At 33.6% G+C, this 69400-nt stretch overlaps 9 protein-coding genes and 1 non-coding gene across 10 annotated transcripts in view; 5 read left to right on the top strand and 5 right to left on the bottom strand.

Annotated features, from left to right (window-relative positions):
• Positions 1 to 5256, top strand: part of LOC145604851 (SAC3 family protein B-like) — a 12974-nt gene extending 7718 nt beyond the window's left edge. Inside the window, exons 11-17 of the mRNA XM_081660828.1 lie at positions 607 to 834; positions 974 to 1065; positions 1144 to 1237; positions 1965 to 2057; positions 2139 to 3031; positions 3106 to 3220; positions 3325 to 5256. Coding sequence (XP_081516954.1) covers positions 607 to 834; positions 974 to 1065; positions 1144 to 1237; positions 1965 to 2057; positions 2139 to 3031; positions 3106 to 3220; positions 3325 to 5067 — 3258 coding nt within the window. The 3' untranslated portion in view covers positions 5068 to 5256. The remainder of the gene's footprint in view (positions 1 to 606; positions 835 to 973; positions 1066 to 1143; positions 1238 to 1964; positions 2058 to 2138; positions 3032 to 3105; positions 3221 to 3324) is intronic.
• LOC145604860 (DNA replication licensing factor MCM7-like) lies at positions 5231 to 11217 on the bottom strand. Its single transcript, XM_081660839.1, has 15 exons — positions 11113 to 11217; positions 10955 to 11022; positions 10531 to 10590; positions 10218 to 10441; positions 9346 to 9523; positions 9017 to 9139; positions 8774 to 8863; positions 8364 to 8506; positions 7937 to 8114; positions 7307 to 7498; positions 6876 to 7048; positions 6559 to 6762; positions 6174 to 6339; positions 5822 to 6043; positions 5231 to 5656 (listed from the first exon to the last, which is right to left on the bottom strand). The coding sequence occupies exons 1-15, from the start codon at positions 11144 to 11146 to the stop codon at positions 5552 to 5554; spliced, it is 2160 nt and encodes a 719-aa protein (XP_081516965.1). The 5' UTR covers positions 11147 to 11217; the 3' UTR covers positions 5231 to 5551.
• Positions 11218 to 11359: 142 nt separating this feature from the next.
• Positions 11360 to 11431, bottom strand: TRNAH-GUG (transfer RNA histidin (anticodon GUG)). The gene has a single exon. It is a non-coding gene; the product is annotated as a tRNA-His (tRNA).
• A 793-nt stretch (positions 11432 to 12224) lies between these two features.
• On the top strand, positions 12225 to 14787 carry LOC145604868 (ribosomal RNA small subunit methyltransferase-like). Its single transcript, XM_081660852.1, has 2 exons — positions 12225 to 12584; positions 13843 to 14787. Exons 1-2 carry the CDS (start codon positions 12282 to 12284, stop codon positions 14629 to 14631), a joined length of 1092 nt encoding a protein of 363 aa, XP_081516978.1. The 5' UTR covers positions 12225 to 12281; the 3' UTR covers positions 14632 to 14787.
• Positions 14788 to 14943: 156 nt separating this feature from the next.
• Positions 14944 to 20534, bottom strand: LOC145578179 (histidine kinase CKI1-like). Its single transcript, XM_081635549.1, has 11 exons — positions 20478 to 20534; positions 20090 to 20326; positions 18239 to 18919; positions 17737 to 18112; positions 17098 to 17624; positions 16430 to 16976; positions 16001 to 16328; positions 15686 to 15914; positions 15411 to 15596; positions 15272 to 15343; positions 14944 to 15081 (listed from the first exon to the last, which is right to left on the bottom strand). Exons 1-11 carry the CDS (start codon positions 20532 to 20534, stop codon positions 14944 to 14946), a joined length of 3378 nt encoding a protein of 1125 aa, XP_081491675.1.
• Positions 20535 to 30501: 9967 nt separating this feature from the next.
• On the bottom strand, positions 30502 to 32911 carry LOC145604841 (uncharacterized). The gene has a single exon (XM_081660818.1). It carries the CDS (start codon positions 32776 to 32778, stop codon positions 30712 to 30714), a length of 2067 nt encoding a protein of 688 aa, XP_081516944.1. The 5' UTR covers positions 32779 to 32911; the 3' UTR covers positions 30502 to 30711.
• Positions 32912 to 34448: 1537 nt separating this feature from the next.
• On the top strand, positions 34449 to 44488 carry LOC145591605 (DNA mismatch repair protein MSH6-like). Its single transcript, XM_081648117.1, has 21 exons — positions 34449 to 35509; positions 36240 to 36333; positions 36498 to 36600; positions 36694 to 36747; positions 36857 to 36931; positions 37140 to 37208; positions 37307 to 37390; positions 37762 to 37953; positions 38495 to 39039; positions 39136 to 39265; positions 40197 to 40285; positions 40366 to 40544; positions 40631 to 40833; positions 40921 to 41022; positions 41691 to 41853; positions 42338 to 42627; positions 42707 to 42844; positions 43217 to 43296; positions 43445 to 43544; positions 43720 to 43849; positions 43968 to 44488. Exons 1-21 carry the CDS (start codon positions 34636 to 34638, stop codon positions 44198 to 44200), a joined length of 3927 nt encoding a protein of 1308 aa, XP_081504243.1. The 5' UTR covers positions 34449 to 34635; the 3' UTR covers positions 44201 to 44488.
• Positions 44489 to 45574: 1086 nt separating this feature from the next.
• On the bottom strand, positions 45575 to 49580 carry LOC145591599 (uncharacterized). The gene is made up of 7 exons (XM_081648106.1): positions 49320 to 49580; positions 49153 to 49224; positions 48385 to 48461; positions 47296 to 47416; positions 46285 to 46365; positions 46029 to 46130; positions 45575 to 45859 (listed from the first exon to the last, which is right to left on the bottom strand). The coding sequence occupies exons 1-7, from the start codon at positions 49449 to 49451 to the stop codon at positions 45785 to 45787; spliced, it is 660 nt and encodes a 219-aa protein (XP_081504232.1). The 5' UTR covers positions 49452 to 49580; the 3' UTR covers positions 45575 to 45784.
• A 10483-nt stretch (positions 49581 to 60063) lies between these two features.
• Positions 60064 to 61265, top strand: LOC145591592 (universal stress protein A-like protein). Its single transcript, XM_081648101.1, has 4 exons — positions 60064 to 60355; positions 60479 to 60588; positions 60706 to 60824; positions 60910 to 61265. The coding sequence occupies exons 1-4, from the start codon at positions 60172 to 60174 to the stop codon at positions 60995 to 60997; spliced, it is 501 nt and encodes a 166-aa protein (XP_081504227.1). The 5' UTR covers positions 60064 to 60171; the 3' UTR covers positions 60998 to 61265.
• A 1564-nt stretch (positions 61266 to 62829) lies between these two features.
• LOC145604833 (small COPII coat GTPase SAR1A-like) lies at positions 62830 to 67711 on the top strand. Its single transcript, XM_081660807.1, has 3 exons — positions 62830 to 63219; positions 63913 to 64044; positions 67123 to 67711. The coding sequence occupies exons 1-3, from the start codon at positions 63091 to 63093 to the stop codon at positions 67441 to 67443; spliced, it is 582 nt and encodes a 193-aa protein (XP_081516933.1). The 5' UTR covers positions 62830 to 63090; the 3' UTR covers positions 67444 to 67711.
• Positions 67712 to 69400: the final 1689 nt, after the last annotated feature.

Below are 69400 nucleotides of genomic sequence, written 5' to 3'. Positions count from 1 at the left end.
GATGGAGTTAGGAAGACTCTAGTCAGTGACTCACTTTTAATTGCTGTTATACTACTCAAATACTTTGCTTTGATGATTTTTAATCTAGGAAAAATAGTCATTTGGGATCTTGTTAGTTTTGTCTCAATTGATTCTTTTAATCTTTTAAAACATCAAATTTTTGTATTTCTTACTTATTGATAATTAAAGATATTATTGACTTAAATAATACATTGTCAAACGCAAAATGAGAATTGTTGCAAGTAAAAAGAAACTGAGATATATATAGGGATCATTGTGTTTCTGCATAGATTTCCTACTTTTCCAATTCAGTGCTATTCTATTCTAAGGGCATGCTATTGTGACAGTAGAGTAATTGCTGCATTCTTGGGTACTGTAATTGTATTTTTTTTGGTCCGGCTTTGATCCACATATTGGTATCTCGCTGCATCTTTTTCATTTTCTAGAAACTACATAATTTGTTTTTCTGTGTGTTCTTCTTTTGCTTCAATGTGTTTTTATGCTGACTTCAGTGCGCTGACCTGTTGCTGGCCTTTCTTTCATTGGTAGGAGAACTTAAGTGAGATGATAACCTTCAAGGTCTAATTTTGATTTCTAAATTTTCAGATCCGGCTTCATATACTAGCTATGCATGAATTGTGCGAATTCTCAAAAGGAGAAGGCTTTTCTGAAGGATTTGACGCTCACCTCAATATTGAACAGATGAACAAAACATCTGTAGAATTATTTCAGATGTATGATGATCACAGGAAGAGAGGAATCTTTATTCCTACTGAAAAGGAATTTCGTGGTTATTATGCTCTCCTTAAACTGGACAAACATCCCGGTTACAAAGTAAGCCATGCCATGCTTGAAATCATCCCCCTCTCTCCCCCAGAAAAAAATATTAAAAAAAAAAACTTTTTTTTTTTTTGACATTTCCTTTAATATTACCTTTACATTATTATATCTTTAACTGGATGAACTGATGTAGGTAGAACCTTCAGAGCTCTCACTTGATCTTGCTAATATGACGGTTGAGATAAGGCAAACACTAGATGTTCTATTTGCACGTGATGTTGCGAGGTTGTTTCCTGGTGAAAAGTTTGTTTGTTGGTTCATTTTTAGAGTAATATAATGACTAGCATGATCTGTGTATTTCAGATCCTGTAGAACTGCCAATTTTGTAGCTTTCTTCCGGCATGCAAGGAAAGCAAGCTATCTTCAAGCATGTCTAATGCATGCTCACTTCTCAAAGGTATGTTTTTGATGCTGCTTGTATCAAGTTTTTTCAAGTATGCCTACTTGTCATGGTTCTTGTCTGATCTTGACACTAATGCATGATCGCTTGTCAAAACTTTATTTATTATAAACCAGCTTGGGCCATAGCCAAAGAGGGCATGAATCTTTCTCTTCTTCTCCTTTTGTGTAAGCACTCTGTTGTATATGGAGGACACAGATTATGATGAACTCGATCAAGCTACGATTTAAGGCAACCTAACTTAAGTGTATTTTTTTTTTGAAGGGGAACTTAAGTGTATTTAGCTCAAAGAGAGTGATAGCTTTTTATTCTGGTGCAATGAAGAATTCTTAAGGATGTAGGCTTAATCTGGGAAGTTGCAAACTATAACTTTTTCATGGAAGGGGGCTGAGGTGGCACAAATTTGATTTTATGAGGATTCAAAACAATAAGTTAACTAATGGTACAGGCTTCCTTCATCTGTGGATACAATTTTGTATCATGTTACTATCAGTGAAGGAATGGCAAAGTATTAGCAAGGTGTATTCAAACTTTTGACTAGAGACTTATTGTATTAGATACAATAATGACTAGTATGTAAAATTTATGTGAAAATTTTCTTTCATTGTATATTTCTGTATTTGTATTATTAGCAGATGAATGCAAATTTAGTTTTCAATCAGAGCATAACTATGAAAACTTTGTATTTGTACTGTGTTCTGACCAGTTGTGTCTTCTTGAACAGTTGAGGACACAGGCACTTGCTTCTCTACACTCTGGTCTGCAGAATAATCAAGGTATCCCTGTGGCACAAGTTGCCAAGTGGCTTGGCATGGAGGTAATTCCTTGTCCCTTCCCCGCCTTTAGGGAAGAAGTGTTTTTTTTTTGTTTTTGAAACGTTAATTAGTGCATTTATCAGGGTGAGGACATTGAGAGCCTCTTGGAGTATAACGGATTCTTAATTAAGGAATTTGAAGAGCCGTATATGGTGAAGGAAGGTCCATTTCTGAATGATGATAAAGATTATCCCACTCGGTGTTCAACACTTGTTCACAGAAAGAAATCTGATACCATTGTTAAGGATGTATTATCTTCACATCAAGTAACACTGTTGCCATCTGAGCCTAGAAAGGAGCTTCAGTCAGACAAGCAGAGAAAGAATAACCATGCAGCAGTGAAACCTTTACAAACAAGGATTCCTCTTGTTTCTGATGATGGACTGATGGACATTGAAGCTGTCTCATCACCAATACGTAACATACAAGACCAACCAAGTCTTGAAATATCAACAAACATGATATCACGTGATATTCAATCTTTCACGGATCCCCGTCACATGGTTTCTGCAAAATCTCCGAAAGAAAACATTGACACTTTTGCAAATAGCATGCTGAATCAGCCTTCTCCAGTATCCCCAAGACATGGCTCTTTTATTGCCGATGCTGGTCAATTGAGCTTTAAGGAACCTCAAAAGAGTTTCCCTGTACAACCATTTGTTCCAGTTGCCAACTCATCCAATTTTGTATGGACAAGGCAGGATAACTTCATAGAACCTGTCAAAAGTTCTCTGGAGATTGTGGTTCAATCTGAACCCAAATCAGTACGACCAGAAGTGGTGCCTGCTTATGTTGTAAAAGTGCCAACACCTGTTTCTGAAACCGATTCTAGTGTTGTGAGCTCAATACAAGATAATGTGTCCATGAAAGAAATGCCAAGCGAAGAATTGTATGATGTGCAGCAGAAAGTTGATGTTGATATTGTTGAAAACTACGACGAAGAAGTTGCTGAGGCTAAGCTTAGGCTGTTGCTAAGGTTTTTCTTTTGTACACTAAAAGTCTAATTATGCATATCTGTGGCATCAGTTTACATTCCATTTCTCTGTGCAGACTATGGAGAAGGCGCTCTGTTAGGAAGAAATTTATCCGTGAACAGAACAGATTAGCTGCAAATGTTGCTTTAAGTTCACTCTCTCTCGGGCCACCAATTCGGCAAAACCAAGATGTTAGTTTCAACTTTTCATCTTCTTTTCCAGTTTTTTTTTTTTTTTTTTTTTTTTTTTTTTTTTTTTTTTGTTGCTGTATTATTAATGTCCCTTTTTTGTGTAGAAGCCTACACCTTGCCAGAAGTTAAACATTGATCAAGCTATGAATGAAAGATACGAAAAAAGCCAGCTGTCTTTGGTGAGATGGAATGTCTCTGACCTTGTGGCGAGTAAGCTGGCGGAAAAAAATGAAAATGTGAATTGCATATGTTGGAAGGTAATCTCGTTCTCTTGGTTGCAACATGGAATGGAAGCAAGGAGTCCTGTATCACATTTGTCACTAGATGAATGGTTGCGTTACAAGCTGATTCCTGCCAGAAAAGAGGAATCAGTGGAGAATTTGGTCATTTCAGCTCCAGGGTTGTCAGTTTGGAGGAAGTGGGATTCTGATGAGTCTGGTGACTTAAGGTGCTGCTTATCTGTCGTCAAGGAAACACAGACTGGTGCTTTCGAGAAAAATCTAGTTGGAGTTAATGCTATACTGTTTCCCATATCAGAGACTCTCCCATGGGACATTCAAAAGGCTCAGCTTAACAATCTCGTGACATTACTACCTGCTGGTGCTTGCATTCCTCTTTTGATTACAAGTGGTTCTGGCGAAGCTAACTTTGCAGAAGTTTCCTGCAGTATAGTTGATAATCTTGGGCTTGAAGACCTTGATAAGTCACGGATCAGCAATTTTATGGTATTTCGCCTAATTGAGGAGGGTCAGGGGCAGTTTCATGGTTTTTTTAGCGATCAAAAGTTAAAGGAGGGGCTGATGTGGTTAGCCTCTGAATCACACTCACAACTTGGTCTTTTTTGTGTAACAATACGTGAGTTGGTTTCCTTTCATCTGAACTCATGCTTGGATGCGCTCGACCTTATGGGTGATAAAGTAGGTCCATACCAGTGTATCTCAGCCTTTAATCAAGCTTTGGATCAATCGATTAATAATATTACTACTGCTGCTAACATGAATCCAACTGGGTGGCCTTGCCCTGAATTGTCATTGTTGGATGATGCTACTGCTGAGTTTAAAGCCATGAAGCAGTTCTTGCCAACTTTGGGATGGAGCTCACCTGAAGAAGTAGAGCCGTTAATATCTGCATTAAGAAATTGCATGCTGCCACCTTTTCCTGATGACGTATCTTGGCTGAGCAGAGGCTGCAGTAGTGAAAAGGATATTGAAGATCAAAATCATTTTCTTCAAGACTGTTTGATCAGATACTTCACTCAATCAGTTAATATGTTGAATTTAATGATGGCAACTAAAGAAGCTCTTTTGATGGTTCAAAAATACACTAGACTTGAGCTTCATGACACAGAATACAAGGTGGTCCCAAACTGGGTGCTCATTTTCCGACGAGTATTTAACTGGTATATAAACAGTTCAGCAAGTTTCTCATGTAAAGCTTACATTCTCGAAGAATCTTTATCAGCCGGTAGTCCTCTGTTTTTTGACAAGTTGGAACTTGAAGTTCCTAAATCTCACTACATTACTCATCCCTCGTTGGATGAGATGGTCGAGGTCAGTTGCAGCCCAATTGTTTCCAAAAGAATAAGATCTTCCCCCAAGGCTCTTCAAAAAGTGGCAGCAATAGCTTCTAGTGAGAATACTTTTGGGATTACTATGCCTGATCTGGTGGAAGAGAGAAACCACTGCTCAGATATTCACACTGTTCAATACTCTGATATCTATCCGAGAAAAAATAATACACCCTTGGTTCTTGAAGATGAAAAGAGAGCTGATAGGCTGAGCCAATTGCTAGATCAGTGTAATGTTTTGCAGGATGATATTGAGAAGAAGTTATCAATTTACTTCTGATTCCGTCTATTTCATGTAACATGTTCAGACATCCTGTAACATAATGTATCATTAGAGCTATTTCAGAGGGTTATAAATTAGAGCTTTTGCAGCTTCACCGGGTTTTTCAAGTGTGAAGCAGCCTTTGTACAAAGATTGATGAATTGATAAGATAATTTCAATATCATAATAGAAAGTCAATTTTTGATATTCTGTTGTATTAGAATTATGATTAATTCATCAGTTCACTTTTACAGTACTTTTCCAGAACTGTTGGTCCAAATTTTTTCTTCTTTCTGCTAGTCTGTTTCATAGAAATAGAATTAATTGAACCCCCAAACTTTTGCAGCTAATTATATTAAATTGCCAACTCGCCATAAACAAGAAAAATCTACCTCAAAATTACAAATCTATCATACTAATAAAATTACAACTCATCATGAAGGGCACCCAAAGCTTGTCTCTGCATGAGTGATAAACTGATAATAAATACATCCAGCAACATTTAGGCATCAATGAATCGAATATCGAAGGTGTTGGGATGGATCTGCCACACATTCAGGGCCGCGTACTCTTCTAAACATTCTTTTAACTGGGCTTCACTATATCCCTGTGACAGAAAAGATACCAAAAGATTTGTCAAGTACATGTAATTTAAAATGAACAAAAAAATCCAGAATGAGATAATAGAAGGCGCCATTCAGATAAAGTTGATTGATGATCATTCTCAAATTTGGATAACATCAAATTATGGTTAATGTCGTCAGTTAATTACCTTTCGGGAAATCCAGTTAAGAGCATGTGCGTAGCTGATATCCAATCTGTTAGTCCTTGCAGCTTCATCTCTTAAGATTGAATAAATGTCAGATATGGCATCAAGGCCAGATTTATGGCGATCGTCTGAGTACAGGGAGAATTTTGACATTTGCATCAGCCTTAGTGCCTCATCGACATCACTTTGTTCCACAATACTTGAAAAACGGAGTCTAGCAAGTGCCTACACACGTTATAGCAATCACAATAAGAAGAATTAAAAATCTTCTGTATTTAGCTTCTTTCCAACTAATTGCTTACTGGTGTGCCTAACACCTTCCTAAGTTCAGACAATAATAAATTTGTTGACTTACAGCAGATAACCGTAGAATGCTGAGTAAAGTTCTGATAGTTGTATATGAATGGGGAGTGTCTGACCGGGCTTCTTCCTGTCGTATGCTGGAGTATGCACTGGCAATATACTCCTCAAGCTCCCTAGGTACACTAGGAGACACTTTTCGTGCAGATGCAATGTATGCCCTGAGAATCAAGATTAAAGTGTGAAAACTTGAACCACTCTAACCATATACAGTAATATGACTCAAACATTCAACAAGACTGAGTTTCAAGACATATTACAGAACAAAAATTTAAGGGGGATGTGCATTTAGAAAACTGGAGCCCAACCACATCCACTGTGCGGAAAAAAAATATAATGTATAATAGCTTGACAAGGAAGAGAATAGAAGTAGGTCCTACCTAAGAACCGATGGTTCCAGAGGAGTGAACCCAAGAGCAGGAGATTCCTTATTTTGGTGAACATAGACAACATGCCTTGCCAATTCAAGATCAGTATCCATGTCTGCTTTGTCTAAGATTAACCATAAAAGGTCAAATCTTGATAAAAGAGCTGGAGGAAGATTAATATTTTCAGCTGGTGTTCTCCGAAGATCATACCGTCCCCTGAAACATTTCAGAAACAGCTTTAACTGAGGTGCTTTGACGATGCCTTAATGAATTCTTTTTAAGACACAAGGCAATGAAAGTGAGTTGCACAATCTAATTTGAAATTTTACCAAGCAGGATTTGCAGCTGCAAGAACTGCAGTCCTTGCATTTAGTGAAGTTGTGATCCCAGCCTTGGCGATGCTTACTGTCTGCTGTTCCATTACTTCATGTATTGCTGTGCGATCAGATTCTTCCATCTTGTCAAACTCATCAATAGCACATATACCCATATCCGCTAGCACCTGGTAGAAGCCAGCAATCAGCATAGTTTAAAGAAACCCTATGAATTCTACATCACCTAACAATAACAATATCTTCAATGAACTGCTCCAACACAATAATAAACAGCTCAAGGCATTAAAAACCACTCTCTTCAATTCTTCATCAGAGAAAGGTGCCAAACTTGTCATATTATCTAGAGTTGCACTTTTATAACAAATCTAAGACATGTCAGTTTATTAAACAAATGGGTATATTGATTCTTGTGAAAGTATTATTACCAGTGCCCCGCCTTCAAGGACCATTTCATTGGTGACTGGGTCTTTCTGCACAGCAGCAGTTAGACCAACTCCACTGCTTCCTCTTCCAGTGGTATAGACACCCCTTGGAGCTACATTTATTATGTGCTTCAGAAGCTGACTTTTGGCAACACCAGGATCACCCATCAAGCATATATGTACATCTCCCCTTATCTGCAATCCAAAAAGAGATCTTTACAGGTTAAAGGTCGTATAACAGGAAATGTAAAAGAATAATAGAATCTCATACGTGTGAACTCAAAAATTATGAAAAACCTAGTGCTTTCCACCTCCCACCCCAGCCATAAAACCTGCCCTTACTACCCAACGATTTTTTAGGCAACTGTAAAACTTAAATAATGGACAACAGGAAAGCTAAGGTATTAAAGAAACAGGATAAGAGTGTAGCTCAAGCAGACACCACTTATGAGAGGAATACAAAATGTAATAAATAATCTTTAGTATCCAATTATCATAGTAATACAAAACCACCCAATGATTAACTCATCAACTGATCTTTTCAAAGTATAAGCAGCCTGAGCAAAGTGGGGAGGGGGGGTTTAAATGTATTAAAAGAGAATATTAAGATGTTTTTTCTCTATGTCTGCTTACTTGCATTCCATCTTTTAGTTTTCTGTGAGGGGCACCAACAAGGAGCAGAAGTAGGGCTTTCTTAACATCTTCATGCCCATAAATTTCAGGAGCTAATGATCGTGACAACTTATTATAGATGTCCCCATCCTCAGATAAGCGAGCAATATGTTCTTCCTCATCATTCCTCAGCTCATACCTGTAAAAAAGAAATTAAAGGCCTTTTTCATGGAGTTTCTTGTATAAATGTTATTCTCTACAAACACTTGTGCAACAAACAAGAAAAAGAAGATAACTAATAATTTTTTAGAGTCAAAGAGGATAAATGTCCAAAATGACTTCAGAGTCTTCTGAGCTAGAACTCAGTAAGGAAAGCTGAGATGAAAGATTGAAACGAATATAAGTAGACCATGGCAGTGAGTTCAGATGGGGTAGTAAAGTATCTTACTCTTCATATTTTCGTTTAAAGTGAGTGACGGACATAGCCTCCAAGTATGTATCTGCCACTAAGCCAGCTCGCATAGCTCTAAATCCAGTATAAGGGATTGGCAGGAATATTCCTGATAATTCAACAACATCACCAGGCGCAACCTGAAAATATTACAGGGAAAAGTAAATACAAACTACAGGGAAACTACCACTCATATAAATCTAAAGAGGGACAACTGCACCCTCCTCACTCAAAACTAAGACGAAAATATTCATCACATATTTTTGACAAGAGAAACATAAAAAGCTAGTCACTACTATTGATATGACATATATACTCTGTAGAGTACACCATGAATTTCTTCTACTGGGAGGCTTTGACATATCAATATTTTTCACATAAAAGCATATGCAAGAAGAAGCCACAACCTTTCTAGTCAATTCGCCCCTTAGATGGATTGTCATGGACCTTGGGATGTGCCCTTTTGGAACATGTTCAGCTAACTCTTGAATCTTGGCCTAAGTATCAAAAGTAAACTCGGTGAGTCAAGACATATAAAAAGCATCGAAATAGACACAAAAAAAGGCAACTAATGCTTAAGTTTCAAGAAGGTAAAACATATGATTTCATCTGCCTATCTTATAATAGGATGAACAAAGTTAACAGGTAACCTCTTGAAACTTCAGGAACTTTGATGCTCTCAGCTGAAGAATGAGGTTTCCCTTTGTGTTGTTTGTTTTGCAACGATTTGAAGGACATTCAAATAGGGGCATGAAAATTCTGGCTGTTACTTCCTGTTCATAACAAAAGTTAAATAAGCAAATAAAAACAGCACATGAGAAGCTAAGGTCTTCAAAATGATGTAAACTCTAGAGCCAGTAACTTTCTGAAGATGGATAGTACTATGGAGCGTGTATAGACTACTATTGAAATTAATGCCACATAGAATTAATGTACAAATGTCCACAAGAATGTGTTTGAAAATCATCGGTAAAGTTACCTGATAGATTTCAAAACCACAATCCTCGCAAGTATAAACTGCCACCTGCATCAAAGGCTTAACATCCGAACAGCGAGTCACAATCCCTGATATTCTGACAAGCTGTCCTATGTAGGAAGCCTTGACCTCTCGGATTGTAAAAGGCCGATCCTTTGAAGATGCGTGTACGTAAACCTCACTGTATATCAAGCAAAAAAAAAAACGTTAGGAAATTGCATATGCTATCAGGTAGCGCCACCTTAAGGCACCGTCCTTTACAGAAGGAAAGCCAACCACAAAGTAAACTAAGCATGTTTAATGTAGGTAAAGATATGGACTACTTCTGAAAGCCTATGCAATGGGACAAGTCATTGAGTTTAGCAAAATAAACTTTGCATTTTAACATTATTCCTCGATACAAAATAAGAAAAAGTAGACAAGTGGATTCATAATATCAAATGGAGTATATAGCTTTTCTTATTCAATATATTATTGATGACTTGAAATGATAATGCACAATTGATTATAAATCTTAATACTAATGCAATACCAAATAACTCCATTGTCCACCTTATCTTAGAAACACTTAGTTTGGAATGAAAATTAATTCTCCAAACCAACCACAATAAGTAGAGCACTCTTCACACAAAAGTCACAATCTTTACATAATTTTCAGCACTTCACAGTTCACACTCACCCCCTTAAATTTTCTTTCATGTTATCTAGAAATATTTTCTTACACAATTCCTGTCTACATTTCAGAATTTACTGACTATAAGCTGCAATGGACAAACACGCACTCATAGTAGCACACACAACTACACAAGCATTCACTCAATTAACTAACACTACATTAGGTTATAGACGATTTAATAAATGAAAAGTGTCCTTACTAAAACCGCTTGATTTCAGCCGGCATTTTCTGAAAAAGATCTGATCCATCAGCATTCTCAGTCCCTTCTTCGGCCCTCTGAGTCATCAGAATGTCATGATCATCATCAACAAACGGCTCAGTGGGCTCCGGCATAAGCTCATCAATAGCCTCCGCAAAGATTCCAATATACCTCTTTGTATTCTCAGTTACTTTCCTCACAAACTCATCATCCGAGTCCTTGTACTACACACATCAAAATTGAATATACTTAGAACCTAAAAACATCAATATGAAACACTAATTGCATCAAAATTTGAAAAAATACAACTTACATTATATAAATCTTCCAGATCTATTTGTATTGCTCGACTCTTCCGATTCGCCACGTCTTGCTGGAATCAAAATCAACATGATAAAAAAAATTAAAAAATCAATCTTCTTTTCAATCAACATAAAAAACCTAACAATTACATATTTCCGAACTTAGTAAACAAATAATTCTTAAAATAACATATAGAACCTGACAATTACACATTTCCGAACTCAAAATAAGCAAGTTATTGTTCAAATTAATATCAAAAACCTAACAATTACACATTTCTGTACCCAAAACGAACAATGTATTCTTCAAATTAACATAAAAAACCTAACAATTGCACAATTCCGAACTCAGCATAAACCCTAACAACTGCAAATTTCCGAAGTAAAGCATAAACCCTAAAATGAAGAAAACGAAGATAAGAAGTAAAAACTTACAAGAATATTCATATACTTGGCTTCACCATGAATATCAGCGAAGTTGACGAGAAAATCTCGAGCAAGACCTGTTAAACAAAACCAAAAGCAATAAAACAAAGAGAGAGAAAAAAGAGAAGAGTGAAAATCGTCGAAGAAGAAGAAGGACATAGAAATACCTCGATCTTGTTCATAGTCGACGTCGTTGTTCATTCTTGCAGTTGGAGAAGAGAGAGAAAGTGTGATTCTAGAGAGAGAAAGTGGAGAGTTGCAGAAATGGCGGCCAGGAGAGAGAAAGAGGGTAAAGGGAGAGAGATAGGGGAATTTTGGCGGGAAAATGGGTGAAGAAAAGCGCGGGTTGATGACGTGGCAAGTTAAGGGAATTGAATGGAGTTTTTGCGGGAGGTTAAAAAAAAAAAAAAAAAGTGTGGCTGCTGGGATTCGAGCCCAGGTCTCCACGGCCACAACGTGGAATTCTAACCACTAAACTACAGCCACTTTGTTGTTCATTAAGGAGGGGATTTGTAACATAGTTCATATTTTTTTTTTTTTTTTTTTTTAATAGTTTCCCTTTGCATTCCTTTAGACCGTGTTCTTTTTAAGCTTCTGAACAGTTCAAACTTCAAAATAACAAGGCCTAATAATGCTTGAACAAAAAGTTTTTAGCTTGTCAAATAGATGAACAAAGCTCGAACAATATCATTTTCAACTTGATAATGTTCATTTATAAGTTTTTCAAGCCCAAATAAAAACTGAGTACAATTTATATATCTTTTATCCCAAATAATTTGTAAAAAGTATTAATTATTTCATCATGTATAGCAGTATAGGCATGAAAACTCAGTCATTACCTTTTTTCTATACATAAAATGAAAACATCTTATATAGAATTAAATGGACCCGTTAAAACTTTAAAGAATTTATTTATTTATTATAAATTAGGACTTGTTTTATATCATGCCCGTTTTAAACTCGTACTTATACTCGAAATGTAAATGATAGTGTTTGTAAAAAAAGTCGAACAAGCTAAATTTTAAACGAACCAAGCCTGAGTAAGATTTTTAAAAGTTTGTTTAAGTTTGGAATAGTTTGAACATGAATAATTCTTACGAAGTATCAAAACTCGACTCGGCTCAAATCGAATCAATTGCAGCAGTGGACCGCATTAGATCATTTAGTCATAAATTACTCCGTAACGTATTAACGTCGTCATTGTTTCAAAACCCTAACATACTGCAACCAAAGCTTCCTTTGCTGCACCAAAAAAAAAAAAAAAAAAAAAAAAAAAAAAGCTTCCTTTCAATCTCTGAAAATTGAGAACTTGTGAAGCTTTTTTCACAGAACAAAAATGGCGGGCGGAAAAGTCAGAAAAGAGAAGCAAAAGGGGAGCAACCATTTTCAAGGAGGAATACCCTTTCACAAATCAAAGGGACAACATATTTTGAAAAATCCAATGTTGGTTGAATCAATTGTTCAGAAAGCTGGTATTAAACCTACAGATGTTATCCTGGAAATTGGTCCAGGTACTGGTAATCTTACTAAGAAGCTTCTCGAAGCTGGCAAGAAGGTTGTTGCCGTTGAATTGGATCCTCGTATGGTTCTTGAGCTTAAACGCCGTTTTCAAGGCACCCCTCTGTCTACTCGTTTGGAGGTTCTTTTTCCCACCTTTTTTTGTTATTAATTTGTATTTTGTTGAAAGATTTGATCTTTTTTCTTCTTTAATTGATGGGATTTTGTGGAGCTTGAATTTATTATAAATTTAAGGTTAGAAATTATAGAAAGGTGTAAAATTGGGCATGTCACAAAATGTTTCTTTAGTGTTAGGCAATATTGGGTGCAAGAACTGAAGAGGAATGAATTGGAATTTCAGTAAAAAGTTTTGTAGTTGATTTTATGGTGTGTCATTGTTTAAGATATTAGTTGAACTTTGTTGTTCATGAATTGCTATTGGGTAAAGTAACTAAGTAAGAGATAAGGAGATAAAGAACAATGTATTATCTCAAAGAGGTTGAATGTGCTAATAGTAATTTATGGTCTATTTAGGTTCTAGAAGCACATAATTTTGGGATCAAATTGATGTTAAATTGTTTTGTACTGTGCAAATGGTGTAGTGCTCTGAAGTCCAAATAAATCGTGTGTTCCTATATTTTTTTGTAGAAGTGTGTTTGGCTGAAGGCAAACCTGAGAGAGGTAGACACCATAGACCTACTAGGGGTATTCAATTACACTTTGTTTGGATAGGAAGAAATGGAAGGAAAAGAAGAGAAGAGAAACGGAGGGGGACAAAATCTCTTGTTTGGGTAAAAGATTAGGGGAAGGAAGGGGAAGGAGAGGGAGGGATCCATTTTCCCTCTCTCTTTTATAACCATAATCTCTCCAAAATTGGAGAGATTTGGAGGGAAAATGGAGCTCACCTCCCCCTCCTTTTCTTTCCCCTTCCCTTCCTCCATTTTCCATCCCCTTCTTTTCCTTCCTTCTTTGCTATCCAAACAAAGCGTTAATGTGTATTGTAATGACTGATGTGTTAAAATATGCACCTCTGATTGCCAAAAAGAGTAATATACAGTGCTGTGTTGCCCTAAACCTTCCTTGGAAGTGTGGAAGAAAATAGTGTAATATGCTCTGCTCATTACTGGCATATCTATTGCTTTCATGTGTTCTGCTTGTAGCCCAATGCCCCATGGTATTCTTTTTCCTTGCGCCGATTTTTGGATTTTGAATTGGATTTGAATTGGAAGATGTTTACTTCTTCATGGAGATTGCATTGTTTGGATTAGACTTTATAGAGTACTATTTTGACTCTTGAATCTGCTTGATTTTGTGGCTTGACAAGTAAATGGATTATTTGCTTAACATCTTAATCAATTATAAAGAGTATCCCCGTAAGTCCTGACATTCTTTGTCTGCAGGTTATCCAAGGAGATGTTCTCAAGTGTGAACTTCCATTTTTTGATATCTGCGTCGCCAACATCCCTTACCAGATATCTTCCCCACTTGTGTTCAAGTTGTTAGATATCAACCAAAGGCAAAACTTCAGATGTGCAATTATAATGTTCCAAAGAGAGTTTGCAATGAGGCTGGTTGCTCAACCAGGTGACAAGCTCTATTGCCGTCTCTCAGTGAACACTCAGCTCCTTGCTCGGGTCTTCCATCTCCTCAAAGTTGGGAAGAATAATTTCAGACCCCCACCTAAGGTCGACTCCTCAGTCGTTCGTATTGAACCAAGAAAGCCTCTTCCTATACCAGCTGGCAAACTTAAAGAGTGGAATGGTCTGCTCTCTTTATGTTTCAGCAGAAAGAACAAAACACTTGGATCAATATTTGGCCAGAAAAAGGTTCTTGAAATGCTAGAGAAGAACTACAGGACCTTAGAGTCTTTAGGACAATTGACAAATGACTCAGAGGCAATTGATATGTCTGTTTTAGCCGATGAGAAAGATGATCAGGTAGACGAGGATGAAACTATGGAAGTGGATAATGGAAAAGCCGATGAAGATGAAATGGATGTTGAAGGTTCGGATGCAGACTCTGATAATGATATGCAAGCAAATGATCCTAATTTTAAAGCTAAGGTGATAGATGTGTTAAAGCGGTATGATTACGCAGACAAAAGATCTTCCAAGCTCACACAAAATGAGTTCATTCACTTATTATCAGTTTTCAACCAGGCTGGTATTCACTTCACTAGTAAAAAATAGTGATTCAATATGTAATTTATTTCCTTCTGATAAATACATGCACCCAATTTTGTTTCTTGCTTTCATTATCCCATACAATTTGTGATATCCAAATATTGTAAACTTGAGTGGCAACAATTTTGATCTATGTAGTAGTAGAATCTGTTTTTCTTCGTATCTTCATTATCTTATATACTCATACTCGTTGAATGTTTATCAATATGAAATATATACTGTATGGTTTGATTCTGATCGAAAATACTCGTGTTGACAACGTGAGCAATGCAGATCACTTATTGAACCGTTTGTCAGTAAAAACTTGGGCTATATAGATTACTTTTGGTAAACTTGGCTATATTTCTTTACTAACAACCATGAGTAGACGTAGTAGCTGTTAGCAGTCAAAGGACGTAAAGAGTTACGGAGTAACTCAATAATCGAAGTACGGTAGTATGAGGGAGTATGTATAATCTGTTGGGAATGGTTAGCATTTATCAGTCTCAATATCAAGTATTGCAGGGCCGTGTGCGCCTGTGCGGTTACTCATATTGCTGTTTAAGTATCACCATTGACAAGGAAAACATAACATAAAAACGGTTGCTTATATTTATAGAATTGTAGGAGTAAACTAACATCCATTCGGATTACACTTAGTACCTACTTTGGGTAGCCTATATGTGCCTGCACACTGCATAAATAAATAACAGGATTTTGCAGGCACATTTCTAAGGACCTATTGATACATAAAGTAAATGTATAATTGATACAATTATCTTAGTTTATAACAGATTTTGTAGTACTTTTAGAAGCTCTTCACCACGGAGTGGCTTTGTCAGGTGGACATCCATTCCAGCCTCAGCAATCTTCCTGCCTTCCTCTCCATCAACCTCATGAGCTGACAGTGCAATAATCGGAATGTGTACTCCGTACTTCTTCTCTTCTTCTCGGATTTTCTGTGTTGCTTCGAAGCCAGTCATCACTGGCATCTGAGATAAACACAAGATACCTCAGGTTAGTAAAAATTGTGAATTAGTTTATGTTATAAGTTGAACAGAAATAAATTTGGGTAGCTTACCTCACAATCCATGATTATAAAATCATATGGAAACTTAGAGGGTTCTCCACTTTGCTGGTTGCTCAAAGCTTTGCAAACCACCTCAAGAGCTTCTTCACCATTTTCACATGTTTGAGTTTCGGCACCTAAACGCTTAACACATGCTTCAGCTAGCATTCTTTGTAACATATGATCTTCAACAAGCAGTATTTTCTTCCCTTCCAAAGGAGATTTCTCGGTCTCTGCATCCCTGTTAACACAAAAATATGAAGTTGAAAACATTTTCTTTGTATCAAACACAACTTGTAAGTGAATATACTAATATCATTACATCACCTTGGAACTTCTTGTATTTCTCCCATTTGGGTAGTATTAGTCATCGACGGGGACTGATTACTGCTCGAGCTCATTAGAACTTGAGAGGCTTCTTGTTCATGAGCATAGTTTTCACCACTAGTAGTTAATTGTAAGCTTCGCCTATTTCTTACTAGCTTGATCTCCCCATCACTAGACCCGATATTGTCTTCTTCAGTTTCCGACTGTGTGTTGCTTATTAAAACTGCAACACTAGTATTGGATCTCTTTGATCTCCCAGAAGTAGGAGATCTTACAGAATCACCCCCAAACTCAGGAAGAAGGTTCACAATCCTTAATAAGCGTGACACTGCCGTGACCCATGAAGAGGCTCCGATATGATAAGATCTGTCGAAGGGAGACTCTCATCTGGTAAACCTTGTAAGTTAGCCCTGCTGGTGCCAGGCCTACCGAGCCAAACTACCTTGATACATGTCATGTATAAGTCCTTTCTAAACTCAGACACCAATCTCTGCATTTTCTGAAAATCATCCCCTGCATTGCAATCTATTACAAGCAGTATGCATTCCATCATATTGAGAGGAGGGCTGTTACTCAAGTAGGTTCCACAAGGAGGGCTCGTGTCTGACCTCCCTGACGATGAGTTAAATAGAGGATCAATGAGCATAGATTTAACCTTCTTAAGAGTCGGAGAGAGTTGCTTCCCCTGGCTTAGGACCTTCAAGTTTACACCAAGGTTCTCCATGTATCTATGGATCATTCCTCTCCGCGCATCATTTTTCATCAAGAGAATCACTAAAGACTTTTCACCTCTAGGACTACGAACACACGCGCTTAACCCTGAGCCCGAGTTGATGTCCCTATGCTCTATCAATTCTTGCCTTGGGTTATCCAAACATTCCTCTTGTACTATAAAAAAGATGTTGAATTTGAAGCATGTCCCTTGTTTGCCATTGGCTTTGTCTACGATTTCTATGTCTCCCCCCATCAATTTTACCTGCAAATTATTTTCATACACCACATTAATTAGTTCTACATTCAAATGGGTGTATGAGACTATCAATAACATTTTAGCAAATAGCTAGATTAATTAAAATGTTAATGCCAAACATACATACCAAAGATTGTACAATGCCTAGTCCCAAACCAGTTCCAACTTGCCCTGCAGAGTTTTCTTTGACTTGAACAAAGTTCTCAAAGATCGAACTACGCTTGTCCTTAGGGATCCCAGGACCTGTATCTTCCACCATAAACTCAAACTCCATGCAGTTTGAATCTTGCTTGATTATCTTCATGTCTTCGAGATCATTTGACAACCTGTTTGAAGTTATAATAGGGTTCTCAAAGCTCGGTTTCTTAGCTTGGCATTTGATACAGATGCTCCCTTGTGAAGTGAACTTGATTGCATTGCTTAGCAAGTTGCCAAGGATCTGCTTGAGCTTGCTACGGTCACCTCTTACTAGGGAGTACTTGAAGATGGAACCATCACAAGGGTCTAGGATCACCTCGACTCCCTTTTTCATGGCAACTGGGTGGTGTAAATCAGCTTCGTCTTCAAGCAGTTGTGCTAAGTTGAATTCATTCTCATCCAATTGCATTTTCCCTGCTTCTATCTTGCTGTAATCTAGGATGGAATTCACTAATGCTGCATATTTCAACAAGAAAAAAAAAAAAAAAAAAAAAGATGAATTAGTTGTTATGAACAATCTTTCATGAATAAAACATGTATGTATACATATGTTTATACTTCGTATTACCTAAAAGATCCTCAACACAAGTATCTATCTTCCTCAAGTTAGAAGCAACTTGAGAAAAGGGAGAAAGATCAGAAGCAGAGAGTTCGGTCAAGCCCTTGATGCAAGCTAAATAACCGCGAACATCATGGTTAGCACTCGCAAAGGCCAAGCTTTGCTTGATGCTCTTTCTCTCAGCTTGTGCTGTTTTCTCCATTTCCTTCATGTATGCTGCACGCAAGTGCACTTCCCTCCTAGCCGCTCTAACAACCAGGGTGACAAGCGCGAACACAGAGATTATCATGCCAATCAACATGATAATTAAAAGTATCAATTCCACCTTTGTGTGATTGTGGACATTGATGGTTAATCTATTGCTTGGATAAGCCAATACATATACCTACAATAGAACCATACAATTATTAACATATGAATATAAAAAATGAAAATTTCACAATACTATATATGTATATGTAATATTGACAATGTATATAATTCATATGGATTAACAAGATCGAAATCATACCATTGGCACCCTTGCAACATCAATCGACGAGCAATAGAAAATGAAATTGGCTCCTCCAATGTCTAAGGCGGTACCACCAATATTGGTAACACCATTGTTGTTGGAATTGCATGAAATTTCACCTATATAAGTTTGGTTGCTACCTTGCACCAAAGCTTTGTCATTCTTAATTTTGATGTCGACGTCTTTTATACCATCCATTAGTACCTTGTCACCACCAAGGGTTGCCATGTACAAACTTGCACCCAAAAGATTTGTACTAGAGAAGAACGTTGCTACTTCTTCACTAGAAAACCCGAGAGATATAGCTCCGGCTCTACCTAGCCTCGCGGTGTCTAAGAATAGAATCGACGATTCTTTTCCATCGTTAGTACTCCATCGAGAACCTAATGATGCATAGCCATTTGCGCTATCCATAGCTACTTTGAACCATATCTCATTGATTACAATGAGGGGTTTTGTGATGTTGGCTTCTCCAAGTAATTCTCCACTAGTAGATTTTACTAGTTGAGTATACCAAGTGTAATGATCAAGATTATTTGCAAAAGTTGAGTTTGAGTATAATGCAAATATTTGATCATCGACTTTGATATATGAAAAGAAGAGGCCATCCAATCCAATGTATGAAGCTTGGATTGTATGAGGTATGACCAATAGTGATATGAATAATGCAGGCGCAACCTGAAAATATATCGAAACTTAGTCAAAATAGTAAAAATGTTATTAGAAAACATTATAAACATAAGTAAATACACTATTAACATTAATCATTAACATGAATTTCGTTTACTTGTAACTTAAATTTAATTTCATTATCACCTTTTTATGGTACTTAATTCATCAATTGAGCTATCGCCTATAGTTGTTCAAAATATTGATAATTCTTTTTATATATAACAATAAATATAAAATATTCCTTGATCTAAAATAAATGTCATTTTGAGAAGAAAAAAAATTGATAAACTTTTTAAGGGGATTAGTTGAAATTAAATGTGATTTAATTTAATAGAATAAATTATTACGGTTCAATACAATTCACTTTATCAAAAATTCTCATACTCCTTAAAAATTAATTAAACAAAATAAAAGACCATTTTATTTTTTTCCCTTGACTTAAAGACGATTGTTAGAATATTAGTTTGATTTTAAGACAGCAAATGGTTGTAATTGTACTATCAAATCAATCATTTATTAGATCGATAGAATTCGATCTTAATTTATGTTATTAAACAGCTTTGATAATTAATACCCCTTATTATTATTATTCATTCACATAAACATATCAAAGCTGTAATTAGCCAACTATATTTACATACCATTGTGCCACGTATATATTATCCTAATAACCTTGTCCTTAGTTGTCATATCAATAGAAAATCTTAAAATTTGGAAAGTTATTGTATAGTATCTCAGTAACAAATATTTTACTCTAGAAATCTTGAAAATTATAGTCTGTCTATTGTAATTGAGATTATTACATACCATTTGTTAATAATTTATTACTTGATTACTTTTTATTATTACAATAAGAAATTTTTGTTTGTTATTATGTTAGATAAACATACGAAGTGATCGACATTTTTCAAAATCTTAACAAAAAATTAACCTCAAATTACATGTACAAGTACTATACTTTATAAGTTAGGTTATTTAAAATATTTATGTGAAATGTGTGATTCTTTTTTTTTTCTATAGAATATCTTTGTGATTTTTATTATCAATATCAATGGAGATTTCACTACATCTGCTATATAATCAGCATGGTAAATAAGACAATCCAAAATAAATCGTAATCAAAAAAATATTTAGGCTAAAACAAATCGCAAAAACAAAATAAGGAAGATCACGAACCTCCTTTTGAATATCAGGAAATAAAAGTTTGTCACGCGTATTATCAATGTTCAAAACATTTACTAGATCAATTGCTGATGAATTTATGGGAGGAATTAGTTTTGCTACGTCTTGAAAATTTTTAATTAGCTCGAAACTAGTATAACTCGTTTCCTTGCCCAAATTCTTCTCGATGTTTTTCATCATCTGATACCATATCGGGATGATGACACTAGGCAGCAACAACACAGCAAGCGTCTGTATGTAACATGTAACAAAACACGAATAAATTTCAAATAATCATTTAGGTGCAAAAAAAAACATTTTTATCAACTTTTTAAGTAGTTAGTAATATATATAAGGAATAATCATTAAATTTAATTATTTTTTTTCTGGTTGTATTGCTTACCAAGAAGGCAAAGAGAGTAATGGGCCTCAGCGCGATTAATTTGACAATTTCTGCCATTGTAGCTTGCAAGTTGATGATGGACTGTATCCCATTGTTATAGATGTATGAAAAAAATCAAGAAGAAAGTAAATAAGCAAGAAATAGAGCTAATTATGAAGAGAGTTTTATCCAAATGTTTAAACGTAACAAAGTTCCTTATATTTTTGTAGAGGCAATTAATTATGCCTTTGGTTTCAAAAAAAAAAAAAAAAATGCCTTAGTAAATTTAATAAAATAAGAAAATTGGGCTCTGTTCCTGTTTTTGCCCAAAGGAATAAAAATTAAATAGTTTTTTTTTTTTTTTTTTTTTTTGGGGGGGGGGGGGGTAGTTTATAGGGGAAAGAAAATAAAAGGTAATAAGAAATATATATTGAAAAATTTATAAGTAAATGTTTTATTTATAATTATAAACTATATAAACTTGAAACTTTTAATGAAATAAAGATAACTATTTTTAATGTTTTGAAAAAAGATACTTAAGACCTGAGATCGAATCTCATTGACATCACTATTTATTGTGACTTCTTATAGATTGTGAAGGAAAAAAAAAATAACAACTTTAATTTGTACTCTCTAATTCTGTTTGAAAATTTCATTTGCAAAATTTTTTCTTCCCACTCCATGAATGAAGAATATAACTGTGTCATTTTACATGAGGTATTTATACAAAACAATGAGTCAATCATGATATCCAAACAAATCAATCAGATTTGAGGGAAAAGCAATGGAAATGGGTTATGATCATTAGAGATGTTCATATAAATATTTTCATTCACACCAAAAAAAATTATAAAATCTTTCCGGATGCTAAAAGATTTTGAATCCAAAAAAAAAAAAAAAAAAATAACTGAGAGAGATCATCGTCAATTAGAAAAGGATTATCAGATCATTAAGGCTAATTTTTTTTTTTTTTGGTAACCCAAATCCATTTGATATTTATCATGAGTAGGCACGTGCGTGAGCTTGCAAAGTGAAGCACGTGCGTGAGCTTGCCAAGTGAAGCACGTGCGTGCTATTTGAAAAATCATAAGATCTTGTTGAAATATTTCAAAATTTAAAATTGATGTACTAATGTGGGGTTTACTGAAAATGTACTAGAAAATGAATTTTTACATTAAATTGTTTAGCTTGAAGTTGAAATGTATTGACAAAACATGTCAAAATTCCTTTGAAATTATAATTTTTACTACCTGAAAAACCAGTTAAAATCAGTTTAAGATATGTATAAATTATGAAATGAATGTTTATAGCAAAGCTCTTATTATGACAATCATGTATTAATTTATGCTACATAAATTAAAATTTTGGATTCAAGAAGATCAACTTACCAATAGGTAGAAATATGAAAGGAGAGGAGAATTGCCAAAAAAAAATGTATAGCAACTTAATTTAACAAGTGAGAAATGAGGGATTTAATGTAAAGGATTGTTTTTAGCTCTTGTTATTGTGTTTGAAGAGTGTGCTTAATGCCCTATTTATATACTATTTTATGAAGATCTTATAAAATTTGAGACAAAATTAACCTTGCTAGTAGGTGGGATAATTCATTTTGTGATGGTCTTTTCTTTTATTATATCGAATAATTAGTAATTGTAATAATAATTATATACGAAGTAGTTTATTATATGAAGTGATGCCTCCTTGCATTCAAGCTTAGAGCATTTTTTAATTGTCTATTATTTATTATATGTATACGTATATATGGTATAATAAAGTCATATTATATTGATCAGAGTAGTAGCTTCTTTATCGGATAAATTTAATTAGCAGACTAATAATATATCAGGTATTCAACATTTAGCTGGAATTTAATTTCTATATAATTTAAATTAGTGTAGACATTTCTATGTAAATGTTACAATTAAATGGAAGATCATACAAATGCATATTTTTGTCAAGCGTGCATGAAGCTTTACGTATGTGTACGTGAATGTTGAAATAAATGTACTACACAAGAAAAAATTAAAAAAAAAGTTTCGTTGTTGACTTAATAAAGAGCACAGACCCTGTGCTGCTGGCATGCTGTGGCCTGCTCTGTTGGAATCTTTTATGCTCTGCTATGTTCTGCTGAATTCTGTTTTTGACTAAATAAAGAGCGCATGCCCTGAGCTGCTGGCATAATGTGGGCTGCTCTGTTGAAATCTTTTTATGCTCTGCTATGTTTAGCTGAATCTTTTTATGCTCTACTCTGCTTTGCTCAGAAGCTCAAAAGAACAGAGTGAATAGGTATTAGAAGAGTATGCGAGAAAATTATTTCAAAAGTTATCGATTATTATTTTAGAATTCCTTTCTTTTTTGGCGCAATTACACCATAATTTTGATATTAAAGAAAAGTGGATAGGTATTAGAAGTGATCAATGTACATTTTTTCCAACTTAATTATAAGCAATCTGACCTAGGTAATGGAACGATCGAATTGAAATAACCATGTGTGTACATTGCATGGTAAACGAAAGAGATTAATTAAACATCAAGTTATAATTAGCAAATGAATTCATATGATAAATTATAATAATCGTGCTAAATTTAAATTTTATTTGAAAAATAATGATGAATTTATGTTGTAACCATCAATATACAAAAATCAATGCTAAACGATATTTGTAGTATTTAACTTATTTTTGTGTAATATAGTGGCTCATCAACATCTATTATATTGTTATTAGATGCAATATAATTTTATTTTTAGACACTTTTTACCAAGGGAAAATTGGAATTTGGACCCTTGTTTTGCGTGCGGCTGATAATTAAAAATTCAAAAAAAATTAAAAACTTTTAAATAATAAATTAATTTAATTAATCATTTTAAAAACAATAAAAATATATTTGCAATCTCAATGGATTTTTGTTAAAAATCAATTGGGTTTTAGTTGAGTATTGTGGTAGATTTAGAATATCAGAATTGGGTATGAAAAAAAAAATGTTTATGTGGATTTTAATTATTATAACAATAATCTGTAGCAAAAGCAAAAGAAATCCTTAATATTTATTTTGATTCTTTCAAAAAAAAAAATATTGATTTATTTCTATTTTTAATAAGGACCCTTTTATAGTTATCACAGCTTAATATCTCAGATTTTTCATTGTGTGATATTTCTCTAAAAACTTGATTTTTATTTCCATATTTCAATTACAAAGTAGCTGGTTGGATATCATATCCCACTGGATATTAAAGATTTTTTTTTTATGCAAGGAAATTATAGATTTTATATCTCATTGGATATTATTATGATAATAATGCTTATAATCTAAAAAATTTAGGATTTTTTTTAATTAATATTACACCCTGTCCCAAAATAATTGACAATTTGCACCTTTTTTCACAATTCATATAATATCTTTGATTATATTTTTTATTAACATGATAAAAACATATTTTATCATAAAATATGTGATTATATATGTATGAATATGATTTCTTTTTTTTTTAAAAAAGATTTTATAGAAAATAACACCACAAAAAAGTCACGATTATGATTATATAAAAAAAAAGGAAAAAGAAAAAAAAAAACTTGTATTATAACACCCAAAAAAACCTAAACAATTGATTACACCACCACTTAACGGATTCCTGGGATCCACATTGCCACATGTCACTATATAATAAGGTAAAAAAAATTTAAAAAAAAATAAAAAAAAATACCAAATTTAACCAGCCCACTACAAGAAAATAACCTTTTCGTAGCGATTATTTTAACCTTTAGTATCGATTGTAATTGCAACAAAAAGCTTTCACAACGAATGGTCATTCGATACAATATCCCCCGTTGCCTTAGCCTTTAGTATGTAGTGGTTTTCAATATCGCTGGGGTTGGCCTCAATAATCGATACGAAAAACTACATCCAATCGTGGTGATTATTGTAGTGATTACAATCGCTATAAATGTTCAACTCATTTGCTTCAAAAAAATGAACATGCGTATGATCTTTACAAGATTCGAACATGCAACCTCAAACTCTTATATTAAATGTTTCACCAATAAGCTATGACATATTTTATGTATTCTTTGTCAAACAATATTTATATATCTAGTGTTGAAAAGGTTTTTCGTATCGATTTTTAGGATTTAGTGGCGATTGTAAATGATACGATTTCTCAAAATTATATAAATGTGTAAAAATAGTGTGGATATGTATTATTATGCTTTCCGTATCGATTTTGTATGGAAAAACCATGGCGATTGTAAAAATGATACGACATCCTTAATTATTTCACAAACATACTTGCATATTGTAGCGAATGAACAATCGCTACGAAATAATCGCTACGAAAAGTGATTTTTCTTGTAGTGGCCCCACCACCACCATTGCCGATGTTGGCATCCCAACCCCAGCCGATGGTGCTCCTTTCCCCGCCTACCCCAGTCGACGCACCGCCATAACCCAAATGCACCTACGCACCACCCTAGCGCAACCTCCAGCGCTTTCCCCACCTACCCCAACCCGCCTAAAACCACCCTCTTTCCCCACCCTTGAAATGGTCAAATTGGCCATTCTGGATTACCATGGTCGATTTCGGGCATTTTGAGGATGAAAGGGTAAAGGATTGGTGGTTTTCAATCATTTTGAGGGTGAAAGGGTTTAAACGCCAACGCCAGTTTTCGTTGGTGGCTGGGCTGGCGTGTTTCAAGGCTATGGTGTTTTAAGGTGCCGGTTTTTGTTGGTAGTTGGGCTCAGGTGAGTTTTCACCAATGATGGCAGTAGGCGTGGCCGGGCTTGCGACAGTGAGGCTTGGTTGGGCTTGCGGTAGTGGGGCAGGTTTCATCAGTTGAGGGTGGTCGGCTAGGGGAGCTGGCAGCGGGCCGGGGGTTGAGGTGATGGCGATGGAGGCAGGGGGAACTGGCGCTAGTGGTTGGGTTAGTAGCGTAGGGTTTTTTTTTTTTTACTTTTTTTTAATCCAATAGTTAACTAACACGTGTATATATAGTGTGGTGCCCACCAACAGTTTTTTGGATGGCGTTAGTGAGTGGTGGTGAAATCCAATTTTTTGGTTTTTTGTGGTGTTATAGTAAAAGTTTGAAATTTTGTGGTGTTACATTCAAATTTTTGGTTATTTTGTGGTGTTATTTTCTAAAAAATCTTATTATTATTATTATTATTATTATTATTATTATTATTATTATTATTATTTCATTTCATGCCAAAAGCTAATGAGCGCCCCCGGGGCGTTAGATAAGAGAATTAAAGTGCAAATATTAGAGTAAAATTAACATTAATTACACCGAACGACGCGTGATTTTGTCGTGAATTCCTAACTTAATACCATTTCAACCAATATAATTTATCCTTATCTAACGCCCCGGGGCGCTCGTTAGCAAGATCGTTATTTCATTAATATTTAATTAATAAAATAAGATCAAACAAGTGCATCGGACATGTGTGCAATGTTTGATTGTGCCAATTATTCTGGGATAAAAGAGTATATGAAGGGTCTTAAACTCTTATATATATTTTGAGATGTTTATTTAACATGATAAAAACATATTTTATCATAAAAAATGTTATTAGGGGTTTTTTTTCGTTGTTGTTTCAATTCATGGACGTTTTGCTCTTTTGTTTAAATAAATTTCAACAAAAATATGTTAAGGTTAAGTTTAAGAAAAACAATTTCAGCATGTATAATTTCTGTAAAAATAAGTTATGTTCAACATAAATAATAAATACTCCCTCCATTCCATCTATTATTATTTGCATCACTTTGATCGACGCATTGTCGAGCCATAACTTGAACCTTTAATACTTTAGTTGTTTATTAGTACACATTGTTCTAATAAAATAAAATCTTTAAAATAGATATTGGTTGTGTTCCGTGAAAATCTAAAAGCTAAAGTTGATTGTGTTAACTAATATAGACTAGATGATTGTATTAAATGATGATTTGATTAACAGATTGCATGAAAAATGTTTGATAAATAGTTTATTGTTTAAGCTATTTAGATTATATGAAATGACCACTAAGCTAATTGTGAGAGTAGATAATTGAGATAGGTTTTTAGATTTAATGGGGGATTTCATATCAAGACATCAAATAATCTGATGAAAAAGTTCCTATTTAAAATAAAGCTTGTATAATGGAAAAGTTCTTTAGTTTAGCTCTCCAGGACACCAAACACTCTGAATTAACTTATTGTAGTCAATAAGCTAATGTTGATCAAATATGCTAACTTTTCCCTAATAAGCTATATTCCAAACACGGCTTGTAAATAATCCAACGATCTATTATACGAGGTATAATAATATAATTCATCCCTTTTTAATTGCACCATTTGTGATTTCACATTTGTCAATACGTTGCTTTGACGATCAATATCTTCAATTATTCTATGGTAAAATTATAAAATAAAATTTTTAAAAAAAGTTAATATTTGAAAAGCATATATCCAGACAAACAAGACTAGATCTTACAGATTAATAATAAAGAATGGTAAAAAGATATTGTGTAAATCCCTATCCTTATCTTTGTCCCTATCTTATAAAAAGTATAAGATTACTTTTATGAATAGTGTGATGTCAATTATATCCTTCAAAATGTGTATTTTTATTTATACTCTAATTGATATGTACAAGTTATTTTCAAGGAATAGTGTTTGGCAATTATACCTTCAACAAATTTTATTTACTTTATTTCTATCATCAATGTTAGTTACTTTTGTCATATTTTATACCTCTAAATATAGTTATTTGCATATCAACAACTAAATTTGTAATTTACCCCCAACTAGAGATGGCAGTGGATCTTGGATCTGATCTGGATCCGGTGGATCCAAATCCGTTTTATAGGATCTGTATCTCTAATTTTTGGACTCGGTGGATCTAGATCCGGATCCGAATCCGTTTTGATGGACCAGATCTGGATCATTTCTGATATCTGAATCTGGTCTAGATCCGACCCGTGGATCCGTTTTATAATTTTTTATACATTTATTATTGGTATTATTTAAGATTTATATACTAATCAAGTTGATTAGTCTTATATAAATATAAATCTATAATTTTCTAGGTTATTACATACTTTGTTTGTTATTATTTTTGAACTAAATTTTAACAATTTCAAAACAATGATTTAATTTCAGTAAAAAAAGGGGGGGGGGTGTTGAATTATGTAGAGATATATTAATTAAACTCTGGATCTGGATCCCAAAATTTTGAATCCGCGGATCCGGATCTGGATCCATGTCCTTAAAATGGATCTGGACTACCCTAGTTATGTAAAAATCCTAATGGTGCATTTAAATAACGGCTAAAATAACATTTATTCATTTTATTTATAAAGGTAAAAAAAAAAAAAAAAAAAAAAAAAAAAAAGAAAGAAAAAAAGATAGGAAGAGTATGTGATACGTAGTTATGCATAAGTCAAAGTAACATAAATATTGAGAGTGAGGGATAACTCAAGTGGTTAGAACTTCCCTCCCGGTTTTAGGAGATCCTGAGATCGATTCTCACCTCCGCCCTTGTGGCTCTCTAAAAATAAAAAAGTAACATAAATATTTGCCTCAAAAAAAACAAAACGTAAATATTGCAAAAATGGAGGGAGTACTCTCTATTTCTCTAAGTAAACCCTTTACATCATTTGGGGAAAAAAAAAAAGGAAAAAAAAAAAAAAAAACCCCTAGACAAATTCCGGTCATCATTTTGGACCAAATCAGCATTTTCATGAGTTGGGCTTTTAGCAATGATCTATTGTGGACTTGTGGTACAACGCAACCAGAACACTACTTCTTTCATGTACAAATTCTTATATGGACCCTAGTCCATCTAACATAGCTAGACCCCTATTAAAAACACAACCTTATATAAATGAAACACAACTTCATTCTCTTCTTCTTCTTCCCACCATCTTTACAAAATTTTGTTTCTTTTTTTTTACAGAAACTCTCTCTCTCTCTCTCTCTCTCTCTCTCTCTCTCTCTCTCTATTCTTCTTCTTCTTCTTACTTCATTCTTTTTTTTTTCAAATTCTTATTTTCTCTCTCCTCTGTTCTTTGATTTTTCTCCATTAAATTTTTGCATTTAACGTGATGGAACAATTTTAAATTCCCAAAGATATCAATCCAGGTTTGTTATTATGAACTCATTGTGATCAATATTAATTTATTTTTTGATTTTGAGATGAATTTGTGGATGAATTAATTGTTTTAATATTAATTGAATTTGTGAAAGCTAATTTGATTGATTTCAATTCGTAATCGATTACCTGATTGTTTTTACAGTTCTCATTAATTTGTGTGTATTTTTTTGATTTTAAGATGAATTTGTAGATGAAATCATTGTTCTAAAATCAATTAAATTTGTTGAAGTTAATCGATCAATCAATTCGTATCTATTATGATCGATTACCTGATACTTTTGAACATTTAGTAAACAAAACTGAACATTTGCAAATTTTTAACATTAAAAAAAAAAAAATCTGAACATAAATTTTTTTGAACATTTAGTGAAAATATCTGAACAATCGCAATGTACCACGCCTATACTTTTGAACATTCAGTAAAAAAAATCTGAACAATTGCAAATTTTGAACATTTAGTAAAAAAAATCCGAACATCGCAAATTTTGAACATTTAGTAAAAATATCTGAACAATCGCAATGACCATGCCTATACTTTTGAACATTTAGTAAAAAAATCTGAACCTTGCAAATTTTGAACATTTAGTAAAAATATCTGAACAATCTCAATGCCTATACTATTAAACATTTTGTTAAAAAATCTGAACAATTGCAAATTTTGAACATTTTGTACAAAAATCCGAACACTGCACCACGTCCATACTTTTGAACATTTGATAATAAAATCTGAACAATCGCCTGTGGTCCAGCTTTCCTAGATGAACCAAGGTGCATATTAGACTTATTGTCTTTCATGGTTAAAGTGAATGACAAATAACCTCTCATTAGATTTTAGGCTTAATGGCCTAATTAACTCGTACAAAAAAGAGCAAATTGCATAAATATTCCTTTTGTTTAATGTTCCAAAGTTTCAAGTGTCCGACCTGCAAACACTAGATCAAACAAATCGTGAGGATTGAGATCTGGTCAGAGTCCTCCTACCGATTAATTAAAAAAAAATACTTAACATTACACTTATGTTACTCTTTTGCCTAATGTGTTACTCTTTGGTAGAGATGGTCAACAAGTCCATCCGAAAACCAAATCTTGTATGCCTCAAACTACACTGGCTTAGACCTGTCTTTAGCCCAGAGTTGAAAACGAAGAATGCAAGCACACAATGTTCTTAAAGACAGTATAGTGGAAGAGGACTTAAGACAGTATACTGGACTGCCCTAGAGCAGCTGTATGAAGAAAGGTTGGTGATTTCAGCAGGACTGATCAAAGATCCACATCGAGATAACAGCACCAATTGAGAAGCCAACCCTGTCTTAAATCTACATGCCAAAGAAACTGCTGTTAAATGATATTCGAAATGTCAAAGTTGTGTCGAATAAAGCTCTGTATAAACAGAAGGCTCAAGGTGTATAAGTTTTACTGATAACACAGAACCGTATCTAATTACCAGGAAACCACCCCATCACACCAGTCATCCATCCCACAAGAATTTTAGAGCACTGATTTTTCGCACCAAGCATAAGACACAAGGATGATTGCTAAGCCGGTAACATAAGATGTAAGATAATCATGATGGCCTGGTGAGGCAGTTGGTTCCAGTCAAGTAAAGAATAGTTGCTAATTCAATATTGCAGATGATCTAAAAGGACAGAGAATGGCAAACAAAAGAATATAAAGAACTTCCCATCAAGTTATAAAAACCATTAATCCATAATAATATAAAAACAAAAATTCAGAAAAACCAATGGACAGTGTAGTTTTTCATAAGCAGCCAGTCAATTTCAAGTAGAGGAATGGAGAAGTACACCTATATCAAAACCACAGTCCTCAGCAACACGAATCTGTATTCACATGAATATGTAGAGTTTGAATGTGTTTTAGTCATACATTCATCAATATGAGACATAGGAAGCCAGGAAGGTTATGTTAAAAACAAAAAGAATTAAGCAAGGCAAGATATGCATAAAAGCAGAACAAGAATCCTATGATCAGTGTAAACGAAGAAATTTCAACTACTATTCACAAGAAATGTCAGCTGAATAATAGGCAAGCCAAGGTAAATTACAACTACTTTTACAGTGGTGGAAATATTCGGTTGGATATCAATCAATCTTTATAAATCTTCACTAGTTTATGCATCAGGGTCAAACGTGCCTCTTCTAGTACCTCTTTTCTGGGTCATCTGAGCCCATCTTGCGAAGACTTCAGAAACTTCAGAATTGCCAGACAGCCTCATCTTTCGAGCCAGCTCCTCCAGAATGTTAGGCCGTCCGACCTTAGAGAAATCAGCTGCAAACCTGTTGAAATCAAGTTCTGGAACTTTCATCCCTTTATTGATCATTTCCACAACATGTTTACATGCCTCCTCGGATCGCCCTTGCCTAATAAGCCCACCAATGAGAACGGTGTAAGAATTCTCATCAGGGCAACAACCTCTTTGGACCATCTCATCCCACACGGCACAAGCCATCTCACTGTTTCCGGCAATGAAATAGGATTTCATCATCATATTGTAAGTGTGAATAGTCGGCTGAATTCCGTTCTGAATCATCTTCTTGTAAATGCGAACGGCATCATCAGGCATTCGCCTGTTTGTCATCAATTTGATTAAAGCATTATACAGCTGCCCATCCGGTGGATAACCCTTTTCCTTCATCTCCTTAAGCAAACCAAATACCATGTCCATCTTTTTAATGTTCCCAAATCCTGTTATCAAACAAGTATATACACCAGCATCTGGCTCACACCCTGAAGCCAGCATCTCATCAAAGTAGGCAACAGCTTCTCTCAACTTAGAATGTTTGCACAAGTCCCTTATCAATATAGTATAGCTCCGGACATTTGGAGTTGGCCCCTTGGCCTTCATGACCTCGAAAAGTTTGATTGCATCAGATTTCTTATTAACTTTCAGCAATCCATCTAGCATTGTATTATGGGTAATAAGATCAGGCTTCAAACCCTGATCAATCATCTCATTCCATGTCTTTCCAGCTTCCATGAGATCCTTCACTCTACACCAACCACTAAGCAAAACTGAATAAGTCTTCATGTTTGGAGTAAACCTACTCTTCAACCTATCGTACAAAGCTTGAGCTTCCTTCACCATCTTTTCTCTAGCAAGGGCATCAAGCATGCAATTAATAGTTTCAACCCCCGCTTTAAAACCATAATTCTTCATCAACTCAAACACCCCAACAGCTTTCTTCCTCTCTTTACCAGCAGCATAAGCTTTGATAGCAATCATAAAGCTGTCCATATCTAAAAGCCCTTTTTCCCCCATTTCCTCTAACAACGAGCCCATCGTCTCAAACTGCCTTGTCTTCCCCAATATCAATAACATGGCATTATAAGTCCTAGAATCATGCGAAAACCCTGGTCTTTGCCCAGCCCAGCAAAAGAACCGAAATGCCGGTTTCCTAGCATGCTTAAACCTTCTCAAAACATCAACAACCAAATCATGACTCAATTCAATCCCAGATTCACTAAGCACAGCCTCCATATTTCGATCTAAGGCGAACAATTCACCTATCAACTTAGCCACCCTACTAACTTCCTCTGGATCAGCACTCGACTCAAAGGTACCTTCACTCCCTTCTCTCTCCTCATCATCCTCACCATCACTATCTCTCTCCTCCTTACAACTAGAAAATCCTCTATAGTAACCTCCAATCCCCAAAATCCCCATCTTTTTAGAACCCCCAAAATTGGGCAATACCCAATTCGAATTACAAACAGAAACCAACAACCCACCAAAAGAAACCCCGGAATTCACAGAAAATGGCATTGATCTAACAAAATAAACACTGGGAACAACTGAAATTGAAAACCCATGTTCAAAATTCTTCAAATTACAACCCCTAAACTTCAAATCTAACAATCTTTCTTGTAAAATAGGTAGTGCAATGGAAGATGACAAATAAGATGAAACTTGACAATCAAAACGATGAACACAACCATCAAAGTTAGACTGATGAAAACGAGACAAGGGCACAGAGCTACCTTGAAGAAAGCACACTTGCTGCTGTTGCTGCCATCGAAAGAAGAGAACTCCTCTTTGACGTCGTAATCGTCCCGCACTGAAGGAGGAGCATAAGGGGGTCGAATAATGGTGGTGGAAGACATGAAAGGAGGTTGCTGAGGAGAGAGAAAGTGAAGAGGTAGAAGTGAAAGTGCGTTTAGTTAAGGAGAAGAGAGTCATTCGCAGGCCATGAAAGAGGAGAGAGAGTGAGAGTGTCAAGTGTTGTTGGAGAGACGGGTGGTTAGATGGGTGCGGCGGGTACTCGATGGCGGTGGTTGGAGTGTTATTTCTTGAGAGTTATGATTTACCCTTCCCTTTGATGACTTGTAATTGCATTTTTACTCCTCCCTCCGTTCCTTTTTGTTAGTTACGAGTATCACCTGTCTTAAAAAATAATAATAAATAAATAAATAAAATAAAATGGTTAATGAGCAACTTTTTTTTTTAGTAGCAATGTGATCGAGTGAAAAAGTATACGAGTTAGGTCAATAATCTATGAAATCTAAGTTTGCCTAATTTTGCACTGATTTGGATTTTTCGCTCAATTTTTGGCTGATAAGTCTTTGTATTTTTAAATAGTTGATACACATTTTGTAATGCAAAAATGAATTAATGATTATAAGATCAACTCATGTCTTTAATTACGGAGTATTGGTTAAAAGAAAAAAGGTTACTACCATGCATGAAAGTATACGTGTGATGTTCATAAAGGCCATGTTTGGTAAATGGCTTTTTGGTGGCTTTTTGGTTAGCTTTTGGCTTTTTTATGAGGTCAAACAGCCAAAAAATGTGTTTGGTAATTGGCTTTTTAGCCAGTGAAAAAGCTGGCTTTTAAGCCAAAATGAAAAAGCTGCTTTGAGTAGCTTTTTTGTTGGCTTTTAGCTTGTTGGCCCACAAATTATCTAATAAACAACCAACTACCAACAATTAATTTACCAAACACTTTTATAAACAGCCAGTTTTAACCGCCAATTTCAAAAGCCACTATAAACAGCAAAACATACCAGCTGGTCAAACAAGCCAATTGAACCAGCCAACAGCCAACCGCCAACAGCCAACAGCCATTTGCCAAACAAGGCCAAAATGTTTATGCAACATCTTTACCGTACAACTCAGTTGTGCAGCTTGTGCCCAGTTTACTCATTTGCGCATATGATAAAATCAATTTTATTTTATTATCCAATATTTGACAAACTTGCTTATTTTATGCAAACTAGATAGCAAAGTGGATGGTTCCACCCACCAAATGGACTCCCAAAGTATATTAAAGTTTATGGAAAGCTTCTCGTCAGTTTTTTTCTTTAAGTCCCAAAAAGTAAAAAATTGTCCAAAATTGAAGGCTATAATTCATGTTTTTGGAGCAATTTTAGAGGTTTTGGGATCCAATATCGAAAACTTTGAGATACTAGAGAATACATCTCGGGATCATTTAATGTTGTTTGGAACCATATATGACCATTATATGTTGTCATAAATGTCCGTGGTGGCCTTGCATTAATAAAATTAGCACAAGTTGTAAACGTGTTAATTAACAGTTTAAAGACAAATTGGATGGTTCCATCCATGCAAGTGAACTCTTGAAATGTATTGGGATTCATGGGAAGCATCTCGGAATTTTTTTCACAGCTAAAAAAAATTTAAAATTAAAATTACTCCGTAGGTTAAATTTGATGTTTATTTTTTCCAAAACGAACTGAAGGTGTGGGAAAACCCCTAGGTTAGTTTTAGGAATTGTGATTAAAGTATTAAATTAAAAGAGATTAGAATACAATTAAGGCCATTCCTCCATTCTATAGCCACTAACTAGGTGGTCTAGGTCACTCTATTTCTTTCTTATTTTCCCCAAAAAAATAAAGCCGGAAAACCAGCAAATCAATCTTCCCGCCAAACTACATTCTCTGTCTTCTGTAAAATTCCCGCCATTTCCCACCATTTTTACGCTATTTTCCTCACTATTTCTTCTTCCTTACCTCCATTCTCTCTCTCTCTTCATCTTCTTCCCTTCTCTCTCTAACATTTACAGTGAAGCTTTCAACAATGGCGCCTTCACGCAAGGTCACTAATGGCAGATCACCATTGGTAAACAAACAATACCAAATCACCTCTTTCTTCTCCAAAGCTGATTCTTCTTTACCCAAATCAAAACCCCAATTATCCCCTCCTAAATCTAATCAAACCCCATTTCCCAAATCGCAAAACCCTAACCCTAACCCTAACCCTAATACTAGTCCGGGGTCATCTCCTCCTACTACCCCTTCTCCTATTAATGCAAAATCGAAGTCGAAATCGACACCTAAGCCTTTGTTGGTAATTGGGTCGCAAAAATCGTCTCCAACGGAAGTGAATTTGAAGGGGAATTTGTTTGGCGAAGAGGTGGTGAATCGGAGAATTAGGGTTTATTGGCCGATGGATGAGGCGTGGTACGAGGGGTGTGTGAAGTCGTTTGATAAGGTTTCTGGGAAGCATTTGGTGGAGTATGATGATGGTGAGGAGGAGATGATTGATCTTTCTAAGGAGAAGATTGAGTGGATTGAAGTTGAAGGAGGAGGGTCTTCTGTTAGGAAGTCTAGGAAGAGGAGGTTGAGGAAGGTGTCTATTGTGGTTGATGATGAGGAAGAGGAGGTGGGAGAGGGGAATGTGGGTTTGCTGGAGGACGATTCGAGCGACGAGGATTGGGGGAAGAATGTGGTTGTTGAGGAAGAAGATTGTTTGGAGGAGATGGATTTGGTGGATGAAGAAGAGGAAAAGGAGGTTGAGAGTTTGAAGAGGAAGAGGGGAAAGGTTGGAGGGAGCGAGGCGAAGAAGAAGAGTAAGGAAGGCGATGGAGAGGCGGCGAATTCAAGTAAGAAGAAGAAGGTTGAGGTTTGTGTTTTTGGTAGCAAGCCGGTGAAGCCGGTTGCCAATGTGCAAGGTAATTGTTGGAGCTGATATATGTTATCTTATGTTGTCATTAATTTCATTTTTTAAAATTATTGTATCAGATATCATATAATTGCTTAATGATGTTGTATTATTAATTTATCATGATGTTCTGTTCAGCAACAAGATTATATTGTTTCCTCAAATTAGAATAAGATATGATTTCTTCAAATTAGAAATCAGTGTTATTTGTCTGTGTACCTCTACTTTGGTGTTTTATTAATAATAAAACTGTTTCAGTGTCAGTCTACTTATGACCTTTGTATTAGTAACTAAAATTATTTCCAATCATGGAATACAGATTAGATAAATATATTAGTAAAGTTCTGTTACCCCAAATAGTATGATTTTAGAATTTGAACTTTGATGAATGGTTTGTAGCTTGCAAATGCATTTAATACTCTACTTTGCAGTATTGATGTGAATGATCAGTCTTGTATTCTCTCTTGTTATCAGCATTTTGCATGCTTATGTGTAATGATGAACTATTGAACTTAAAAATAACAATCTCATTTTTCTTTGCGACTTTCTAAGCCTTTTCTCTATATGCTATATGATTGTTGAATTTAAACTTGACTGAAAGATTCAAAACAAGCAAAATGCCTTCTAGTTTTTATCAATTTAGATTGTTTGTTCAATGTTGGCCAGTGCTTTATGTTACCAGTAGTTTTTTTTTCTTCTTATGTTTATCCTTTATATTGGCTTTGAACTATCTTCTGCAGAGGCAAAATCACATAATGTTCTTGACAGCACCACTACTGATGCATTGGAGAGGTTTGGTATTCGTGAAGAACAGAAGTTTCCATTCCTTGGAAAGTATGTGCTAGTTCAATCCTTAGCTTCATGTTTTCATTTCTCATGCTGTGTAATTATAATGCACTTTGTTTTTGCTGTGATCGATGGAAGTTGCTGGACTAGTCCTTTTTTTTTTCCTTGAGGTGATATCTTATTCTGTGGTGAATCCCTTTCTTTTTTTATAGGGATCGACAAGATGCCAAAAGGAGACGTCCTGGTGATACAGATTATGATCCCAGAACTCTTTATTTGCCCCCTCAGTTTCTTAAAAATCTGACGGGTGGCCAGGTAGATATGCTAAACATTTAACAATGTTTAATACGAAGTGATAAATATTTGTTGCTGAACTTGTTTGATTTTGTGGTGTAATTCCTTTTGTAGAGACAATGGTGGGAGTTTAAATCGAAGCATATGGATAAGGTCCTTTTCTTTAAGGTATTAAATTAATCATATCTGATACGCAAGACTTTATGCTGCGACGGTTTCTGCTTTTAAATTATTTTGTGTAACATGGGTAATGATTATGATTGTTCTGTTGTATCAGATGGGAAAATTCTATGAGATTTTTGAAATGGATGCACATATTGGCGTAAAAGAACTTGATTTACAGTACATGAAGGTATATATATTTTGTTTTATATTTATCTTTAGTGTGTATTTCTATTCCCTGTTAATTTTTTGAGGATTTAGTTCCTGTTTAGAACAAGTAACTTAAGAGAAGTCAACATGAAAGTATTAGGAATTATCTTAACCAATCTTATTATTTTCATTTGCTCCCTGTCTATTATTCTCTCAATAAAGAGTCTAAAAATTGTTCATATTGCCAGGGAGAACAGCCACATTGTGGATTTCCTGAAAAGAATTTCTCAATCAACGTTGAGAAATTAGCAAGAAAGGTTTGTTGTGCATCTAATTTAATTGTGTTGCTACATATATATGATGGAACCTGACTTGAGCCGGAAAATGATTTCATTTGAGTTGTTTTGGTTTGCAGGGTTATCGAGTCCTTGTAGTGGAGCAGACTGAAACTCCAGACCAGCTTGATATGCGCCGCAAAGAAGAGGGTTCGAAAGACAAGGTTTGGACATTCAGGGCTTTTACTTTGAGCAATCAGTTAATATGCTGCACTTATATGCCTCTTGCTATAATGCATGCTTTCTCTTATAAAGTAAAACAAAAGGAAAATTATTGGGGAAAGTAAGCTACTCACGAGCTAACAATGGGCTAACTGATTGGCAATGCCAAGATATCCAGTTTCCTTCTGGAGGTAGTGTTTAGTTGCCTGACAAGGAAAAGATATAACTTGTTTATATTTATGAGAAATGCCGTTGTAACCCTTGGAACCATCAACGCGATGATCCCTTGTTCTTGTCGATTGGTTGATGGATTGTTTAATACCTTTGAGCTTTTTATTACTCAGTTCTACCACCTAACCATTTGTACATACAGGTAGTGAAACGAGAAATATGTGCTGTAGTAACAAAAGGAACATTGACGGAGGGAGAGATGCTGTCAGCAAATCCAGACGCTTCTTACATTATGTCAGTGAATGAAAGTTGTTTAGTCTCTTCAAATAAGGAAGAACGCCTGTATGGTGTGTGCGTTGTTGATGTCACTACAAGCCAAGTAATTATTGGCCAGGTTCCTTTTTCAATCTCAAAGCTCATTTATGTTTTCTTTTAATTTGTCTATGCAGGCTTGCATAAGATGGCATTGATGATTTTGTGTAAGTGTTTTGAGGGTGTAGGTTTAGCTTAGTACAGGAGATGTCCAATTTTGCTCGATGAACAATTTACAGAAAACTGCTATTAGCTTGATTTACTGTATTCACTTGTTTTTCTATATCATGGGTGGACTGGTGGTGGTGGTTATAATAATGCCTTCATTTTTCAATCTCATGCTTATTTTCAGTCAATTATGTATTAAGCCCAGTTTTAAGGGATTTGTTTTAAATTAATACCCTTCCCCTTGCATTTTTAATCTACCTTAGACTAAGATCAATTTGGACCCTTTGTCTCCTGTATAAGAGTACTCCTTCCTGGGGCTAGGTAAAATTTGAAATTTCAGTTTCTAATGGACAAAAACTTGCTTTTTAATTGCCTCCCCCTCCACCTGAAACAAAAATGTGTTGAATGTACTCTTATATATAATTATTTATCATAACTTGTTTTCCCTTCTTCAGATAAAGGATGATTTGGAAAGCAGTACTTTATGCAGTCTTCTATCCGAATTAAGGCCAGTTGAGATTATTAAACCTGCTAAAATGCTTAGTCCTGAGACTGAAAGGGCGCTTACCAGGTATGCTAGGAATCCCCTCATCAATGAGCTGCTTCCGAATGCGGAATTCTGGGATGCTGAGAGGACTGTTCGTGAAGTCCAGCATTTCTACAGCCGGATCAATATTTCGCCGGTTCCTTCACAACAAAAGGAAGCAACTGATGCCACCAGCTCCAATATAAAAGATGAGTCATGTTGGCTGCCAAAGCTCATAAGTGAGCTGTTGAGTGCTGGAAGTGATGGCAGTCTTGCATTATCAGCCCTTGGAGGGATCCTTTACTACCTGAAACAGGCTTTCTTGGATGAAAATTTGCTTAGATATGCAAAATTTGAATCACTTCCATGCACTGATTACTGTAATGTCTTTAAGAAACCTTATATGGTGTTAGATGCTGCTGCATTGGAGAATTTGGAAATATTTGAGAACAGTAAAAACGGGGGATCCTCCGGGTAGGTACCTTCACACTTGTGAGTTTTGATGAAGTCTTTTTTTGGTTTTGGCAAATATGGCTTGGATTGATTTGATTTTTTTCCCCATCTGTAAAGGACATTGTACTCCCAGCTTAATTATTGTGTGACCGGTTTTGGGAAGAGGTTGCTCAAAACATGGCTAGCAAGGCCTCTTTATCATGCTGAGTCAATTAGGGAACGACAAGATGCTATAGCAGGCCTTAGGGTATGCTCTGCTTTCTGCTATTTTTAAGCTTATATAACATGGTGCCTTTGAATTTTAATTTTGTATGCTCTGCTTTCCGCTATTTTTAAGCTTATATGACGTGAGTCCAGATATGTTGGTCACAGATATATGCCTCGTGATTTTAGCTTTTTTTAATGTTGCAGATAGGAGAAATAGCTACTTTTTTATCTGTCATTACTCAATAGTAATGAAGTCCGCATGGCTGATATTACTTTACTAAAGCACATAGGTTTGAAATCTTTGATAGCATTGCCTTCATTGATTATTCTCTTCAAACTTTAGCTAATTAGCTATTCATTACACTTGCTGCCAGTTTTCGTAGTTTGGATATTTAACCTGCTTCATGCCTCAGCATATAGGATAGAAAGCTTCGGGTATTGTGCTAAGTAAAGAAGTATGTTGCCCACTTTATGCCTTTTTGGTTTAAATACATGGATCATATTTACCTGCCTTGTAGATCTTGATATCGCAGTGTCATCTAAAGTGCAGTTTTTATTTTTAGATGGCTTGTCCTGCTTAAGGTGTTGTAGAGGGAAACATTATGGAACAATCTCCGTGTCGTTTTCATGTACCCTGAACTAAATGAATGTCTCTAATTTGGAATGATCCTTCGCTTCTCAAATATATACTGTGTTAATTGTCTGATGTGATTATTATACATTTTTCTGCTTTTGTTTCTCTGCTTTTAACATCCTTATACACACAATGTCAGTTTTTCTTAAATTGCACAGATGGTCAGATGCAAATAAAAAGTAGGAGAACATCTCCTCTGCTAAAACAACCAATAAACCATACTTATTTCAGAGTCATGGTTTAGACTATGACACTATGTTTCATGATCCTTGATAGAACTGTTTTGTTTTCCGTCTTAAGAAAAAAGGGTTCTAAATTTTGGTTTTTGTTTTTATAGGAAAATATATCATTGGCACTTGAATTTCGTAAAGAGCTATCCAAGTTGCCAGACATGGAGAGGTTGCTCACGCGCCTCTTTGCTAGCAGGTACAGAAATCCAGGGATCTCTAAATTTACACAATTTCCCATTCCAGAAGTTCACCTTTTGGTTCACTTGTTCCATGCAGTGAAGCTAATGGGAGGAATGCAAGTAAGATTGTTCTTTATGAAGATGCTGCAAAAAAGCAGCTTCAAGAATTCATATCAGCATTACGTGCTTGTGAAGTTATGATCGTGGCATGCTCTTCTCTAGGTTCCATCCTGGATAATACTGACTCTAAATTGTTACATCATCTGTTAGTCCCTGGTACTGTCTAAACTGTCGTATCTGCACTCCTGTATTTTGATTATTTTTTATATACTGTGCTAATATGCATAGCATGTAATGTGCAGGCAAAGGTCTCCCCAATATGAGTTCCATTATAAAGCAATTTAGGGATGCTTTTGATTGGGTGGATGCTAATAGTACAGGTCGTATAATTCCTCTTGAAGGAGCTGATGCAGAATTTGATTCTGCCAGTAAAAAGATTGAGGAGATTGAATCTGATTTGAAGAGACATATTGTGGAACAGAAAAAATTACTTGGGATCTCATCGGTAATTAACACTTTATTAATACAAAATCAAAACTTTCTCGTTGCATCTTATGTGCTTCATTAATTTGTCTCCTTGTGGTGTCTGTAGATTACATATGTTACCATCGGAAAGGACATATACCTGTTAGAAGTTCCTGAAAGATTGAGTGGAAGTGTTCCTAAAGACTATGAGTTACGGTCATCCAAGAAGGTAAGGAAATTGTGAAAAACAATCCAATCATGCATTTAATCAAGCTTTACTGATATGACTTGGATCCCAGTAGGCTGGCAAGTTGTTACCTGAATAGTGGTGCGTAAGCGTTATAAATGAGAATCCATTGCCATGGATGGTAACGTGAGCCAATAGTCATTGTATATATGTGTTTTGAATTAACTGGCAGATGTGGGATTTTGTATGAGACACTGTAATCACTCCTTGAGAGGTTTTGGGGATAATTTTGTGAAGTATTTAGTATCCTAATTGTGATGTGATGGTAAGTGAAATATTTGATTTTCTTTCTCTATTCTTCACTTACAAGAATAATGTGAGACTGGTCAGATCCTTGAACTCCATGTTCTTCACAATCACTCTGCTATTCTATTGGAGAGTAATTACTACTATTTTCACTTCTTTTTATAGTACTTTCCCTTTTCTACTAATGTTGTCTGCTAATGTAACATTATCTATGTTGACCTCCTAGTACTTGCATCAATGTTAGTATGTGTATTATCGTTTCTCTTAGTTCTTAATCTTGTGCTCTGGTGGAGTTGAGTGATGAAAAGACCAATCACATCATCTAGTAATTAAATTTCTAGTGTATGATACAGATGCAAGTTAGTTGATTGTTTATCTGATTGTTTCTTACCTGATTCCCACAGGGTTTCTCCAGATATTGGACACCATTTATCAAGAAGATGGTAGGGGAACTGACACAGCTTCAAGCAGTGAAGGAATCCAAACTAAAATGCATGTTGCAAGATTTGGTAGGACATTTTTGTGAGCATCACACAATGTGGAGAAGCTTGGTTGCTGCTGTTGCAGGTATATGGTACCAACAAATGTAGTTCTCTGTTGTCTCTATTTTCTATACAACTAAATTCTTAATCTTAGACAGTGTTTTGTTGGGTGGAAAACATTTTCCATGAATGTGATTATCCCAATATCCTTAGTTTGGTTTGTAGAGGGGTGGAATACGGTTTTCTCAAGGGTGGAAAATAGTTTTCCCTAGGATTGAATTAGTGTTTCTTTTGTAAGGAAGGGAAATCACAATCTTCTCCTTGCTCCTTACCTCCCTTTTCCTCTCCTTTCCATCTTCTCCCTTCCACTACCAATTTCCTTTCTCTATAATTTTTCTTGCAAAGAACCAAACAAAGGAAAATTAGTTTACAGTTATTTTTTTCATGGAAAATCCACTTACATTTAAAATGTTCTCCGTCGACAGTGCCTTAATGTAGTCTATCAGATAATGTATTCTATACACGGCATCCATTTAACTATGGTTTAATTTCCACTACTCTTCATGCAGAACTAGATGTCTTGATTACCTTGGTAATTGCTAGTGATTACTATGAAGGACCAACATGCCGTCCAAGTATTTCAACTGGGATCAATACTACTGAAGTACCTCAATTAGCAGCTAAAAGTCTGGGGCATCCTATAATTAAAAGTGATTCTTTGGGCAGGGGTACATTCGTACCCAATGACATTAATATTGGTGGCTCAGATCATGCTACCTTCATCTTGCTTACTGGTCCTAATATGGGTGGAAAATCAACTCTTCTTCGCCAAATTTGCTTAGCTGTTATCTTGGCTCAAGTAAACCTCTTCTCATGCAAGTATGTTGAATTGTTATCTTGTTTCAATTTCTTTCCCCTCACAGTTGGCTTTATCACAGGTTGGAGCAAATGTCCCTGCAGAACACTTTGAGCTATCACTTGTTGACCGGATATTTGTTCGTATGGGGGCAAAAGATCACATTATGGCAGGACAGAGCACATTCTTAACAGAGCTCTCAGAAACTGCATCTATGTTGGTGAGCTATTCTGGATCTTATTCCATGTTACTATTGTATCCTCGGAACATACATTAATAGTGTGCAATGAGATTTGTTTCACATTGTTTGAAGTTTCTCCGTTCATCTCAAGGCATTTAGTGAACAAGAGGTTTAACTTTTCCAGCATAAATTTGCCTTGGTTTGGGAACCATATATTAGATTAATAATAGCTCAATGTCAATGCTATGAGAATCTAATGTATGCATTTCAAATCTGTGTTGAATAGATTCTTGTTTGTCTGCTCAAGATTATTAATCAAGACTCGAGCTTGTGTAAATGTATGGAAGCAATTTTAGGCTTTTAGCTCCCTCCTTCTTTAAGCTCACAGTTCTGTTTTACTTGGTTGCACAGACATCTGCTACCCGTGATTCACTTGTTGCATTGGATGAACTAGGACGTGGCACTTCAACTTCAGATGGACAAGCAATTGCGTAAGTGCCTTTATTCAATCTAGTTAGCAGCTTTGCCTTGTTTAGCCTAGAAGTTGTACCATGGACCATCATTTTCTTTTACTTGAGATCAAGTGCACTAATGCAGGGTCATCTAACAGTTTATTCTGCCTTTTCCGTTTCTCTACAGGGAATCTGTCCTTGAACATTTTGTCCGCAAAGTGCAGTGTCGCGGAATGTTTTCTACTCATTACCACCGATTAGCTATTGACTATAAAAGAGATCCCAAGGTCAATTTTACGTCTCTTGATTTTAAGTGTTTTTTCAGTTGATGAGGTTTGATCGAGTGTTTTTCCAAATGGTTCATGTAGTTTGTAGCGCATTACGAGAGCTGCTAATAGATGAGTCTATGCTAGGATTTTTTTTTGTCTCTTGAATTGCTAATCAAAATACTCTCATTTACAGGTCTCTCTATGTCATATGGGATGTCAAGTAGGAAAAGGTGATAGAGGTTTGGAAGAAGTCACATTTCTGTACAGGCTGACTCAAGGTGCTTGTCCCAAAAGTTATGGTGTTAATGTTGCACGGCTAGCTGGTAAGTTTATGGAAATTCTTGCGTTTATAGAAACACCAACCTTTGAGCTAGGAGTGCATATTATGATCACCTCCCAATCAATGTTCCTATGAATATGAACATCTGTCTTAAATTTCAGGAATTCCTGATGGTGTACTGTTTAAAGCTGCTGCCAAGTCGAAAGAATTTGAGGCTGTTTATGGTAGGCACCAAAAAAGATCCAACAACAGTGTCCCGGATTGGAATGAAAAGACCATTAAATTCTTCCAAAATCTGATCAGTATTAGTTCTTCAGATGACTCCTCAAATTCAAGTATTGCCACACTCAGCCAGCTTCAGCACCAAGCTAGGATTCTTTTGGAACAAAATTGATTTGCTTGCATACGATCACTCTCCAATTGGTACATGTCTCTCTAACATTAATATTATGGGTAGTCTGGATAGCCACTCGTTATTAATTCGAGCACTTGCACATAAGCCTCTTAATATCCAGGATTAGGTTTTTGTTAGTTATTCTGATCCTGTGCATCCCCTAACCTTGTAGAAATAGGGTGCTCGCATTGTAAATCGGGTAATCCTTCTAATCTTGTAAATAACTATTGTATCTACGTCAATGTCGAATATATTCTGGATTATCATTAATCTATTTTGTCCTTTTGAAGTGGCTAGTTTAATTATCGCGCTTGACACAACCCAAGAAACTGATGAAATTGCATAGTATATAAGGACTAATCTGAAAGCTATGATGTTGAAATATGTGTTTGCTGTTATCCTTTCCTTATGTCTTTGACAGGAAACTACCTTTCCTGATTTCATTATCGACTGTAATTAAAGCATGTTATATTTGGTTACTTGAAATTTTATCAATCTATATAAAAGCTGTTATATATATGGGTAATTTTCCAAATAAAGGTATCATTGAAGACTGAAGATGTACATTTTTAGTGAAAAACTCGTGACTATTAGTTATTTTTCGATATAAAAACTCGATAATAGGGATCGGGTAGTTGTGTGAAAATGATGAGACGATAAAAACGTTGGAGATGATTTTCAGAATAACACTCACTTAAGGATGGTTTCTTTATATTTTGGTTATTCAGTAATCAGTACTATATACTCTATGATATTATTGGTAAATATATACAGTACAATATTAAATGAATAAATGCTTTGACTTCATTTTCACCCACCTTTTCTTCAGACGTGTGGGAATCATATTTATAATCTTCTGATGGCAGTAAAGTTTGTTGCAAAATTTGGCTGTTCATCTGTCTTTGATACAACTGCTTATAAGACTTAGGATTATTATATACTTGGTATGTATTATATTTATATTTTCTTGATATATATATATATTCATAAAACTTGGTCCAAGATTTGGCTGTTCATCTGCCTATCTTCTATGTTACCTAAAAACAAGCAAAAGCAGTTGGTTGGTTCGTTGAATTTTTGTTTCTGTACTCTGACAATCTTTCAACTAACAATGCACTTGTGACAACCATAAGCAAACTACCTTTCTTCCATTTCAAATATAGTTTTTTGAAAGATTATAATTGCAACAATTTGACTCCACTAGTAGTATACGAAGTATGTGACAACGCATATGTTGTCCATTAACATCTTTATAATTATAAAGGTTTGATACGATGAAAAGTATGTATTACTATATACGGAGTACAAATCAGTAAAAACATATAGTCAATGTTAGTATATGAACGTGTCAACGGTCAAATGTATTCGTAGCAATTATAAAAAATCGGTGGATGTGTATTGTATTTTTCTAAGATTATAAGAGGGGGAATAATACAAAGTAAACTATGTAACCCTATAATAAATTAATAAAATGTGAATGTAAAATCTAATTTCCTTTAGGAATTATTTTTTCCTGTTTTCTAGTATTGATGTACATTGGTGTGTTACAAGTAAACAATGGTGAAAATGTGCAAAGTTCTTATGTTATCTCAGATGAATTTGCTCCTCCTCATCATATGTATCATCTCTGTTATCATTGGTATTTTGCATAAGATTTTCCTGAAATCAAATAATACAATCTTGTTAGTTATATTTCATACCAATAAATCAAGCTTATAGTTTTTAATTTAGCAGAAGTGTATATAGTTCGGCGACAATTTTAGAAGGAAACCGCGAAAAAAATTAAAGGACAAAGGGAGTAAAACTCTTGAAAGAAGTAGAAAATTACATGAAGGATGCGATGTCGTCTAATGCTGTTTTGGACTGCTGATATGGTCCGAATTATAATGTACATTGGAATAATTACTCCACAACTTCGTAGGATTATTACCTGCATTATCATGCAATAAGATTATCAATTTTCAGAGTCAATGTAGATATTAAGTATGAGTAATTAATACAACTTAATATTCATTTATAAAGTATAAGTATAATTTTATTAGCTAAAAAAATGCCAAATTCAAAGAAAAGATGGAGATTCTTACAGTTAAAAGTGAGAAGGGAGGTTGTTCTGCTCCTTCAAGTAGCACATCAAACATGTGTCTCAATAACAAAAGGAATGTAAACTGGCAATATTACAAGAAAAATCATGAATTAGTTTGTTGATTCCAAAGAAAAGTGAGCAAAATTTGACCACAAATTAAAGCTAGAAGAGTGATAGTGAGTTTGATTAAAGCATTGCAAAACCTTTTTATTGTGTTTTTTTATTGTTATTAGAAGGTGTTTTTTTTTATATAAGATCATAAGTTCATTTAGCTAAATTTATGTTCTTAGCTAGGCAATAATCATTGGAAAAAATCGTGCCCATGACACCTAAATACCTTTTGATCTCTCAAGTGATATGACAACAACTCAAGCCTATTATTTGCGATCTTTTAGCTGTTATCACTAGAACACATATTCTCAAGTGCACTTAATAATTCACCGAAAACCCATATAGAAAAAGTAATCACTCACTGAAACCGTCAACACATATGCTCTTAAAGTAAGAAGAATGCAAATCAAATACGAAAATTGACGAATTAAGTACGTATTTAATGTGTTCAAAGCGGATACAATCGGCGAGCCTAATAGAAATCAATTAGCCTAATCACATACACTTGAAATAGAAAGGATGATGATTAAACGCCAGCTGGAATAATTCTATGGGTGGTCTCTCTTCTAACATGCTTAGCTTAGTATAAGATTAAGATAGTGACATTAGCGATCATAATTAACCTAACAAATCAGCCACTATTATGATGTTCGATATTTATTTCCAAAATTATATACTCTTTATAAATATAACTTTCAATTGTGTATAACAGCTCTTTGTAAGTATGGGCCAGCAAAGTGTGCAATCTTGTGGACCCTCTTTAAGATTAAGACATATATTGAGCTAATTATAAACATTATCCTTAGTTTAGATTCTTATACATTTATAAGCACAAATAGGGTAAAAAAAAAAATTGGTGTATAAATTTATTTATGATGTTAATAATAAATGAATTACTTACAATAAGGGCAACTGTTTTGCAGCAAGATGCACTTCTTTCTGCTTCTGAAGAGCATTCAGCAATGGCTAATAAGTCTGAATTTTGAGATTCTTGTTCTGTTCTTGGAACTTCCAAACTTCCCCTGTTGTCATATTTCGAATATTCTATTAGTATATCACACGACAAACATTTGATCGATTAAAGTAATACGAAGAACTGTCTAATAATTCTAATAACAAGACATAAATACTTTACTTTAAGTTGGTCACTTCAATATATTACACTTTTTATGGTCTAAACCTTAAACCTTTAGCATTTAACAAGCGATAAAAACAAGTGATAAAAACTTTATTTTATTACTTTTTAAATGATTAAGCAAATGAAAAAAAGGAAGCAAAAGCAAAATCAAAGTTGTTCAATAGCTTAAAAAAAGGGTTGACAAAAAAGTTACTAGATGTTTCTTATGAAATAGGGAACTAACAATTTTAATTCCTCAATCATTGAGTATTAGAGTGTGACACTTAAAAAATAATAAAATAAATCATAATACAGTATAAAACATAAGAAGTGACATAAGTATTAAGTTTGAACTATACTAAAATATTAGTGATAATATAACTAAGTTTAGTAGTCGGTAAAGTTACCAACAAAGTATGAAAACCTTGAGAAAAAAATAATAATAACTTTAATTTCATTTAGTTTGCCACTACAAAAAAAAACAAATAGGCGTGCTCTAGTTTTAATTCTTTTTAATTTGAAGTAAGAAAACGTTGACAACTTGACACCATTTTGAACAACTCAAAAGAACTACCACTTGCACTAGATAAAACTAGCTAATGACATGATTCTTGGACTTATATATCACACGGGGATGTAACTTCTGGCCCTATGGAATAGTAATATATTCGGCATTTGTAATGAGTCTTGCTAGTTATCTAACATTTACTTACTATGTTCGTCTATTGGAGGTTTTGGGTGAACGTTACGTTAATGTTACTAAATGTACGTAGTATAGAAGATATTTGAGCCCGAAGAGAAAAAGTTAGACATTACTAGGTGTAATGTAGATGAGTTTGGTGTAGATAATTAGGAGGAAGGAATATAAGTTACCTGATGCTTACAACTTGATCAAGTACCACAATTTTCTTGGGTTGTTTGGGAATTGCTGTGTAGCCTGGTTCATATTTCTGCATGAATTAAAAGTCACTTTTTTAAAATCAAAAACTCAAATTTCCCACCATATAAAAAACATAATATAGCCCAATAATTAATAAAACAGTGGGTCATAAATAATACTCGTAAAACAGAAACAAAAGTTTAAAGTGGTGATAAAAAATAAATATTTTCATATTACACTTAAATTTTGTAAGAAAAAAGTACAACACCCAGAAAGTCAATAAATTTCTAACTTAAAAAAAAAGGTCAAAGATTTTATTTTATTTTAAAATTTTTTTTTCTTTGCCTAAGTATTCAGAATTATTTATTTAATTAAGAAATTCGAAAGAAAAAAAAAAAGGAAAAAGATTGAAACTTTAAAAATTTTGGGCTCAGGAAAAAACTTTGAGTTGAAGACAACTAAAACTGAAGGCAAAGCCAAACGTTAGGGAGGGAAAAAAAGATTATCAATTTTAAGAAAACAATTTATTTATTTTTTTTATATTTGACTATCCTAAAATAAAAATTAAGTGCAGAAAATTAACTAAAATTGTACTCCATTGAAAATATCATAATATTAAACTTATTTATGAGTAATCATTCTTACTAATTTTTATTTTGTTCAACACAAAATTCGCTACTTCAAGTAAAATATGATTTTAAAAAAAAAATTAATGAATAAAAAGAATGAAAGAGAGAAAAAACAGGAGAAATAAAACAAACCTGTAAACAAATTTCACAAATAATATCTCCTTTTTCATCACACCATCTTTGAATGCATTCTCTGTGAGCAAACTGCTCAAAATAACAAAAATTATAAATACCCAATTAAAAAAAATCATAACTTTAAATTAATTTCATGATTAAGATAAATTAACTTATAAATTTACCTTGACTGTTCCAGAACAAGAACAAGGAGCTTCTAATTTTCTGCAACTTTCAAACTCAGCTTCATGACAAATTCTACAGTAATTTGGAAAATTATCATCCAAATTTTCCATAAATAATACAACTTCTCCCATATTCAATATACTTAAAACAAAATTTTTTTGAAAAACCAAACTAATTTTCTAGATTTTCAGCTTCTTTTTTTTTCCTTCTCTTTTCTTTCCTCTGTTTTTGGTTTGATGGTTCTTTTTGCTCTGTTCAGCTTGAAATGGAGTTTAAATAAGAGGATCAGGGGAGGAACAGAAATTACAAAAATACCCTTACAATAATATTTTTGAAATGGATATGTTTAGTTTTTTTCTTTTCATCCACTTTGGCAGTCTTAGCTGTTTCTCTCTCCTAAACTTTCTCTCACAAGAAAAGTCCAAAATAGGTTACATCATTTGGATTCCTAGGCTCCTAACTAGAAATACCAATTTTTGGTCACATCTAATTAAGTAATTAGGATTTAATCACTTGAGATTCTTCATATATTGGTGAATTAAGGCCAATAAATTACTTGTATATATCTATGTTTAAATTTTGGGTTTATGTTATTAATTCTTATTAGTATTTTATTTTTTGTTTTTGATTGACTTAGGGTATGTCATACTAAAAGGGATGACAAATACAAGTATATAATTAAGGAATAACTCTAAACAAAGACTTTTTTGGAATTGAAATTGAGATTATAAGACTACACTTTCCGATTAGAAAGATGTATTGTTATTATTTTCATATTTTCTAATATAATATTTGAGTATCAATAGTTTTTGTGAGGAGCATAAGTGTACATACATATATTTTTCTAAAATTGCTTATAAAAAATCAAATAACCGTTACACTAATTGTTACTTCGTATATGTTTTGTATTAGACGCTTATATCTTAAGGCACACAAAAATACGTGCATGGGTATTGAGTATGTCTAATCCTATATGGAATATATTATTGATGGGTATTCAAGATCAAAATTTAAGCTTTACAATCGAGATTTCAAAATTAGATGATGTTTTATAAATGATGGGTATGATAGTTTGAGTTAGTAATTTGTAATAGTACAAGTAGTGCATCGTTTATTCTTTGCAACAAATAGAATCTTAATTTCATAAATAGTCTCTACTAGTCATTAATCAAGCCAAAATGTAGACCACTAACTACAAAAATACAATCTTGTTTTGTTCTTCCATTTTGAGGTGTAGCATTACATGCAATGATCTACTTGTTTTCAAATATATTTCAATACGAAGTTTATGAATTTGGTGAACACTTTGTATCATAATATGATTAGGTAACTATCTTTAATAGCTCATATATTGCATACATGCAATTCGGTTACAATTTTTTTTTTTTTTTTATCTTGGGTTGTAAGAAGTAATGGGGTACACATTAAGCGACGCGTTTAAAGAGATCTTGACCATTTCTTGTATAGCTTAGCAATGGAATTATTTCCCCATTAATTGTCAACGAATTATTCATTTTTGTAATTTTGAATGGAGAAAAAATCTTATTATAAAGTCAATATAGTGTGTTGTTGCCAATCTTGCATTAAATGATCTGTTATTAGATTGTGCAACTTTCTTGATTTAGAAGGTTTATTAGATATTTCTTAGATGTTTCCAAATTATAATTACAATTCAATTCTTTGATTTTCAAATTAATAGTCTTCTTGAAGGTAACTGACTAGCTTATATTATTATTTTGTTAATACATGTGAAGGACTTTAACGTCTTGTTTGATAACCGGTTATAAAGAATGAAAATGATGTAAATGAACATATAACTAAGGTAAACTTGAAAAAAAAAATCAATGTTCGTTCTCATAATCACTCAAGAAGATCATCAAAATGTTCCCTCCCATCCAATACCATCAAAATGCTCCTTCCCATCCCATACCATACCGCCTTTCAAGTGGTAATGAATGGTAATGTAAAAACATAAAGAAAAATACATGCTTAGGGAATGAGATTGGGTTCCCATGAATACTATAGGTTTTGTATTGTTTCACATAAAATTACACTTAAAATTCATTTCCATTACCACAATTTATTACCAACTATCAAACTGCTATAAGTGTAACACAATTTACACACGGGGTAATAAATAGCTAGATAACAGTAATGGTAATGAATCCAAATGTAAATTTGTAAAGAAATATTATGGGATAATAGAAGACCAACCAATCAAAACACATTGTTTATCAAATTTGTATGCAATTTGTTGATTAACTGATAAAAACCTAACTTGTGTAATTGTAAACGTGTTAAATTAGTGGTGGTGGGGCTGGTGAGGTTGTATGGTAGTTATTTATATATACTCGTAATAAATATTGAAATTTACTAACCAAAAAGGCAAAATTATATTTGTTTGACGATTCAATTCAAAAGTGAAGCCTAATATATAGCAAAATGTTTATATGAAATGCATGGTAATTGTAAGGCACGACGATTTTGGACTATGCATACGAATGCGGTATGCCACAAATCCACAATATATGTTGTTGCAAGACAATATATGCTAGAAATATTTTTTAAAGTTTGAGAGACAAAGAAACAAATTAAACTAACAATATGTCAATCTACTTCGTATACTATTGAGTATTGATACGATTTGTCTAATGTCACTAATGACCTCACCAATGACTTAATGAGGGAGTGATCTAGTGCTCCTTAGTTTTGGAGCTTGATCTCTCTCTATGATTGGTTAGACTGAATTACAAAGCTTGTACACCGTCTTTAGATAATAGAACACGGTTGAAAATATACGTAGAATATTCTATGTTATGATAATTATTGACCATTATGATAGTATCAAAATTACTCCATTAAAGGTTAACTGGACACAGCTGAACTAAACTGAATTGAGCTGAGCTGAGCTGAACTGAACTGAACTGAACTAAATTTCAACGTATGAGAACAGGCCCTTAGGGCCTATTCACTTCATCTTAATTTCATTTCAGTTCAGCTCAATTCGGCTCCAATCAGTTCTGTTCAATTCAGCTCCTAATTTCCTTCTCTCATAAAATATTCATTTCAGCTCAGTTCAGTTCTGTTAAGTTCAGCTCCAATCAGTTCAATTCAGTAAATGTGAACAGACTCTTAATATAAAGATGTTGTGATTAATTAACACATTTTTTGTAATAAAAATAACATTACAATTAAAATAGAACAGAGGAAGTATACTCACAAAAATTGTGATTTTGCCACATATTTGTAGAGTGGGCCATGTGGCATTCCCTTAGTTTGAGCCTTTGTTTATGTGTCGTTAGTTGATTAGAACATGTGGCACCTTAGGGGAATGGCACACCTAAATTCAATACAATAATAATCTAAATTCTTTAAAGGGTTATGTATTGGAGTTATCGTTAAAAACTTGTGGAATCTACCATGATATGATATCCTTAAATTAAACCAAGGTATAATATAATTCTTACAACAATATTTGCACCACTAAGAACATATATAAAAAGTGCGGTTTCATCACTAGTGGGTCCCTCATGAGCCGCCCTAAATATACTAAAATAAAATCTAACTTATATGTATAATTTATTTTAATTTGGTGCTTAATAATCATAAAACGTCGAGTATTATTGATCCATTAAAAGTTTTTAATACATGCACCCTATCCCTATGTATCTAAATAACCATAATATTTGTTTTTTAAATGGTTGATAGACTTTGATGGATCGAAATAATCGAATTATGTACGATAAATATAATATTGTTAAATTGTTAGATTTGTATTGATGTGTAATGATTAATTGTAGAAATTATATAATTAATAATATAGATTTGTAAACCACATATTTAGAGAATTTAACATAACTTTTCTGATCAAAATCATAACTAAATTGCATATTTGACATAGCTCACAAATACTATTGTTATTTAATTATTGTATAAATCATTAATATTGGTCAAAATGCATGGATTATATGAAGTATAATTAAAGCAAAGGTTCAAATTGAATCATTTTATTTATTTTATTTTTTATTATAAAAATAACAGGTCCTGTATAAGGCGGACTTACATTAAATTTATTGTAAGACGATCAATTTAAAGGTAACTTTAACACATTTTATATAATAACTTTAATTCCTGTGAGGATAACTTTTACTCCGTAATTTGTACTCGTAATAAGTTTGATTGTATTTTAAGTGTAATTTCCAATGGATACATGATATGAATGCTATGATTAGTCAAACACATTAGGAGTATAAGGGATTTTAAGGGTAAACTTTTGGTGTTTTTTTTTTTTTTTTTTTTTCTTTTTTGTTGAGGGAAGCGTAAAATCTATGTTAGGAAAGTGATAATTGTATACGTACTTTGCAGTATAAAAGGGTAACTTTAAGTATTTTTAAGATAATTTTAACCTATCTTACAATAACTTAGTAAAAGTCCGTGTTAATTAAGATTTTGTGTTTTTGATTTTTGAAGTTCATGATATATATTTACTCATGTGCTGTAATAAGTAGCCAAAGCCAAAAAAAATAGTGAATTTAATATGGATAATATCTGTAGGCGAAATTTATTGTTTGTTCTTCAAAAAAAAAAAAAAAAAAAAAAAAAAAAAAGAAGACGTTGTCATTATTATTATGTTATTTTTATTTTTTTTGTGGGAATTTCAGATATATGTCATAATAAATAAAGAGGAGCTACCAATCGATTAACGGCTAGAATAGCAAAAGAGTTGTACATAGAATTGAGTACTTGAATTTAAAAAGAGTGGGGACATAAATATGAATATGAATTGAATTGATGATTGATTCATCTCATAATTCATCCTCAAACTTTCAAAACGTACAAAATATACATCACAACACGCTCTCACCGAAAAGCATCTCCTAAGCTGTATTCTTCCTTTTTTTTTTTTTTTTTTTACGCGGGGAATAATTATGCTTTTATTTTTCTTATTATTTACCTAATTTTTTGTTATTATGCCACCTTGGCGTTTACATTCTTCTTATTATTATTTTTTTTTATTTATTATTAATTTTTTTTTCATTTTCTAAACCTATGTATTGATCATTGCATGGCTCACATATCTCCTTTCTAACATTAAAATTATACGTGTTCTCTAAGTTTTTAAATTATTTATCCTTCTATGGACGAAATATTTATTAAGACAATCTTTAGCTACATCATCAAAAGATTAAATAGATTTTATTGATATATAAATATACGTAGCATGCATGTACAAAGGTAAGTGACAACTTACTAGTAATAATTTATTTATAGTGAAATACAAATTTGAGTTTATATTGATTTTGTAAGGTAATATACTTTAGTTTCAATAAATCTTTAAGGTGTTGTAGCGTAAAAAGATTTCTACTTGAATATATATGTATGGTTACCTGAATACTTTATGCATTTCCTCTCATCATACAATAATTAACAGACTGTAATGGTATAATTTAACTGTTAAACCAATTCATCAACATGGACAACATCTAATGCATTTACGTGCCTAAATTAAACGTTATACATAGTCCGCACAAGACCTGGTTATTGGACGGGGCGGTGCAGGTTGATTGCGGTGCAGGTCAAGGAGGGTCACCTTTTACAGGGTCAGTAGCGGGTCGGGCCAGTGTAGGTTGTGGGTCAATAACGGGTCGGTAATGGACGGGCCAATAAAATATTTATCAAAATAAACATTGAGCAATGTCATTATTACGAACAGAGTATATATGAATACAAATTTATCTATGTAATTACTTTTACATTATCTATTTTGTTTGTCTATTAAATTGAAAAACATTTTGGCATTATATTGACTCTATCCAATAAGGGTTTTATCCGTTAAAAACCCGTTAAGTTTGACCCTAACCCTATTATCATTGAGTTATCTTATCCGTTAATTATAGCTCTAGTCCGCACTATATATAATTAAGTATGATTCAAATATTTTATATGAGGACTAATGGAAGATGCTATGTGGTTAAAAAAAAGCTGAGCTTGATTGTTGAGTCGTATTATTCAACTGACCTATCGCATGATGTATTGATGTTATGTTACAATTCCTATTAAACATAAAGTGATTGATTTGTATCACTCAACGATAATTATTTGTCATGTACATTAATCGAGTCACTCATTCAGGAAATTGAATCAAGTTCCTTTTAAAAATTGGTTAGAACTGATAGGTTGAAATATTTGGCATTTAATTTACTCACAATAAATATAATCGTATAAGAAAACAATTTCTCTACTATCTTCTAAGCTAATTAAGTTTATGGTTATGACTTTATCTAATTAAGTTAAAATTTGAGCTTAGACTCCATTTGATTTGACGAAAAACATGTTCAATAAAAATTGATTTTTCGTGGATGGTTGATGAATTATAAAGTTTTTCTTTTTGTGCTTTTGAGCTTTAGTTATAACAAGTTATTACTTACGCAAAAAATCAAAGAAAACCAAAGTAAGAGTGTGAGGACAGATGATGAGAGGAGTGAAAAAAAATGAGGCAAGGATAACGCCATTTCCAAACACAAGATTTATCCAGACTAATAGAGTTATTTTCACAAATGAGGAAATTCCTTATTACTCCTTACAAGCCAAACAAAGAAATTTGACAGAAAAAAAAAGAGAATTATTTTCGGAATTTGCTTGTTAATAAGTGATAGCATTCTCGTTAACAAACCTTTAATTTAATCACATAACAAAATATTGTAAATAGTCTTTCTCTCAAGTCTCAAGACTAGATGTCAATAAGTAAGTTTTTCATCAATGTTATGATCAATAGTATACTATAGACTTATAGAGTATAAAAAAATTCTATCAACGTTTGGTCGTTTGAATGATTAGTCATGCAAATTAATATAGGTGATAGTTAGTTGGAGAAGTTTGTATAATTGCACCATAATTCATGAATAATGCATCAAAGATAAGGACAACAGTATACAAATTACAAATTAATGTTTCATGTATAAAAACAATTGATATTTAATTTAATTAATTGACTCAGATAGAATATATAGTATCATTAGATCAATTGTGTAAGTTGACATAAAATAGTGGTTAATTGTATTCTTATCCTGTTTTTGTTCTTATCATCAATTCTTGTCAATTCTTGTCAATTCTCTTCTTTGTTTGTGTGGGTCTCACTTTCCCAAACTTTTAGACTTGAACCTTTATTTGGCCAAAAGATCTAAACAAGTTGGCTAAGTTGTAAAGAACATTTGATTGATGAGTTGTAAATGAAGTTCAAGTCAAGGCCCTCAAAATTATGTGGAACACCAAAGTTGTAAATTTAATTCGATCTAACACCGTTGTTTTTACAATAGAAGTAGAGTTGAGTCAATTTTCTATGTACAATCGGATTCGGCCTTCACAATGAAAGCCGATATACGACATTTCTTTTTTCAAATTGGGAGTTGAAGAGAATTGGTTAGGCTAGTTTAGTAAAATTGACCTAACATTACGTTGGCGGATCTATGAAGGGGCCTGGGTGGCACCGGCCCCCCCAAATTTTTATTTTAATTTTTTTATTGAAGTAAATATGTAAATTTATAGGTTAAATACAATTTTAATGCAATAAATAACATTAAATTTGCTTTGTCATAGTGGTAATGCATTGAGCTTATGAAATGACTCATTTAGTGATTTGTATTGATGCGAACAATTGACAATGGAGAAGTGATTGTGATTAATTTAACACCTGATCTGACTAGCTTTGTCTTAGTTAAGGGAATCAATAACTTTAATTTTAAAAGAAATAGTAAATATTGATCTATCTTGAGTCATACCAGATTATGGTACAAAATTTGTTGTGAAACGGAGGAAGTATTTACTACGGAGTAACATTTGTTTTGCAAACACTTAAGGGGGTGTTTGGTTCAAGCATATTAGGTATAAGGTATGGGTTTGGAATGACCAAAACCCATACCTTGTGTTTGTTTCTAGAAATTTTATTTTTCAAACCCATACCTCAAACCCCCAAGGTATGGGTTTTTGAAACCCAAGGGGGGAGGTGGGTATGGTTCATACCCATACCTTTAGTTTAAAATTAAAAGGAAAACTATCATTCCTAGATAAAAACCAAACACATGAAATCAAGTATTAAGTTCCAACCCCATACCACCCAGGTTTCATTCCTCATTCCAAACCTATACCATTGTTTGAACCAAACGCCCCTAAAAGTACCTAGTATTTTTTGCTCGCTACAGTTTTGTGGATTTATGGGCATTGAGCTTAGTAAAGCTGAAAATAAAAGTGAAAACGCTGAAAAGAGGAACGAAATGTTCATCCCAAGGGTCCAAGCATGCAATAATGAAAGAAGCCCAACGATACAGGAAGCCCAACTTATGAATGGGTCCAATAAGCCCAACTCATAAACGGGTCCAATAAGCCTAAATCAGGAACGGGTCCAAGAAGCCCAGTGTGAATAGTCGAAAGCCCATTTACTTTAAATGTGCAAATCAAACAATATAGTCCATTTTGCATCTTTAACTCCTTGGACAAGTACATAATTTGATTTCTAGATGCATCAATTTTATTTTTGTGTTTATTAAACGCATATATTTGACCATAGAAAACTCTATTTTTTTTTATTATTTTTTTTATTTTTTATGTTATTATAAAGATATACATCAAGATTAATTCAATAACGATCATTATACTTGCATGTCAAAAAAAAAAAAAAAAAAAAAAACGTTCATTATAATATGTAGTAATATATATCTTCACGTATTAATAATGATAAGTAAGGTGAGTTAACATATAATGTATAAAATAAGTTAAAATGAAGTATATATTGACAAGTAGAGGAGGAGTGTGTTTTATTTGTTTGGATTTTATTTATCAAAATTTACTTGAACTTATTTTAGTCGTAAAGTTAACTTACGTAACTCTTATTTGAACTTAATTAATTTTTTAAAATGAGTTGAAGAGCAGAAACAAAGTATAAAAGGATGCAAATGTAAATTCAAGTCTCATTGTTCATACTTCTACTTCATATCTAGATATTTTTGTAGGTTTCAATCAAAAAAACAAAAACAAAAGATATTTATTCATAGGTAGAACTAACTTATTGAAATCTTTTGTCACTTTGTGCATCAAATAATTGTCAAGAAAGTTCAAGCCCTCCAGTGTATGTGGACTATAAAGTGCTTTGTAGATAACAAGCCTTTTTCATGATAATGCACATCATGCATTTATACAACATTTATATTTAAGGAATAAGGATGCAATATGCATATATATTATAAGTTTATATTACTTGTATTTTTCTTCATTTTCGTAAATTGAAATTAACTAAAGATATAATAATAATAAAATTACGTGTTGATTATTATTATTAATATTTTTCTATTTATGACTTGCCTTTTTTAATTTAACCTAAGGCACAAAAAGCTACCCTAAAACATCATTCACTAAACAATACTTAGCTTTTTATTTATTTATCTTCTTGTTATACTTAAGCTAGTTGAAAGCTATTATGAAATGATAAACGAGATTAAAAAAAAAAAGGATTTATAATTAAGTGAAATGATGAAAGTAATGTTTGTGTACATAACTTGTTCATGATCTCACTCATTCTATCCATCTACAATATATCTACCCACTTTCCATCTATCACTAGCTTAGATAGTGAAAGGCATTATTATTCATATCAATTTCTCTCACTTACTAATTCATTATCAATCAATGTGGGAGTTGTGGCATCACCCACTTGGAAACCTAGCTTAAAACCCGAATATAACCCTTATTTAGTTTTTATAAGATGTATGATTGCTTGGATTGCTTAAATTCCTAGCTTCTTATCAACTTTGGTTCAATGAGTTGTTGCTTTTTGATTAATTAAGCTTACAAGCTTAATTCGTTATTAGTTTAATTACTTCAATTTTGTTGTCTTTAATGTTATTAATAGTAGATTATTCTCAAGAAACTTTTAATTTGCATAACCCTAGGCCTTAATGCCTTATTAATAACTTCCTACGAAGTATGAATGAAAAAGTGTTCAAAGTGACTATTTTGTATCAATAGGCACACGTTAGACAACTCGTATAATTATTCTCAAGTAGTTTTTGTTTATTAAAGGTTGAAGTATTTGTTTATGAAAAGGTGTTTATTTATGAAAAAGTGTTTAAAGAGACTACTATTTCGAAAAATATCATGATTATTATTGTCTATAAGAAACATCTATCTTACCTTATATATAGTTCCTTTAGAATGTAGACCTCTGTTGTTAAGTGATGATTTAAAAAATAGTATTACTAGACCCTGTCTCCTTTAAACTACGTACTTTACATTTAGTTAATGACTTACTATAAAACCTTATACTAGCTTGTAACATTAAAAGTACTTCGATCTAATGAGTGGAATCCTTAATTATATAGTAATTAACTTTCCATAATAATTCTTTCACCCATGACTCCATGTGTCTAGGAGTCTTAGACCTTTTAAAACTCGAACAATGTTCTAATCAACTGAGCTATTCTTTTTTTTTTTTTTTTTTTTTTTTTTTAAATATATCATTCACCGTAAAAGTATGGAGTACAAAAAAGCGTTAGGGTCCACAACCGTTGATTCATTAAGCAAAACCATTAACACCTATGAGATGATAAGCTTTTCAATTCATAATATCTAGGCAGCTAATTTACTCTTAAACCCTTAGATTTACAAAACAAACAACACCTCAGCAAACTGAATAATTTAAACCATCATAATGAACACTACCTTCATCTTCTCTATAAATAGAATGAAAAAATCTTTTTTTTCTATTCACCTACTAAAAAAAGGAAGCAATAATACTTTGTAGAAAATAAACAAAAATAATAATAATAAAAAAAATATTTTTGTAATAAGAAAAAAGAGAAAATGGAAGTAGAAAATGGAGGAGAGAAAAAAATAGTGGTAGCAGTAGATGAAAGTGAAGAGAGCATGCATGCTTTATCATGGTGTCTAAACAACGTAATTTCTGTTTCAACAAATTCTACAACTCTTGTTCTTCTCTATGTCAAGCCTCCTCCTCCGGCTAATTTTTCGGCTTTCGATGTTGCCGGTAAGCATCTTTTTATGTTAATTACTTTATTCTGGGACGGAGGGAGTAATTCATGAGTTAGGTCAGGTCACTAGATCGGGTTTTTGTATAATTTTTGTACTAAGATTAAAATTGTTTTGGCAGGTTATTTGTTTGGAAATGACGTTGTAGCAGATTTGGAAGATTATTATAGGAAGCTTGTTGATTCAGTGATGTCTAAAGCCCAACAAGTTTGTATGAAGTCTCAAATCAATGTATGTACACTTGTTTTGCATAATTAATTAATCATCCTTAGTTTAATTTCTTGAATATTTATTATATTTGCTAGTTTTAATAAGTGTTAATATTTATTTGTATTGTATAAATTATAGATTAAGGTAGAAAAGAAAGTTGGGAGTGGAGATGCCAAAGATGTAATTTGTGGTACAGTTGAGAAACTAGGGGCTGATATGCTGGTTATGGGAAGTCATGGTTATGGATTTTTAAAGAGGTAATTATTTGTTTAAGTTTTGCATTAAAAAATTAATTTAAGATTATTATATAATATAATCTAAATTATAATTTCATGATTACAGGACTATTCTAGGAAGTGTAAGCTACGATTGTGCAAAACAAGTGAAGTGTCCCATGGTGGTTGTGAAGCATCCCAAGAACATTTCATGAAGTGGCTACTTTAAATCTATAAATCTTTAATTTATTATTATCTCTTTTTACACTTTTCAACCTCAAAATTATGCATTTGTACAATTATGAATGTATTTAATTAGGATAATGTAGTTTTAATCACACAAACAATTGTTGTACATGTTAGTATGTTACATGTACATAGTTGTATTTATGTGTTGTCTCTTTAGACAATTTTTCCAAGTTTTTCTTTTGACTTTTCGTGTATTATTTTGGAATGAAATGAATAGTGTTTGTAGTACAAAAAGATACTTCTTATTTAATTTTGTTTCTTTTTTCTCATTATTTAATTCTTTATTCTTGACTTTACAACGTACTCTGTATAAATTAAAATATAAACTAGTATATATTGAAGTGTAAACTAATTTTAAATTAATATTTTACGTGTTTATAATTTGGAAAAATTTTACACCACTCTATACCTCGATCGGATTCAATTAAATGTTTAGAAGTTCTTAAACTTTATATCTCGACTGAAATCGCAAAAAGCCGTCGCGGGGTCCATATATATGAAGCACCTTAACCATGTTTCCTTTTTGGTTTTGATTGAAATAGTTGATTATTATCAAAAGCTGAAGGTTATCAATTTCCGAGCTAATTTTGACATTTAAAAAAATTAAAGTAAATGCATGAAAAGTCTATCCGAGTCATATAAGTTGATTTAGACCATAACAAGTCTTGCTTACAAGCCTACAATAGATGTGTACAGTTTTGAGTATGTTGTATTGGGAGCAAATCAAAGATTCAAAATAGTAGTATATGATTTGAATAATCAACTTGATGTCTCGACGTCTATATTGGGAAGCCGTCATCTTTGTAGATACTTTTGATTTTAGGCTATATGTATTGGTGTTGTGTTTGTCACTCAACACCGATCAATGTTGACTTTGGTTTATGAAATATAGCCTCATTCCATTTCATATTTGTTGACTTATCTCATGTATTAACAAATAATCACAACATTTTTTTAAAAAAAAAGGTAAGTTATGGGAGGATTCCTACTATCACAACCTCACAAGAGGAGGGGGGAAGGATCGAACCTCTGTCACTCGAAGGGTTGGGGATGGAGGGACAACCGTCCCCCCACTATTTTTTTTTTTTTTTCTTTGAAAAAACCGCCCCCCCACTTTTTATCCTCCACAAACCATCATATTTTATAATTAAGGAACCAAGTTGAACAAAAAGAGGGTAAAAAAAATAAACTTTTTGGTGATGTTGAATAGTAAAGGGAAGAAACACTTTGGATTTGAAAAACAAAACATTATTAAATCTACTTTTGTTAATTTTTTATTATTTTTTTTTATAAAAAGGTAAGAAAACATGAAAAACATTAGGAAACCCTCCTCACGAGGGGAATTCCTAATGCATTTGAGGAAATATTGTACATTTAAAGTTTAACCTTTTCATTTAATTGTACAAAATACATTATATTTTATGGAGTATGAAAGAAGGAAATTAAGAAATGAACTAAACTTATTGGAGCTGAACTGAACTGAATTGAACTGAATTGAATATTTTATTAAAGAAGGAAATTAAAAATTGAACTGAACTGAATTGAATATTTTATTAAAGAAGGAAATTAAGAATTGAACTGAACTGAACTGAAAATAATCTGAAGAGAACAGACCCTTAGTTTTTTTTTTTTTTTTTTTTTTTTTTTTTTTTTTTTTTTTTTTTTTAGGAAAGTTTAGTTTATTTAACTTGTAATTTAGCTAATTTTTGAATTCTTTCCTACAATAAAATTGATAATTTCTAAAAATATTAAAAATTAAAAATTGAATAGATTATAGTATGGAAAATTCCATAATTCACCAACCCAATGACACATCCTTACACCACTCTCACATCACCTTCCCCTCTTTCTCTCTCTCTCTCTCTCAAGATTTTCTCATCACTCCATTTCTCTCCCAATCAATCTTTCTGTCGGCTGCATTTATCACTAACCATTTTCATTTTGTTGATCATCCCACATTTTCAATCTCAATTTTTTGGGTTTTATTCAAATTAATTTCTCAAATTTTGTTTTTTTCCAGATCCCAGAAAATCTATATTTAAAAAGTTAATTTATAATTATGTTTCTTTGGGATTGGTTTTCTGGGATCTTAGCTTCTCTTGGGTTATGGCAAAAGGAGGCCAAGATCTTGTTTTTAGGCCTTGATAATGCCGGTAAAACTACCCTCCTTCATATGCTCAAAGATGAGGTAATTTGTTCATAATTTATAGTTGATTAGAATTAATTTATTGTTGGAATTAATTTATTTTTAAGGTTTCTCATCACGGTTTTTGCTTTGATTATTCAATTGATTGAAATTTAGGATTGCCCTTCTCATATTTATGAAATTTGTCCGAGAAAAATTGAATTTTTGGAATGCCCATCTCAAATTAATGAATTATGTTTTTGGAAGGTCATCTCATACGTATGATTATTGGGGAAAATTGAATTATAATGTAGCCCATCTTATTTTTATGAGTTTTACTGGGAAAAAATTGAATTAAAAGGATTACCCATCACATATTGATGAATTTAGTTGAGAATAAATTGAATTTTCGGAATGTCCATCTTATATTAGTGAACTATTTAAAGGATTAAAATTGAATCTTGGGAATTCCTTAATAAAAATATAACGGATTTAGAGTTTTGATGTGTTGTGTGATCCGATCCATGACTCCATGAGTTATATAGTTGGGTGTCTGCATGTCTCTTTTAATTTATCTTTATTTTGTAATGTAGAGAATTGTAATTTGGTCTTGATTGTTGTATAAATTTCTATTTCTTGTATTCTGATTTGTGACTGAATGATGAAGAAATTGAAGTGATTTGGGTGATTTAATCTTGTTGGGATTTCTAAGTGAACCGTTGTTTGATATATGTAATGGCTGAATGGTGAGTGCAGAGGCTGGTTCAACATCAGCCAACACAGCACCCGACATCGGAAGAGTTGAGCATTGGGAAAATTAAGTTCAAAGCTTTTGATTTGGGAGGTCATCAGATTGCTCGCCGGGTTTGGAAGGATTACTATGCCAAGGTACATTGTTTTGGTTGATAATTAGTTGATATGTACTACGCGGTTTTTGGAACTTGTTGAGGCTTGGTATTGTTGGTCAAAGTTGCTGTGATCAATATTCTTTTGTGTTTCATCTGCTAACTTGGTTGTTTTATTCTGTCATTTGTCGTAATTGCAAAGATAAATGTTACTAGTAAAATAATATAATCTAGATACAATAATATTGCAAACATTGTTCATATTATGTTAGTCGCTGGAGGTGAACCATCCATCTTTCCTTGCATCCATAAGATGATAAGATAGATGAAAAGGAGTAACTGCTTGTGCTTGAACGACGATAAAGAAATACTGAGATTACCCACAATCTCTGCTTCATTAGGCTATAGCTACGTACAGGGTTTACACAAAGTGATATACTGATATGCATCACACTTCTTTTGCTTGCTATAGGAGGTCAGTGAAAACAGTAAGTGATAGATATAGTCCTTAGCAATTGGCTTGCTTTTAATGGCTTTAAATACCAATAGGTCTAATAAAAAGTAGCTCAACTAGTAGAATACAGAGTATTAGCCAAAGGAAGGATTTGAAGTAATTTTTGATCTGATGAGCATGAGCTGCATGGACTGCATCTATTTACCACTTCCTTCGTCTCTGAAAGATCACCCTGTCCTCTTTTTTCACTTCATCAAGTGTTGTATTAAATGGCGTGAAGATTTCTTCTTTAGCATGTTGATTTGTAGATAGAGTAAAGAAAAATTGTTGCTCGATGTTTTAGGTACAACCCAAAAAGGAAAGTAAGGACAGAAGGAGTATGATTAAGCTTCCGGATATGGTTAACGCAAACATATTTTATTCTATTGAGTTTTGAAAGTATGAGACTATGAGAGTAATTGGTTAGATACCAGCTGCTAACAGCAAATTTACTGAACAATATTAGATAGAGGTGCAGTTAATATTTGTGGGATGGTCAATATCAGATCATTTTGGCCAACCACATCAACCACAAGCATAGACAATCACATTGTTCAATGGAATATTTTCTTGGGAGACCCAAAAATCATATTCACTGTATGTACATCACTTCTACTAAGGGTTATGATAAAAGATTCCTTTTAATATGGAAAGGGACAAAGTGTGATTATCTGTTCTTTAAAGAGTGATAGTGCTTTACATTGCTCTAAAGAAGCCAACAATCCCTCACTGATTATTTGTCTTATCAGTGAAATGGCATGACATGGCTTGGACAAGGGTAGAGTGCTTGACTGAATTAATTAAATACGTAGTTGAAAACATTCTCTTTGAAAGTGAAATTGGTTCTTCTGGTCTCATAGCCTTCCTTGGAGCTGCTTCTTGCAAAATGGGGAGAGAAATGCACAGACGCGTTATACAAGATCTCATATACAGATTTCTTGTAGCCAGGTTTAGCAAGCAGGAGACTTAGCTTGGTGCATAGTGCTTAATTATAAGTATAAGATTAACTTTCTTTAGAGTTTAGACTCTCTTGCCACCCTAAAAAAAGAAAGAAAATTGGCTGTATGGGGTAGATCATTTACTGTGATAGTTACTATTCTTAAAACTGACTGGTAATGAAAAAATTGGCAAACTGGTGCCTTTTCTCATTTCAGACCAGCCTTGATGCGTTTTCCTCTTGTAGTGAATTTTGGCTAAGGCCAATACAGGGGTCTCTTAGTACTTAGTTTTTATATCCTAGTATTGTACATGTATAACGCGTGCATTTGTTTCTTGTATTTGTTGTACTATTGGCTTTTATTCTGTATATCATGATTTTCACTCTATCTTCCAACGTTTCTGCAATATTTATTGCTCTTTAAGCTGTGGACTTGAACTAGGTCACTCCATTCTTTTTAATAAAAACACTAAAAGTGCTACAAAAGTCTGGTCAGATAGCTGTATGCATGGTCATTCAGGATTTCCTCCTTGGATAATATTCTGCCTGTAAGTCTATAACCCGCATAGGGCCTTCCTTTGGTGGATAGAGAAATGAGAAAGGAGGTTGTATTCAGATGTATAAAGAACAAAAATATGATGGTATACAGTGAGTATATATAGGATGTATTGGCTTATGTTTGTAGTGTTTCCATGCTGAGATAGGTTAAGTAACTTAGCTGGATTCAACTACTAGTGTAACTTTTTTCAGTTTGGAGTAATTAGATAGTTCTCCCATTCTTGTTTTCTTCTCTCTGATGCACAGAAATCGGACCCATTTAGTGGAAAAGGACAGAAGGTAAAGAAGGGGATTCACTGGATGTTTTCGTCTGAGTGTTCTAGTTCTAGTATAAGTGACGAAAGGTCAGTACAGTAAGTTTTGAATTTTCCTAGAGGGTGGCAGAAGGAAAATGTTTCTAACATTCTAAGTTGAACCATCAAATTTTGTTGATACTGGTTTGACTGTTCTGTGAATAGAAGGGGATGGAATGTTAAAGTAATTGGCCTCTGGGAGAGGATGATGATGGCCTAAACCTTCAATCTTACTCCCCTAGTCAACAAAGTGAAGTCTATTAATGTCAAAATAGTTTAACCTTTCCCTGTTGATTGCTCCCGCCTTTCTTTAATTTTATCCATCTTAACAGGCCGTGAACTACAGTTACAGTGACGGTTTATTTTTATATGCTGCAATTAGGCAACCCATTACTCATTATTTGTCATTTAGAGCTACTTGTTTTGTGTCCCGTCTTTTTAAAGCAGATTTTGTTTTTGACAGCGAGCTTTATTGTATGGAATTTGGATTTGTACTCATACAAGTTGTCATCTGGAAACATGACTTTTCTTTTGTAATGATACTTTGTTCTTTTTACCATTATCAAAAATAAAATCTATTATTCGTAGAGATAAAGTTCTAAAAAGGAAAATTAGTTTAGATAAGGGTTATCTAAATACATTTCACATTCAAAATAACTTCAGATGAAAAGTTTTTTTTTTTCCTCTCTTGGTGAAGTAGTAGTCTAGTAAGACACCTTTGGATCTTTGTACAGGGAATCATATTACATATTCAGATGTCTATTTGTTGCCAATAATTGGTGAAACAAGAACATGTTATATTTGGTACAGTACAAGTTATGCATATACTTTCTCTCGCAGGTGGATGCTGTGGTGTACCTGGTTGATGCATTCGACAAGGAGAGGTTTTTTGAGTCAAAGAAGGAACTAGATGCCCTTCTATCCGATGAAGCATTGGCTAACGTTCCATTTCTCATCTTAGGCAACAAGATTGACATACCATATGCAGCTTCAGAGGATGAACTGCGCTACCATCTTGGACTATCCAACTGTACAACAGGCAAAGGTAAAGTAAACCTGGCTGGCTCCAATGTCCGACCTCTCGAGGTTTTCATGTGCAGTATTGTCCGCAAAATGGGTTATGGTGAAGGATTCAAGTGGATGTCCGAGTACATCAACTAGAAGATTGCGTTGGCTAAGTTTCACACCTTGTTAACAAGGAGGAGAATGTAGGGTATGAACTAAAGTATTAAGCGAGGTTGATGTTATATACATCACTTAGTTTGAAATCGTTTTATTTTATTTTTTTAATTAAGTGGCTGGGATTAAAAATTTTACTGCCTCGGATTTGCATGGAACAGCCAGTGAATTTTTGAATCATGCAGTCTAATCAGGATTTTCACCCATTTTGAGTTAACTTTTCATATCTGCTTGAAGAAGTTTATTTATACCTTCTACGCCTAATTTGTTGTCTTCGAATTTGAAGTATTAGCTTTTCAGAGTAATATCTCGTACTTGTCTATCTCTCGCAGGTAAAACCCATAGTATCATGTAACACCCCTCAAAAAGCGAAGACCCATAGAGCTGTTAATTCGGGTAAACGGGTCGGGTTTGGATTGGGTAAGAGTGGGTCGGGTCAACTCGGGTCGGTTCAATTCAGATTAGTTCCATAACCTATGTAGGTCGGGTTTGGGTTGGGTCATGCTTGAGTCGGGTCATACTTCTTATCAGGTTTGGGTCGGATTTAGGTCGGGTTACATTCGGGTCGGGTGAACAACAGTTCGGGTTTAATTCAGGTTTTCACAGGTTAAATCGGGTTCAGTTCAAGTCAATAATTTGCGGGTTAGAATCAGGTCGGGTCATTCTCGGGTTTGAGTCGGGTTCGGTTGAAGTCAATAATTTGCGGATTATAATCAGGTCGGGTCATTTTCAAGTCGGATCATTCTCGGGTTCGGTTCAAGTCAATAATTTGCGGGTTATAACCAGGTTGGGTCATTTCCAAGTCGATTCATTCTCGGATTTAAGTCGGATTATGTTCAAGTCAATAATTTGTAGGTTACAATCAGGTCGGGTCATTTCTAAGTCAGGTCATATTCGGGTTCAACTAACTATAAATAGATAATTATCATTTTTATCAAATTAATATTCTAATTGACTATAATATTATATGGCAATATACTAGGGAACTATATCCTATAATTTAGGAAGATAATTATCTCTTTTGACCATACAACAAATATATACTATATTTAACTCTTAAATTTTTAAATTTGAGGATGATACTCTTTTCTTTAGCTGGCCTCGACCGACTTGGTCTCCCAAGACAAAATATTTTGATCAACAATAATAAGGTGGTCTAAATTGCATTTAAGGTGATTTGAAATCGGGTCAGGAACAATTTAGGTTGAATTTAGGTCGGGTCAATAACAAGTCGTGTTAATTTCGAGTCGGGTTAGTAACAAATCGGGTTGAAGTTTTGGGTTGGGTAAGTAATAGATATGGTAAAATTCGGGTTGGGTCAATAACAAGTCGGGTTGAATTAGGGTCGAGTTTGTAATAGGTTGGGTTAAATTCGGGTTGGGTTGAATTCAAGTCAAGTCGGGTTAAATTCGGATTTTGACAGGTTAAAACGGGTTTGGGTCAATTTCGGTTCAAGTCGGGTTCGGTGCAAGTTAGTTAAATTGGTCGTTGTAAATCAGTAAATTGGTCGTTTAAAAACAAATTGAATGGTTCCACACACCCATTTAGACTTCCGGAGGGTATTAGGGACCATGGTAAACATTTTGACAATTTTTATTTCCAGGCGAAAAAAAGTCAAAAAATTCCAAATTTGTAGGCTAATATCCACGCTTTTTGAGAAATTTTAGAGGTTTCGGGGCCCGGTGTCGAAAAATCTTGAAATTCTATGGGATACATCTCGGGGTCATATAATGCCGTTTGGAACCATATATGATCATTATTTGTTGTCATAAATGTTCATAGTAGGCTTGAATTAATGAAATCAGTACAAGTTGTAAACTTGTAAATTGGTCGTATAAAGGCAAATTGGATGGTTCCACCCACCCAATTGGACTCCCGGAGGGTATTAGAGACCATGGTTAACATTTTGGCAATTTTTATTTCCGGGCAAAAAAAAAAT

The sequence above is a fragment of the Chenopodium album genome, chromosome 2, assembly GCF_948465745.1.
Source record: "Chenopodium album chromosome 2, dcCheAlbu1.1, whole genome shotgun sequence".
NCBI classification, from domain to species: domain Eukaryota; kingdom Viridiplantae; phylum Streptophyta; class Magnoliopsida; order Caryophyllales; family Amaranthaceae; genus Chenopodium; species Chenopodium album.
Note: the sequence above shows the minus strand (reverse complement) of the source record. Positions and strands in the feature narration are given on the sequence as shown.

Coding starts and splice junctions, on each gene's coding strand:
- LOC145591605 (XM_081648117.1), top strand. CDS start 34,636: ATGGCGCCTTCACGCAAGGTCACTAATGGCAGATCACCATTGGTAAAC. Junction 37,209..37,306: donor TTGAGAAATTAGCAAGAAAG/GTTTGTTGTGCA, acceptor TTTGGTTTGCAG/GGTTATCGAGTCCTTGTAGT. Junction 37,391..37,761: donor AAGAGGGTTCGAAAGACAAG/GTTTGGACATTC, acceptor TTGTACATACAG/GTAGTGAAACGAGAAATATG.
- LOC145591592 (XM_081648101.1), top strand. CDS start 60,172: ATGGAAGTAGAAAATGGAGGAGAGAAAAAAATAGTGGTAGCAGTAGAT. Junction 60,356..60,478: donor TTCGGCTTTCGATGTTGCCG/GTAAGCATCTTT, acceptor TTGTTTTGGCAG/GTTATTTGTTTGGAAATGAC. Junction 60,589..60,705: donor GTATGAAGTCTCAAATCAAT/GTATGTACACTT, acceptor TATAAATTATAG/ATTAAGGTAGAAAAGAAAGT.
- LOC145591599 (XM_081648106.1), bottom strand. CDS start 49,451: ATGGGAGAAGTTGTATTATTTATGGAAAATTTGGATGATAATTTTCCA. Junction 46,366..47,295: donor GCAAAACAGTTGCCCTTATT/GTAAGTAATTCA, acceptor TAATATTGCCAG/TTTACATTCCTTTTGTTATT. Junction 46,131..46,284: donor CTCCCTTCTCACTTTTAACT/GTAAGAATCTCC, acceptor ATGATAATGCAG/GTAATAATCCTACGAAGTTG.
- LOC145578179 (XM_081635549.1), bottom strand. CDS start 20,534: ATGGCAGAAATTGTCAAATTAATCGCGCTGAGGCCCATTACTCTCTTT. Junction 16,977..17,097: donor TAGGCATTGTACAATCTTTG/GTATGTATGTTT, acceptor AATAATTTGCAG/GTAAAATTGATGGGGGGAGA. Junction 16,329..16,429: donor TATCAAGGTAGTTTGGCTCG/GTAGGCCTGGCA, acceptor GGGTCACGGCAG/TGTCACGCTTATTAAGGATT.
- LOC145604860 (XM_081660839.1), bottom strand. CDS start 11,146: ATGAACAACGACGTCGACTATGAACAAGATCGAG. Junction 9,140..9,345: donor GTGGTTTTGAAATCTATCAG/GTAACTTTACCG, acceptor TGTTATGAACAG/GAAGTAACAGCCAGAATTTT. Junction 7,049..7,306: donor TCCTTGAAGGCGGGGCACTG/GTAATAATACTT, acceptor GGCTTCTACCAG/GTGCTAGCGGATATGGGTAT.
- LOC145604841 (XM_081660818.1), bottom strand. CDS start 32,778: ATGACTCTCTTCTCCTTAACTAAACGCACTTTCACTTCTACCTCTTCA.
- LOC145604868 (XM_081660852.1), top strand. CDS start 12,282: ATGGCGGGCGGAAAAGTCAGAAAAGAGAAGCAAAAGGGGAGCAACCAT. Junction 12,585..13,842: donor CTCTGTCTACTCGTTTGGAG/GTTCTTTTTCCC, acceptor CTTTGTCTGCAG/GTTATCCAAGGAGATGTTCT.
- LOC145604833 (XM_081660807.1), top strand. CDS start 63,091: ATGTTTCTTTGGGATTGGTTTTCTGGGATCTTAGCTTCTCTTGGGTTA. Junction 63,220..63,912: donor TTCATATGCTCAAAGATGAG/GTAATTTGTTCA, acceptor TGGTGAGTGCAG/AGGCTGGTTCAACATCAGCC. Junction 64,045..67,122: donor GGAAGGATTACTATGCCAAG/GTACATTGTTTT, acceptor TTTCTCTCGCAG/GTGGATGCTGTGGTGTACCT.